Source organism: Triticum aestivum, chromosome 3A, assembly GCF_018294505.1.
Source record: "Triticum aestivum cultivar Chinese Spring chromosome 3A, IWGSC CS RefSeq v2.1, whole genome shotgun sequence".
NCBI lineage: Eukaryota > Viridiplantae > Streptophyta > Magnoliopsida > Poales > Poaceae > Triticum > Triticum aestivum.
Genome location: NC_057800.1, coordinates 478,257,435 through 478,329,048, shown reverse-complemented (window position 1 = coordinate 478,329,048; position 71,614 = coordinate 478,257,435). Strand labels below are relative to the sequence as shown.

Below are 71,614 nucleotides of genomic sequence, written 5' to 3'. Positions count from 1 at the left end.
TAGCTTGAGGCTTTTGGGTCATCCTTTTCCGGTTCTTCATCCTCTTCTACCGTCTGAAAGTTTGGTGATGACCAGTCGATGCCATATAAAGCTTGAAATTCAGCCTCGTCATCTATAAGATCAAACGGCTCAACTTCAGGGGCAAAAGTATGCTTACGAATTGGGGGGATTAAGTCCATCACTCGATAAGCCGGAGTCGTCATCTTCTGGTTCTCCTTGTTATAAGCCGGATGGTACTTGGAAAGATCCGAGTCATTGGCAATCATAGTCGCCATTGGACGTATCTCTCTCACGCAAGTAGAGAAGTCCTTCTGATCAAACGGCATACCATCCTCTTTCAAGCTTGGGTAACCAGTGGCTACCTCAGATGGGTCAAGCTCTGGTACCCATGCCTTGGCCCGGCTCAAAGCCGTCACAGCACCGGCTCTCATATAGGATCGCTTCATTTCATCCATTCTAGCAGGAAGAACAGAAAGTTTTTTCAAGACATCTATTAAAAGAGTAGGTGCCTGATTCGTTGGAGAAATTGCAGCCAGTGCAAGTTGACTTCCGGTGTACAGCTATTCGACAAGTGTGTAGACAGCTTTGAGCTTCACAAGCATGTTGTAACACCCTCGATGCGACTATATCTCCCACGTGTCGAGGCACGACTTAGAGGCATAATCACATTGAAGGCATATGTCGCAAGTTAGGCAATCTTCACAACATCCCATGTAATATAAATAATAAAAGGGGAGATAACATAGTTGGCTTACACTCGCCATGTCAATCAAGTACATAAATAACATTACATCAACCAAACACTCATGGCCCGACTACGGCGCCAAAATAAAAGATAACCCAACATGCGACACGGTCCCAATCACCCCCAACTGGGCACCACTACTGATCATCAGGAAAGGAAACATAGTAACGTTGAGAGTCTTCGTCGAACTCCCACTTGAGCTCATACGCGTCTGCTGGAGCGGAATCATCAGGCCCTGCATCTGGTGTAATAGTAATCTGTGAGCCACGGGGACTCGGCAATCTCGCACCCTTGCGATCAAGACTATTTAAGCTTATAGGTAAGGCACAGTAAAAATATGTGGAGCTGCAGCAAGCGACTAGCAAATATGGTGGCTAACTTATTCGCAAAAGAGAGCGAGAAGAGGAGGCAAAGCGCGAGCGAGAAACTAGAGAGCAACCTGCGCAAACATTACTCCAACACCGTGTCCACTTCCCAGACTCTGCCGAGAAGAGGCCATCACGGTAACACACTCAGTTGATTCATTTTAATTAAGTTAAGGTTCAAGTTATCTACAACCGGACATTAACAAATTCCCATCTACCCATAACCGCGGGCACGGCTTTCAAAAGTTCAAATCCCTGCAGGGGAGTCCCAACTTAGCCCATGACAAGCTCTCACAGTCAACGAAGGAATAGACCTCCTCCCAAGACGTTCCGATCAGACTCGGTATCTCGGTAATTCAAGACACTTCGACAGGTTAAAACAAGACCAGCAACACCGCCCGAATGTGCCGACAAATCCCGATAGGAGCTGCACATATCTCGTTCTCAGGGCACACTCAGATGATACTAGCTACGAGTAAAACCAACCCTCAAGTTTCCCCGAGGTGGCCCCGCAGGCAGCTCAGTTCGGACCAACACTCAGAGGAGCACTGGCCCGGGGGGTTAAATAAGATGACCCTCGGGCTCCGGAAACCCAAGGGAAAAGAGGCTAGGTGGCAAATGGTAAAACCAAGGTTGGGCATTGCTGGACAAGCTTTAATCAAGGCGAACTATCAAGGGGTTCCCATTATAACCCAACCGCGTAAGGAACGCAAAATCAGGGAACATAACACCGATATGACGGAAACTAGGGCGGCAAGAGTGGAACAAAACACTAGGCGAGAGGCCGAGCCTTCCACCCTTTACCAAGTATATAGATGCATTAAGATAACATGGCAATATAATGATATCCCAACAAGTAAATAAATGTTCCAACAAGGAACGGCCTCAAATCTTCACCTGCAACTAGCAACGCTATAAGAGGGGCTGAGCAAAGTGGTAACATAGCCAATCAACGGTTTGCTAGGACATGGTGGGTTAGAGGTTTGACATGGCAATTTTGGGAGGCTTGAAAGCAATTGGTAGGCATCATAACATTGGCATAGCAAAAGAGCGAGCAAACTAGCATAGCAAAGATAGTAGTGATTTCGAGGGTATGATCATCTTGCCTGCACAGTTGTCAGAGTTGACTGGATCCTCGAAAGCAAACTCAACGGGCTCCTCGTTAGCGAACTCTTCTCCCAGCTCTACCCAAACAAGACAAACAAGCAACAAGTACAAAATCAACCACGTGCAAGGATCAAACAAGATGATGCAAGGATGATATGCTATGCGGGATGCGATGCGGGATGCATATGCAAGATGCGACAGGAAATGCAAGAACCTGGCCTCAACTTGGAAATCCAAGTGTTCCACTGGAAAGATGAGATGGAATCACTTGAAAACGATATAAAGAACGCCGGAATCGGAGTTACGGTTTGGAAATGGCAAGCGATACAAAATTGGCACCGGTCTGCGATTTACAGCAAGTAGCCATCTAAATGCAATGGAATGAACATGCTACAGCACCCAAACAAGACAACAAAATACATGGCAGGGAAGCATTCAAGATGCTTAACAAAAGTCTAGCACTGAGCTACGGCCAATTCATCCATTAACAGGTTCAAACAATCATGGCAAAAATGCATATGGCAAACAGATCTCGGACTTAGTGAAATTAACACTTGTCTGGAATTTCAGATCAGGTAGCACTCTTCGGAGCAACGAAACTACATGCTACAGGAGCTGAACATGGCAAAGTAAAGCATGGCATGGAGCTACTCAAAGAGCTTAACAAAAGTCCCTTAGTGACCTTGAGCCAAAAGGGATCGGAAAATACAATTGCAAGCATGTGAACATAGCAAAAACATAACCAGATCATAGACTTGGTGAAAACTGGCACATGTTGAAAACAGATCTCAAGTAGGCATGTTTACGAGCTCGAAGCACTCACCACGGAGCAAGTCATGACAAGACAAGCATACACCCATAAAGAAGGCACAAAATGCAAGCTAGACATGGCAAGGTCAATAACATAGCATGCACGGATCAACTACAACATCATCGGCAAAATTGCAAACAAGTTGACAATCTGCCCAGATTCACAAAGTAGCAAAAGTAGAGCTCGATTGACTCAAGCTAGGATGCTCCATAATTGCAAACAAAGACATGGATGGATATATCACTACAATATTAACAAAACATCCTTACTGATCATCCTCAAAAGAGGCACGGATCACTAGGAAACAACATGAACATATGGCCATATGAGATAAACAGCTCAAGGACTTAGTGGAAATGCTAAGTCCCTGAAATCAGAATTACCGAGTGCACCACTTTGCAAGCTTGTGCTAGTCACCACACTCATCACAAAAATACATGGGTTGCACCTCTGGAAAGATGACAAAACCCTTAACAAAACATATGTAGAGCATCAGGGCATATCATGCACACAATAATCATGGCAAAAATGACAAAAACCTAAATGGAGCAGCAGATCTGACAATTATCTCAAGTAGCCCTCTTCTAATAGCATTTTGGGCATCAAGATGAACTCAAATGAAAATGATGCAATGGAATGAAATGATGTACTCTCTGAGATGAACATTTCGATATGCTATATGCATGAATCGGAGCTACGGATGCAAAGTTACGGGGCTATGAACAGGAGCACTTGGATCTGGAATTTTTAGGGACTTAGACAAAAAAATCACCCCGAGATCTAGGGTTTGACCCGGCGTGGAAATCGAGGCGGGATCCGGCGAGGGCGGCGGCTGCTCCGGCGAGGGAAGTCGAGGACGAGGGCGGCCGGCGCCGGAGCTCGGACGGCGGCGAGCGGGGTCGGCGGAGGCGGCGGCGGCGATCCGCGGGGGTGGCGACGGCGGAGATCCGTGGGGCGCGGCGCGAGGCGCTGGCCGGCGTCGATGGCGGCGGCGGCGGCGGTGGTCTCGGGTGGCGGCGCAGCTGAGGAGGCGGCGGGGCGCGGCTGAGGAGGCGGCGGGCGGTAGCGGGCCGCGGGGGCCGGCCTCAGGCCCCGGCGGGCCTGGCGGCGCGCGGGACGGTGATGTGGGGCGCGGGACAGGTGGCGCTCGGCGATTGGTCGGTGGTGGGCGGATCGGACGTGTTCGGCCGGCGCGGAGAGGGAAAATTAGGGTTTCGAGGGGAGGAAGAAGAAGAAAAACGGAGGGGTCTTTAAATAGACATAGGAGGAGCTAGGAGAGTCCAAATGAGGTGCAGTTTTCGGCCACACGATCGTGATCGAACGCTCTAGATGATGGAGAGGTTTTAGGAGGGTTTTGGGCCAAATTGGAGGGGTGTTGGGCTGCAACACACACAAGGCCTTTTCGGTCCCTCGGTTAACCGTTGGAGTATCAAACGAAGTCCAAATGGTACGAAACTTGATAGGCGGTCTACCGGTAGTAAACCAAGGCCGCTTGGCAAGTCTCAGTCCAATCCGGAAATGTTTAATCCCCACTCACGAAAGAAAGCTAGAAATGACCACCGGAGGAGAACGAAGCGCCGGAATGCAAAACGGACAACAGGGAAAATGCTCGAATGCATGAGATGAACACGTATGCAAATGCAATGCACATGATGACATGATATGAGATGCATGACAACGACAACAACACACAGAGACAAAGACCCGAACCCGAGAAAATAAAATAACTTAATGCCGGAAAAGGCAAGAGTTGAAGTACAAATTGGGAAAGTTACATCAGGGGTGTTACATTGTCCTGGTTAAGGTTTCTGCTCCTGGGACCTGAAAATCATAGATTGGTTAATAGCGGTTTATATTATCATAACAAGGATTCACTTTTTGATGATTAGCAAAGCGACTCACCAAAGATAGCAGAAACCATCTGAGAGACACGGTGCTTTAAGCCGGAGAGTTCAGTGGTTACTTCTTGAAGAGCTGCCTCGGCCTTTTCAGCTCGCTGCGTTAAAGCAGTCTTTTCTTCGGCCCAAGTGTTTTTCTCCGTCTTAAAACTGGTCTTTAGCTTTTCCGATTCAGCTATGCTAAACTGGAATTTGGCTTCAGCTTTCCGGGTTTCAGACTCCCGATTCGTCAGCCGGGTCTTCACATCATTTAACTGTGACTCAAGTTCAGCAGTAGCAGCATGTATGAAGCACAGACTTGTCAACACATTCATAACAGGATTACAAGAATATAAGTACCAAGTCCTTTGCAAGCAACAACACTTGGCACTTGGGGGCTAATGTCTGCCAAAGAATTTCTTTAAGTAAAATGGCTCTTATAAATAAAGTCCCAAGCACTTTGCAAGCAAGACTACTTGGCACTTGGGGGCTAATGCATATCGCTTGCATCTTCTTAATGATGAACCGGGTGTTTTGTAAACAATCACAGCCGATTCATGAGGGCTACACAGATAAGCTCTCCTTTCTTAACTAATGATAAACAGGACCGGCTCATTCATGTTGATTAAACTGGCCCTTGGGGACTACAAATGCAATGCTAAAGTTGCTTAAACACCTGGTTTAATTTTAAACCGGCCTTGGAGGGATTCTATGATAAGAAGCTTATGGATTATCTTAACTCTATAGCCTATTCAATTTTATCATAACCAGTAGACTTGGGGGCTGGCAGGATGTACATAATTATTCAAAGGCGGAAGTCATACCTCATACTTTTGGTGCATTTGCTTCACCATATCAACTTCAAGATCACGGCTAGAGTGTACTTGGCTAAGGTAGCCAGAGAGTATCTCACTGCTGCTCAATTGTGCATAATGAGAGACATCAAACCTCATCTTCCGCCTTTCAATAACCTCTTGCATAGCAGTATAATTGGCCAAAGCTATTGGATTTCCTGGTTCTGTAAAGCCGGTGCCAGTGATCAGAACATCATTAGTGTGAGTCTCTGACGGCTTAAGTGGGCTTAATGGTCCAGGGTTTGAAGAGTTAATATTGGTGTTGTCAGCGCGGAGATCTGGAATCTCAGGTGAAACATCAGGGGCAAGGTCATCTGGTTGTTTTTCAGAAGCATCGGATGTAGAGACTTGCTGTTCCGGTTCAATAATTTTAGGATCCTCAGCTGGCTTGGAAACCCTTGTTTTCTTGCTAGGCTTTGCTTGTCCACTTCATAGGTGGTGATAAGTCAGAATAAGTATAAAGGTATAAAGAGATACAAAATAAAAGATAATTATTGTTACCCAGAGGCGGTTTTGAAAGCCCGCAATTCGGTTTGCGATGAGTCGCCAGAGGAAGAACGGGTAATCTCCTGGTCAATTGAACCAACATAGCTAAGTGGTAAGTAAATAAGAACTTCCGGCATGTGAAAAGAGTTTAAAGTTAAAAAGAACCTCGTTTCGACGTTTTCGAGGAGTGGGAGTGTTTGGTAAGCCGGAGGACAACTCTTCACCTCCACTGATCCGGGTCTGACGTTGATTCTTGTGTTGTTGTTGCTTCAAAAGAAAGTGAGGATCTAAATAAGCCAAGGGGTGTGAAAACCTTACTTTCCGGGTTACTTGTCGAAGTTTTTGTCTTGGCAAAGTTTCTGAGCCGAAGGAAATAATATTTACCTCTTCTTCAGCTGCTTGGCTGGCTCCCATGTCATCCTAATAATAGTCAGTATCAATAAGATGGTAGAAAAACAACCCAAGAGAGTCAAGGGCTACCTCCGACTCAGAGGTGTCATCCAGATTAAGCATATCAGAGGTGCTTGGTTTCTTCTTTCTCTTGGTTGTTTTCTTGGCGGTTTTCTTGGCAGCCCTGGCCTTCTTGGAAGCTTCATGATCATACTTCTTTTTCCAAAAGTCAGAATTAGCCTGAAAAGGTCATCAGAGGTTGAGTTAATAAAGTATTTTGCGATAAAGGTAAGTAAATTCAGAGACTTACATTCGGTGGCGGGTTAAGCTTGTAGAAAGGGTTCAGACCCACTTTAATGATATCTTCTGGATCTTCATTCAGAAGGGAATTAACCATTTCGTTAACCACCTCGTCAGTTAATGGCGCAGAACTGTGGCGCAGTGGATCTTTTACACAACCAGTGTAAGTGCACATTAAGCCGGTGCGATGACTCAAGGGTATGATCCACCAAGAAACCCAGCACTAGACCAAATCAATGCCAGTTAACCTGTTTCCTAGCAGAGCTTTAACCTTTGCAATGGTAGGAGCAATTTTTTCCCATTCAGTAGTGGTAAGTTTTTCAGGAAGATTGTGCTTTGGGTCCAAGCGCTCGACACGGTAACCCAGTAGTGGATTCTCATCAGCCGGAGAGATATCTTTGCAGTAAAACCACGTCTGATTCCAATCCTTGGGGTGACTCGGCAGACATGCATAAGGGAAGATGGCATCTCTTCTGCGTTGAATCAAGATTCCGCCAAGTTCCAAGCTAGGCCCGTTCGTGAACTCATTTTGGCGGTTTAAGTAAAAATATTCTCTAAAGAGTTCGACGTTGGGCTCCTCTTGAAGGTATACTTCACAAAAGACTTGAAAATTGCAGATATTTGACATGCAGTTGGGTCCTATGTCTTGAGGATGAAGTTGGAAAAAGTGCAAAACATCCTGGAAAAACTTAGAGCCGGGTGGTGAGAAGCCCCGGTTCATGTGATCAGTGAATATAATGAATTCGCCATCTTTCGGTTGAGGTCTTTCTTCGCCAGGTTCAGGGGCACGATAATGCATAACACTCTTTGCGGGCAAGTACCTGATTTTGACAAAATCCTTGAGTGAGCCCTCGGTGACGACGGAGGGGACCCAATTGCATGTATAGTCTGTCTTTGGTGACATTGTGGAGAAAGAAAGCCTAAAGGAAGGGAAATTTTTGCTGGTTTAAATTAGTTGGGGAAATCACAAGTTAACAATTACTGTATATACTCAGAATGGCGGCTTAAATGAGGACTAATGATATATGAGTAATTTTAAGCCGGACATGTAAAGCCGCCATGACACATACCGGTATTCAAGATCTGACAAAAGCAAAGTTTTACTAAGTGTTGGGACAAACAGGTTTCATAGATTGAAGCTATAAGTTTGGATCTACAACTATTCAAGAAAATGGAATAAAATTTGAACCTAAGGTGGCGGCAGCAGAAGAGTGGGGGTGCTCAGATGAGATCTATTGCAAGGAAGATATAGTATGATATCAAAAAATAAGTGCTAAAACTGCTACTGCGCGAGTTCTATGCTATTTTTAGATCAAAACTATGCGATCTAGGACGGAGAAAGGAAAGAATGGTGATGAACACCGACGATTAGAGAAATCCTAAAACAGATCTATGAAGAGGAAAGGCAGAGACTTACTGACGATGGTCGACAGCAGAGGAGCGGCGCAGCGTTCAGGGTGATGCAACGGCCGGAGTCGATGAAGGAGACGAAGGTCGACGGCGGCGGAGCTCGGGCACACTGGAGCGTCGCGAGGAGGAAGAAGAAGGAGAGAAGGCAAGGGGGAGAATGGAAAGTGAACCCGTGGCCCTATTTATAAGGCTGGAAGGATAAGTGGCATGCGCGGGAATAGAGGAGAAAGGGAAATGGATATGTGGCGGCGCGAGCGCCTCGATTTTCAGAGGTTAGTAAAGAAAAAGATTTATTAAGATTTGGGTCGTGTGTAGTATTAATTACAGGTGACATCACGGCGGGTTACCACAATTTCTGTAGATGACGTCATGGCGGATTACAATATTTCACAGGAAGATGAAGAAGGATTTTCCTAAGTGATGAAGATTGACATGAACAAGTTCAAATCAACCTGGGGCCTAGTGTTGGGGATATAACTATTGGGTATGACCCGCCCAGGAGGGGCCGGGTTATCCCAATGGCGGTTCATCTAGAGAAATCACATGAGCATGTGAAGGTGACGGTTCATGAAGTAAGCCTGTTAAGGGGCCCAAACCAAGAGCCGGCTTAGGACCCGTGAGTATAAACCGCCATGTATATGTAACTTGTATTATAAGGCATGTAAGATAAGTCACCGAGCCGGACACATTTGTATGAACCGGCTGGGACTCTGTAGGCCGCAGGGCGTCAACCCATGTATATAAGGGGACGACCCGGCAGCGGTTTAGGGCAAGAAACAACAGATCGAAAGCCAGGCAAAGCGTATTTGGTCCCTGGTAATCGAAACCCTAGCAATACCAACTCAAACAAGAGTAGGCTTTTACCTTCACCGCAAGGGGCTGAACCAGTATAAACTCTCCATGTCCTTTGTCCCATTTAACCCCTTTAAGCTAACCTCGTCGCAATGGCTCCACAACTAAGCCCTTCTATAAGGACATCTGCCATGACAATTCCACGACACGCTTGGTTCTCGAGAAGCTCAGGGAACATCAGTTATATGCCAAGTTTAGCAAATGTGAGTTTTGGTTGAAGGAAGTTGGATTTCTCGGACATGTTATACCAGGAGAAGGTATAGCAGTAGACCCTTCCAAGGTTAAATGGGTCACCAAGTGGTTGGCAGTCACCTCAGTTGGAGAGATACGCAGTTTCCTTGGACTCGTAGGATATTATCGGAGATTCATTGAGAATTTTTCCAAGATCGCAAAGCCCATGACAGAGTTATTGAAGAAGGACACCAAGTTTAAATGGACTGAGGAATGTGAAGCCAATTTTCAGGAGTTGAAGAAATGTTTAGTTACAGCCCCAGTGCTAATTCTTCTGGATATACGCAAGGATTTCCAAGTATATTGCAACGCTTCTCGCTAGGGACTTGCAGGCGTACTTATGCAAGACGGAAGAGTTGTTTCATATGCCTCACATCAGCTTCGACCTCATGAGTTGAATTATGCCACGCATGATTTGGAGTTAGCGGCCATAGTGCATGCGCTCAAGACCTGGAGACATTTTCTCATTGGAAACCGTTGTGATGTATACACGGATCATAAGAGTTTGCAGTACATCTTCACCTAGAAGGAGTTGAATCTCAGGCAGAGGAGATGGCTGGAGCTCATAAAGGATTATGACATGAAACTGCATTATCATCTAGGCAAGGCCAATGTAGTAGCATACGCTTTGAGCCGCAAGAGTTATGTCAATACTCTCGTAACCTGAGGATTACCTCAGGAGTTAGCCGACGATCTTAGAGAACTTCGCTTGGAAATAGTTCCGAGAGGTTTTGTTGCAGCGTTGGAAGTTCAGTCCACACTGTTGGGAAAGATTTGAGAAGCCCAGAAGACTAATAAGGAGATTGTGGAGATAAAGGCGAAGATGAATAAAGGAAAGGCCAAAGGTTTTCATGAGGATGAACACGAAACTTTATGGTTTAAGGATCATATTTATGTGCCCAATGATCCAGAGATCAGGAAGTTAATTCTTCAGAAAGCTCATGACTCACCATACTCAATTCACCCAGGCAACACCAAGATGTATTTGGATTTGAAGGAACGTTTCTGGTGGACAGGTATGAAGAAGGATATTGCCGAGTATGTAGCAGTATGCGACGTCTGTCAGAGAGTCAAGGTAGAGCACCAAAAACCAGCTGAATTACTTCAGCCTTTGCCGATACTCGAATGGAAGTGGGATAAGCTTGGCATGGATTGCATCACTGGATTACCCAGGACACGTTCAGGATATGATTCCATTTGGGTTATAGTTGATCGCTTTGACCAAAGTGGCCCACTTTATCCCCATGAAAACCACTTATACGAGTGCGAAGTTGGCCAAGATCTATATGACCAGGATCGTATGTCTGCATGGAGTTCCAAGGACCATCGTATCAGATAGAGGAACACAGTTTACATCGAAGTTTTGGAATCAGTTACACCATACTTTGGGAACCAGGCTAGAGTTCAGTACAGCCTTTCATCTTCAGACAGACGGACAGACTGAGAGAGTCAACCAGATTCTGGAGGACATGTTGAGAGCTTGAGCGCTAGACTATGGGTCTAGATGGGATGCTAATTTGCCTTACGCAGAGTTCTCATATAACAACAGCTACCAGGCTAGTTTGAAGATGGCCCCTTTTGAAGCTTTGTATGGAAGGAGGTGCAGGACACCATTGATGTGGGATGAAGTTGGAGATCGGAAATTGTTCGGACCAGATTTAAACAGAGAGTCTGAAGAGAAGGTCAAGTTGATTCGTGATAGAGTCAAGGTAGCTCAGTCTAGGCAGAAGAGTTATGTGTTGGGAACGTAGTAATTTCAAAAAAATTCCTACGCACACGCAAGATCATGGTGATGTATAGCAAGGAGAGGGGAGAGTGTCGTCCACGTACCCTCATAGACTGTTAAGCGGAAGCGTTATGACAACGCGGTTGATGTAGTCGTACGTCTTCACGATCGACCGATCCTCGGTACCGAACATATGACACCTCCGCATTCAGCACACGTTCAGCTCGGTGATGTCCCGCGAACTCACGATCCAGTAGAGCCCGGGGAAGAGTTTCGTCAGCACGGCGGCGTGGTGACAATGTTGATGAAGCTACCGTTGCAGGGCTTCACCTAAGCACCGCTATAGTATGACCGAGGTGGATTATGGTGGAGGGGGGCACCGCACATGGCTGGGAGAGATCAATGATCAACATGTGTGTCTAGAGGTGCCCCCCTGCCCCGTATATAAAGGAGCAAGGGGGGAGGCCGGCCGGCCCTAGAGGGCGCGCCGGGAGGAAGAAGAGTAGGATTCCCCTCTTTCCTACTCCTACTAGGAGGGGGAAAGGAAGGGGGAGAAGGAGAAGGAAAGGGGGGCACTGCCCCCCCCCCCTCTCCTAGTCCAATTCGGACCAGAGGGGGAGGGGCGCGGCCTGCCCTGGCCGGCCCCTCTCTCTCTCCACTAGGGCCCAACAAGGCCCATTAACCCCCGGGGGGTTCCGGTACCCCCTCCGGCACTCCGGTAAAATCCCGATTTCACCCAGAACTCTTTCGATGTCCAAATGTAGGCTTCCAATATATCAATCTTTATGTCTCGACCATTTCAAGACTCCTCGTCATGTCTGTGATCATATCCGGGACTCCGAACTACCTTCGGTACATCAAAACATATAAACTCGTAATACCGATCGTCACAGAACTTTAAGCGTGCGGACCCTACGGGTTCGAGAACTATGTAGACATGACCGAGACATGTCTCCGGTCAATAACCAATCGCGGAACCTGGATGCTCATACTGGTTCCTACATATTCTACGAAGATCTTTATCGGTCAAACCGCATAACTATATACGTTGTTCCCTTTGTCATCGGTATGTTACTTGCCCGAGATTCGATCGTCGGTATCCCAATACCTAGCTCAATCTCGTTACCGGCAAGTCTCTTTACTCGTTCTGTAATGCAAAATCACACAACTAACTCATTAATCACATTGCTTGCAAGGCTTATAGTGATGTGCATTACCGAGAGGGCCCAGAGATACCTCTCCGACAATCGGAGTGACAAATCCTAATTCGAGAGAAGGTACAATTACCTCATCAAGTTCTACTTTCCTCCCACTCACTTCTTTCGAGAGTAACTCTTTCTCTAGAAAGGGTCCACTCTTAGCAATAAAGATCTTGCCTTCAGATCTGTGATAGAAGGTGTACCCAGCAGTTTCTTTTGGGTATCCTATGAAGACACACTTCTCCGATTTGGATCTGTGATAGAAGGCTGAAACTTTTTAACATAAGCATCACGACCCCAAACTTTAAGAAACGACAGCTTAGGTTTCTTGCTAAACCACAGTTCATATGGTGTCGTCTCAACAGATTTTTAGATGGTGCCCTACTTAACGTGAATGTAGCTGTCTCTAATGCATAACCCCAAAACGATAGTGGTAAATCGTTAATAGACATCATAGATCGCACCATATCTAATAAAGTACGGTTACGACGTATGGACACACCATTACACTGTGGTGTTCTAGGTGGCGTGAGTTGCGAAACTATTCCACATTGTTTCAAATGAAGGCCAAACTCGTAACTCAAATATTTGCCTCCGTGATCAGATCGTAGAAAATTTATTTTCTTGTTACGATGATTCTCAACTTCACTCTGAAATTCTTTGAACTTTTCAAATGTTTCAGACTTGTGTTTCATTAAGTAGATATACCCATATCTGCTCAAATCATCTGTGAAGGTCAGAAAATAACGATACCCGCTGCGAGCCTCAACACTCATCGGACCGCATACATTGGTAAGTATTATTTCCAATAAGTCAGTGGCTCGCTCCATTGTTCCGGAGAATGGAGACTTAGTCATCTTGCCCATGAGGCATGGTTTGCAAGCATCAAGTGATTCATAATCAAGTGATTCCAAAAGCCCACCGGCATGGAGTTTCTTCATGCGCTTTACACCAATATGACCTAAATGGCAGTGCCACAAATAAGTTGCACTATCATTATTAACCTTGCATATTTTGGCTTTAATATTATGAATATGTGTATCACTACAATCGAGATTCAATAAACCATTCACCTTGGGTGTATGACCACATAAGGTTTTATTCATGTAAATAGAATAACAATTATTCTTTGACTTAAATGTATAACCGTATTACAATAAACATGATCCAGTTATATTACGCTCAACACAAACACCAAATAACATTTATTTTAGGTTTAACACTAATCCCGAAGGTAAAGGGAGTGTGCGATGGTGATCTTATATCAACCTTGGAATCACTTCCAACACACATCATCACCTTGCCCTCAACTAGTCTCTGTTCATTTTATAACTCCTGTTTCAAGTTACTAATCATAGCAACTGAACCAGTAACAAATACCCAGGGGTTACTATGAATACTAGTAAAGTACACATCAATAACATGTATATCATATATACTTTTGTTCACTTTGACATCGTTCTTATCCGCCATGTATTTGAGGCAGTTTCGCTTCCAGTGACCATTTCCTTTGCAGTAGAAGCACTCAGTTTCAGGTTTGGGTCTAGCTTTGGGCTTCCTCATGGGAGTGGCAACTTGCCTGTCATTCTTCTTGAAGTTCCCTTTCTTTCCCTTGTCCTTTTACTTGAAACTAGTGGTATTGTCAACCATCAACACTTGATGCTTTTCTTGATTTCTACCTTCGCCGATTTCAGCATCGCGAAGAGCTCAGGGAATCGTTTTCGTCATCCCTTGCATATTATAGTTCATCATGAAGTTCCAGTAACTTGGTGATAGTGACTGGAGAACTCTGTCAATCACTATCTTATCTGGAATATTAACCCCCACTTGATTCAAGCAATTGTAGTACTCAGACATTTTGAGCACATGCTCACTGGTTGAACTATTCTCCTCCATCTTATAGGCAAAAATACTTGTCAAAGGTCTCATACCTCTCGACTCTGGCATGAGTCTGAAATACCAATTTCAACTCTTGGAACATCTTATATGCTCTGTGGCGTTCAAAATGTTTTTGAAGTCCCGGTTCAAAGCCGTAAAGCATGGCGCACTAAACTACCAAGTAGTCATCATACCGAGCTTGCCAAATGTTCATAATGTCTACATCTGCTCCTGCAATAGGTTCTTCACCTAGCGGTGCATCAAGGACATAATTCTTCTGTGCAGCAATGAGGATAATCCTTAGATCACAGACCCAGTCCGCATCATTTCTACTATCATCTTTCAACTTATTTTTCTCTAGGAACATATCAAAAATAAAACAGGGGAGCTATACGCGAGCTATTGATCTACAACATAGATATGCAAAAACTATCAGGACTAAGTTCATGATAAATTAAAGTTCAATTAATCATATTACTTAAGAACTCCCACTTAGATAGACAGCCCTCTAGTCATCTAAATGATCACGTGATCCATATCAACTAAACCATGTCTGATCATCACGTGAGATGGAGTAGTTTTCAATGGTGAACATCACTGTGTTGATCATATCTACTATATGATTCATGTTCGACCTTTCGGTCTCAGTGTTCCGAGGCCATGTCTGCATATGCTAGGCTCGTCAAGTTTAACCTGAGTATTCCGCGTGTGCAAAACTGGCTTGCACCCGTTGTATGTGAACGTAGAGCTTATCACACCCGATCATCACGTGGTGTCTCGGCACGACAAACTGTAGCAATGATGCATACTTAGGGAGAACACTTGTACCTTGAAATTAGTGAGAGATCATCTTATAATGCTACCGCCGTACTAAGCAAAATAAGATGCATAAAAGATAAACATCACATGCAATCAAAATAAGTGATATAATATGGCCATCATCATCTTGTGCCTTTGATCTCCATCTCCAAAGCACCGTCATGATCACCATCGTCACCGGCTTGACACCTTGATCTCCATCGTAGCATCGTTGTCATCTCTCCAACTATTGCTTCTACGACTATCGCTACCACTTAGTGATAAAGTAAAGCAATTACATGGCGATTGCATTTCATACAATAAAGCAACAACCATATGGCTCCTGCCAGTTGTTGATAACTGTTACAAAACATGATCATCTCATACAACAATTTATATCATCACGTCTTGACCATATCACATCACAACATGCCCTACAAAAACAAGTTAGACATCCTCTACTTTGTTGTTGCAAGTTTTACATGGCTGCTACGGACTTCTAGCAAGAACCGTTCTTACCTATGTATCAAAACCACAACAATTTTTCATCAAGTGTGATGTTTTAACCTTCAACAAGGACTGGGCGTAGTCAAACTCGATTCAACTAAAGTTGGAGAAATAGATACCCGCCAGCCACCTGTGTGCAAAGCACGTCAGTAGAACCTATCTCATGAACACGGTCGTGTAATGTCGGTCCGGGCCGCTTCATCCAACAATACCGCCGAATCAAAGTAAGACGTTGCTGGTAAGCAGTATGACTATTATCGCCCACAACTCTTTATGTTCTACTCATGCATATATCATCTACGCGTAGACCTGGCTCTGATACCACTAGTGGGGAACGCAGTATTTCAAAAAATTTACCTACGATCATGCAAGATCTATCTAGGAGATGCATAGCAACGAGCAAGGAGAGTGTGTCCACGTACCCCCATAGACTGAAAGCGGAAGCGTTTAGTAACGAGGTTGATGTATTCGAACGTCTTCGCGATCCAACCGATCCAAGTACCGAACGTACGGCACCTTCGCGATCTGCACACGTTCAGCTCGGTGACGTCCCTTGAACTCTTGATCCAGTTGAGGCCAAGGGAGAGTTTCGTTAGCACCACGGCGTGGCGACGGTGATGATGAAGTTTACTGGCGAAGGGCTTCGCCTAAGCACTACGACGATATGACCGAGGTGTGTAACTGTGGAGGGGGGCACCGCACACGGCTAAGAGAAACTTTGTTGTGTCTTTGGGGTGCCCCCCTCCCACGTATATAAAGGAGGGGGGAGGAGGAGGCCGACCAAGGTGTGGTGCACCAAGGGGGGAGTCCTACTTGGACTCCCGGTCCAAGTAGGATTCGCCCCCCTTCGTATTCCAAGAAGGATAAGGGGGGAAGAGAGGGAAGAGGAGAAGGAAAGGGGGGCCACCCCCCCCCCCCAACCCTAGTCCAATTTGGATTGGGTTTGGGGGTGCGCACCTCCACCTGGCCGCCACCTCCTCTCTTCCACTAGGGCACATGAAGGCCCATTAACCCCCCCCCCCGGGGGGGGGGGGGGGGTTCCGTTCCGTTAACCCCCCCCCCCCCCGGTACTCCGGAAAATGCCCAAACCTATCCGAAACCATTCCGGTGTCCAAACATAACCATCCAATATATCAATATTTATGTCTCGACCATTTCGAGACTCATCGTCATGTCTGTGATCTCATCCGGGACTACGAATAAACTTCGGTTCATCAAAACACATAACTTATAATATAAATCATCATCGTACGTTAAGCGTGCGGACCCTACGGGTTCGAGAACTGTGTAGACATGACCGAGACACATCTCCAATCAATAACCAATAGCAGAACCTGGATGCTCATATTGTCTCATATTCTACGAAGATCTTTATCGGTCAAACCGCATAACAACATACGTTGTTCCCTTTGTCATCGGTATGTTACTTGCCCGAGATTCGATCATCGGTATCATCATACCTAGTTCAATCTCGTCACCGGCAAGTCTCTTTACTCGTTCCGTAATGCATCATCCCGTGACTAACTCATTAGTCACATTGCTTGCAAGGCTCACACCTGTAGAGCATCTTTATAATCACCCAGTTACGTTGTGACATTTGATAGTACACAAGGTGTTCCTCCGGTATTCTGGAGTTGCATAATCTCATAGTCTGAGGAACATGTATAAGTCATGAAGAAAGCAATAGCAGAAAAACAAAATGATCATTATGCTAAGCTAATGGATGGGTCTTGTCCATCACATCATTCTCTAACGATGTGACCCCGTTCATCAAATGACAACACATGTCTATGGCTAGGAAACTTAACCATCTTTGATTAACGAGCTAGTCAAGTAGAGGCATACTAGGGACACTCTGTTTGTCTATGTATCCACACATGTACTAAGTTTCCGGTTAATACAATTCTAGCATGAATAATAAACATTTATCATGATATAAGGAAATATAAATAACAACTTTATTATTGCCTCTAGGGCATATTTGCTTCAGTCTCCCACTTGCACTAGAGTCAATAATATAGATTACATAGTAATGATTCTAACACCCATGGAGTCTTGGCGCTGATCATGTTTTGCTCGTGAGAGAGGCTTAGTCAACGGGTCTGCAGAATTCAGATCCGTATGTATCTTGCAAATCTCTATGTCTCCCTCCTTGACTTGATCGCAGATGGAATTGAAGCGTGTTTTGATGTGCTTGGTTCTTTTGTGAAATCTGGATTCCTTTGCCAAGGAAATTGCACTAGTATTGTCACAAAAGATTTTTATTGGACCCGATGCACTAGGTATTACACCTAGGTCGGATATGAACTCCTTCATCCAGACTCCTTCATTTGCTGCTTCCGAAGCAGCTATGTACTCTGCTTCACACGTAGATCCTGCCACGACGCTCTGCTTGGAACTGCACCAACTGACAGCTCCACCATTCAATATAAATATGTATCTGGTTTGCGACTTAGAGTCATCCGGATCAGTGTCAAAGCTTGCATCAACGTAACCATTTACGACGAGCTCTCTGTCACCTCCATAAACGAGAAACATATCCTTAGTATTTTTCAGGTATTTTAGGATGTTCTTGACCGCTGTCCAGTGATCCACTCCTGGATTACTTTGGTACCTCCCTGCTAAACTAATAGCAAGGCACACATCAGGTCTGGTACACAGCATTGCATACATGATAGAACCTATGGCCAAGGCATAGGGAATGACTTTCATTTTCTCTCTATCTTCTGCAGTGGTCGGGCATTGAGTCTGACTCAACTTCACACCTTGTAACACAGGCAAGAACCCCTTCTTTGACTAATCCATTTTGAACTTCTTCAAAACTTTATCAGGGTATGTACTTTGTGAAAGTTCAATTAAGCGTCTTGATCTATCTCTATAGATCTTGATGCCCAATATATAAGCAGCTTCACCGAGGTCTTTCATTGAAAAAATCTTATTCAACTATCCTTTTATGCCATTCAGAAATTCAGTATCATTTCCGATCAACAATATGCCATCCACATATAATATCAGAAATGCTATAGAGCTCCCACTCACTCTCTTGTAAATACAGGCTTCTCCAAAAAACTATCGGGCTATAATTTTGAAATAGTTTCAGAAAATGAACATAATTGTGGATTTTATAAATGATATAGATTGAGGCTTGAGAAATCTTCAATATAATATAATCTAGATCAATAAAGGTTATTGATAGACTATGGTGTAGCTCCAAATGAAATTGACTATATGAAGATATAGTAAATGGACTATATAGGAGATATAGTGGACTATATGGAGATCTAGTGTTTCCAATAATGTAATATAAAATTACACGGAAAACCCAGATTTTACTGACACAAGTAACATTAGGATTTGAAGCGTATCAGATCCAATGACAAAGGATCTACCACTAGCAAAGCATGAAAAACACCAGCTAGCCATGGGTGTTAAATAAAACATGCAGCTAGATTGCTAACTCTAGTGCAAGTGGGAGACTGTTGGAAATATGCCCTGGAGGTAAGAATATTTGTATTATTATATTTCCATATTCATAATTATTGAGTTTATATTCTATGCTATAATTGCTATGATCCTAGAATGTGTGATTCAGTGGAAAACTCATATGCACGTGTGGAATGATAAATGGTTAAATAAAAGGTTCCTAGTCTTGCCTCTAGGACTAGCTCAAGTGTTGTTGGTGATCATGTTTTCCGGACCTTAGGATATCATTAAGTGTTAAACAATAGTCCTAAAACAACATTGAGATTATGACGTTGGAAGAACGATCATATTGAATCGACCCAAACTTGTCTGTTATGAATTGAGTTAATATCGTTTGTAATCAATTGTAATAACATGAAGTGTTAACGTGTGATTTTGACCCTTAGACCATGAGAGTATCGTAGTCACTTATTACCATACGGTGGACTATGGGGTTGCTCAAACGTCACATGTAACACGATGATCATAACAACAACTTAAAAGCTCAGCGAAAAGTTTGACAAGGGACTAGATAGCTCGAGAGTGGGATTTTCTCCTTCGACGATGGAGAGATATTCTTAGGGCCCTCTCGATGTGACGGCATCCATCATCGTCTAGCCAGACATAGGTGACTACGTCACAGGGATGCCGGAACACAACAATGAGAAAGAAGAATAAAACCGGTAACGAGGATAACGGTATAGTGAACATGTGATGACTCAGGAGGATACCGATGCATCCCGAGTTTTGTGAAGTATCGCGAAGCAAAGGGAACATCACATGATAACCAAAGGTTCAATCGAATATCATTCATGTGCTCATGGGGATCGATATGGACGCCACGTTCCCCCTGTCGGTCATTGAACGAAGGGGTTTCGTACATGTCTATGATTTACCGAACCTAAGGGGTCACAAGCTTAAGGCAATCACGATATGCAGAGTGTTAGTGGGACAGGAGTGATGAGAATATATTTGTGGATTTTTTTAGAAATATTCAAAATAGTTTCAAGAGGAACCACGTTTCGGGGTCACCGGAATGGTTTCGGAGTTTATGGGCAATACCCGGTATTCCCGATAATTAATATATTAGTGTAAAATGTTTCCAGTGATGTTAAAATATATATATAAGGGTCTAATAATAATTAGAAGGCTTTTATATTTAAATTAATACCAACAGGCCTAAAAAGGCCAAGTGGTGGAAGGCAACTTGGCCACCAAGGCCCAAGTGGAGGAGGCGCCCCTCCTTATGGAAGGGGGAGGCCGAATTGGACTAGGGGAGGAGGAATATTGCTCCCCCTTGGCCGGTGCCCCAAGGAGGGACTTTCCCTCCTTGGTGGCTACCCTCTCCCTCCCCTCCAACCTATATATACTAGGTTTTTTTACTCTACTGGACACACAAATTTTGGAGCCTCCTCTAGTTCATCTAACCCTAGTTCTAGTTGGTCCTAGTTGACTAATTAGAGTTTGGTCTAGTTCCTCTAATCCTCATAATTAGAAGCACCATGTGGTTCTAATCTCCTCCCTCTAATTCTCCGGCAACGATTAGCTCTGGACGGCGAAGCGCTATCGGACTGTGAAGGTTGCACACTTGCAACCAAGTAGAAGGGTCGTGCTTTCAGTCTTTGGTTCGTGGGACTCTTCATGGGTGGTTCGCGGGATCGTTCATCGACGGTTCGAGGGACTCCAAGTACGATCTACACCGACACGCTCTTCTTCCACTGCAACTCAGTGACGGTAACGATCGTGGTCCCAATCCGTTATGCATCTTCATATTGATCTTGGTTGTGCGTAGGCACGAATAATTTTTTTTGTTTTCTACTATGTTTCCCAACATTATGTAGCATTTTCATGTTTATTGTTCTCAAGGCCATGTGTCTGTATGTTCATCTATTATTCATCTGGTACTACTTTGTTATCCAACTTAGTTTGTCATAGGTGAATATCTCTCAGTAGTATGCATGCCTCTGTTTCATGTTGTTTCGTGCTAGGAGTATTGTTTATCGTGTAGTGTCTCATCCATGTTGATATTTTTGTTTCTATCCATTGTTACCATCTTTATCCTTAGATTATGTGTTATTACACCCATAATATTATCACCACTTTCATTAAATGTTTTGCCTAATCGTTTTGGCTCACTGCTTAGTTTGTTTTCCGTTGTGTCGTATAGATTTTAAGTTTCGCAAGAAATTTTAATCTCCCATTCACCCCCTCCTCTGGTCGATATACTCTCAATCCTACAAAGTTTAGACCGTCTCTCGACTCTACTCCTTGGTCAAAGTTTGTGCCCCAGGCTCGTTTGTGAGGGTTTGAAGCTCTTCGAAAGAGCTACCGATAGTGAGAGCAAACTTGAGAATTTGTTGTTCAAGGTTCTTGAGTACTAAGGTGAGGCATTTGTTATCATGGGAGCATTCCTTGTTCCTCACCTCTTCAACAGATATTAGCACTTTGCAAGAGTGTGAACTTCATATTACTTCTTCATCTTCATCACTTTCGGTTGTCTCTTAACTCTAACTTTACATGTTGTTATGAATTTTTGTTTGTTTCCTTGTGTAGCTTGCTACCTTGTTGTAACACATCATATATATAGTGTGTATCACCTATTGCCAACTTAATTCTGAAATTGATTTTTTCGAAATGATTTGTCTAAAAAATGGTTCATCCAAGTAGCCATTTGTCTTCACTATTGAGTTTATCTCGACGAAGGCTTCGAAGATCACATGTTGACTTGTTTTGACAAAACAAAATTGTCGTCACTACTTGGCATATTGTGTCATCATAATTGTCATTTTAGTAGTGAATGGTTGTCATGATGATTGTGTATAGTTACGTGACAATAATTTTTCATAATATTAGTCATTGCAATGTTATGTATAGTTGAAGAATTAGCATTCAAGTGTTAACAACAATTAAGTATATGTATCAACTCATACAAGTATGAATCAAGTCTTTTAGTTGTGTATACCGATGTTCATCAAGTGGACAACTAAGTTAATTTAATCTGATAACTAAATGGCTAATAATATGGCAAATAAGTGATACTAATCTAGCAAATTGGTAAGGGACACGAATTTTGGGGACATGGTTCTACGCGAGTATCATATCCAGTCCGTGTGTTTGTGCCTTGAGATGTGTATTTAATATAGCGTTCTTTTTAATATGTAATAGATATGAGAACGGCATTTTGGATCTTGGCCTCCATGGAGGCCGAATTTTTGAAAAACTCAAAATTCAAAAAAAAAAGGTTTCAAAAAAATCTGATTTTTTTGTACAAACAAGGATGTAAGGCATATGTGTGTAAAATTTCAGGATGAAATACGCTGAAATGCGACCTTTACAAAAAAGAAAAAATCATGGTTTAGGAGGATGAATAGTATCATGTGTTAAAAAACCTCAGATTTATCTTTTTGCACAGCCCTCATTTCAGCGTATTTCATCCTGAAAATTTACACACTTGTGGATTATGCCTTCATCTATCTCTATATTTGTTTTCAGAAGTTTTGAAATGTAAAAATATGAATTTTCACAAATTTTGAATTTTACATTTGGAGGCATCTATAGAGCTCGGCCTTCAAAAGCAATTTCTAAACAAATATGGGCTATACCGTAATGAATGCAAGTCTCGGGTTCATCACAGGTAATAAATGCGTGCAGTGTGGGTACAGTGTGTTCATTGCATTGCAGACATGTATCAATGCATGCACACCACTCAGTTTTATGGCACTTGTGATTAATTAGGTGGCCAAGCCTCCAATAATGTACCGGATGGTAAATCGAATGCTGACACGAAAAGCTTTATTCATAAGGACTATGCCATGACACTGGATGGTATGCAGTAATACTCATATGCTAATTTGCCCTGGTTATTAGTACATAGCTAATAACTGGAACATGATTAGACACCTTTCATATGATGATTAGCCCTAATTTATCAACTAATACAATACTAATGCATTGAACATCGACTGAGCACACGAACTTAGCTGCAACCATGAAAAATTTGTTCCCATGTATTTTGGTAATTAAATGTAGCTTGCATGTATTTTTATATCGTAAGAAATTTGTGAGTTTATTTTGATGTCTCTAATTAGTTTAGAAATGGGAATTGTAATTTTTGATTAACATCAAAAGTATGATCGTGAAGCTGACATCAAAACCAAATCCGTGAGAAAAAAAACTCACTCACTCATATTCATGAGGTCTAAATATTCTATATAAGATGTGTACAAATAGCAATGCATGCACACTACTCATTAATCGGCGTACAATTTCTTATTATTATTAGTGGAGCGTTTTAAAATTCAAATTGTATTTTCCATGATTCGAGTTAATTATGAAAGAATGAAGTCAACCGATTTTTTGGGGGGTAAGAGATTGGTAAATGTAAGGATTTCAGTTGTAAATAAGTTGTCCAAAACATGTAACAAAACTAAAATACCTCACTTTTCAAATTGATGAGTGCTGGGTGGAAAGGGCTGGTGTGATTATGGCCAGTGTGTGGGCTTTTCAATGTATTGACTTGCTCCAAATAAACTGTACCCACATTTTTAACCTGGCCTGGACAAAAAGATGGCCATGGGTCCCGCGTTTCGTTTACTGTCCACAACCCTCGCGAGACTTTTCTATGCTGATTGGGATCCTAGTATTACATAACACGAGCTTGCAATTTCCACCACCTCATTCTGAACAGGTTTGATTAGTTAAGCATATGCATCCAGACCGACTGTTTGGTTGGCAGCTTGGTGCTGATAAGCTCCTTCCATGGAGTTGCGTCCCCACTGGAGCTCTATGGTATTTGGCTTAGAGACTAACATGAACGAGAGACAAAGGGGTGAATAAGAAGTGATTAATATGGTGGACAGAACGGAAAAAATGAAGTCTGTCGTTAGTGCAAATTGCCATGGGCCAGCTGCTCCACATAAATGGAGTTACTCCATCTACTCCCTCCGTCCAGAAATACTTGTCATCAAAATTGATAAAAGTGGATGTAACTAGACATATTTTAGTAGTAGATACATCTATTTTCATCCATTTTGATGACATGTATTTTCAGACGGACGGAGTATTTAACACTGCAAGTCCGGTGCAGTTAATGGTTGTTAATACTATCATTATACAATGTTGAAGCATTTTATACACAATTATTGGTATGCATACTGCACACATCTTAGACTAGCCACAGTAGGAGTAACTTTAGCAATAATATCGAGTCCAACTCAGCAAATTTGCTTATGTGGCAATGAATTAATGAGAGAGGTAGTTTGAGTAACTTAGCTAGTTACTGTAACATCAGATGTCACAATGCAATATGAGTCTATGACCTAATAAATGATCTTTGCATGACACCACATTTATGTTAATACCCACTATAAAGATAGTAATATAGTCTAGGGATATGTGTATGTTACTAGTGTATGTTACTTTCCATTGTGGCTAGTCTTAGAGGAATGTGCAGTTAAGATTCCAACCTCGCGTGGTACCATGTCCACTCGTGCATTTTCGATTGGTAAGTTGTTGATGAGGTGGCGTTGTTTGCATGGATAGATTAATACAAAAATAAAATGATGTGGCATTGTTTGCACGATAGATTAATGCAAAATATGAAACTTGACTTGCTGATGTCATACAATTTTGATTGTATGGCCATAGGTAATTAAGGTGATGTGAAAGCACACATGTGTAGAAAAATCTTGTAGTAAGGGCTAACTATTTATTTATTTTTAGGCTGGGGCTAACTATTTACATATAGAATACTCAAACACAACGGTATTAGCAGGTGCATCTTTCTCTGTGGCGATAAATGATCCTCTTCTACTCGTCTAGATTAACACACCATAATAAATCTCAAGTGTAAGTCTAGCACACAGGGAACTAGCTGAATAAATAATAAAGAATTAGAATTGAAGGCACGAACAAGCCAACCACAATGCCATTATTCTATACCAGCAGAACAATGATGTTCATTTTCTGTAACAATTTACAACACACGTACAACTTGACTAATTACAGCAAAACTTTGTATTACTAAGCTTATACAGGGACTTTTGCCCTTGTCCCCTTGCTATACAAGCCCAACATAACTGAAAATAAAACATGGCATGAAAAACTGGACACAAATTTACAATCAACGAACCAATCAATCGAAATCAGATACCTAAGCTCTCCTAGGAACTACTCCTCAACGGCTTGCTATCTGGTATAAAAAGAATCACGCATACTGTACAACCTACAAACAGGAACTCCTGATTTATGCACAGCTGCCGAAGGCTCCACGGTGAGAAAAATAACTATTCCCCTCTTTGCAATAAAAACGCAAAGCCAGGGTTTTCACGGACAAACGGTAGCAAGTCATCATCAGCCATCTCAATGGTTGGCATTGTCTTTGTAATATCATCGAGTGAAAAAGGTATACTGCATTTGAGGAATGAAATGGTGAAACCATGAGCCATAAACATTAGAAGGTTTTAAGCTGAAAGATGCTATTTTTTGTCAAATGTAACAAACCTAGAATCATCATCTAGCAGTATAGAGAAAGTTGTGACAGTATTTGCTTCCTCACGCGCTGCAGCTTTCAAGCTTGATGCGAACTATAAATAGAGAAACAGAAATCACGTATCATTTAACAGTTCATTTGTAAATGAGAAACAAATCAATATTGTAGTAAAGACCAAATTGTGTTTTCTTTTAAGTGGAAGTGGATGAGGGTTGCCACATAAGGACATCCTAGGAGGTCATGATATTACTCTCGCCCCAAGTGCACTCAAGTTCAGAGTCACATGATTAACTTCAGAGTTCTGAATAGATTTGGGGCTTTAGTGATGGTATGATCGCATCCGACCAAATAGTATATGAGGGTACATCATCTCACCTCTGCTGAAATAGTGTTTGAACCATTGACGTCATCCAAGTACATACCAACTATGCGCTCTAGCTGCTGTATGCTGAGGGCCTGAAAGAATTCATATACAAATATTAGAAGTACAACTTATAGGGGTAAGGACTGGCAGTGGAAGAATCTTCCTTTCTTATTAAGAAAAGAATGTCAATCAAATCAAATACTTACTTGGCACACATCAGCACGTATCTCTCTTAGTGTTCTCATTGGCTTAAGAGAAATCACCTGGCAAAAGTGAAAAATAGGAATAAAATGTATTTGTGAATAAAACACTATTGGGAATTAATATTCGGTAAGTTAAAAAGAACGCGCACCAAGAAATCAACAGCCTGTCTGATATGCTTCAATGCCTCCCAGGCCGAACCTGCAAACTGCATCAAATACAACAGATAAGCCAATAGCTTTGGAAAATCCATTTGTAAACAGGGAAGTGAATACCTCTCGAGTAGCATTATCAGACCAGTGTTTTAGCTCAGCTAGTCCAGCTTTGACATATTCCCCGTTGCTAAATGAACAGCACTCACGCCGCAAAAGGAGCCTGTTTCCAAGGGGAAGATCTTAAGAGAAGCTTATACATATGTGAATACATGAGGCTAGGAAAAAGTGTTCAACCTGTTAAATAGCTGAACATCAATCAGTGAAAATATCTGTACGAACAATTTATGCACCAAAATTGATGGGACCTGCAAATTCAACCAGATAAGACAAAATGCATTCAGACAATTTTATGAACGGATACCATGGGTCCATGATCATTTTACACCTACATGGTTCGCCTTTAATACATCCAAATAGTTGGCGAGGACTTTCACGATGCTTAACCAATGTGCTAATTGGTTCTGTTGTCCCAAGCCATTTGTATTGCTTTTTGCCAGATTTGAGTGAGAAGTTCGTGGATCCTGAAGAGATTCAACATTTAACCATCTTTAAATAGAAAACGATGAAGCTTCTTTAATTTTCTTCCAAAAAATGAGAGCATGTAACAGCACCTGGATGCACAATTCAAGTAAAGGGTTTAGTTCCTTCTTCACGCTGTCACTTATCATACCGTAAACCTTCTCAATTAGATCCACAAGCTGCTGTTTAAAGAGCAAAGCTGGATATTTTGCTTCAACTTGGGGTAATCCGGTAGCTCCAACAACTGATTGCCCGCCGAGATAAGCAAGCCCAGCATTTGAAGTTTGACTTGTATGAAATGTCCTCTCAGACGAAAATCTTCGCCTTTGCGGGGTTGAGAGTGCGGTCCTAGTAGTTTTGAATGATCGTTGAAGGAGAACTGTTAATGCAGATAAATTGGACAACCAATATGCCAATGTTCTCACATCATGTTCAGCCTTCAAGAGAGGGAAAGCCGACATCAGGACAAGTAGCCAAACTCTACACCAATTGCATGAAGTGTAGTTTTGCAAGCAATTTGAAAAGTTGTTACTGTAGTTAATTTCCATATTTTCATGTTTTATCAATTATTCAAGGCACTCTGAGAGAACATGGATCCTAATCTTGCCAATTATTATTTTATGTACATGTTAGATGTTGCACAACAGAAAATTGGACAAATGAGATTAATTCCAATTCTGCTGCAATAGGGCATTCAATAAATGACACTCTCCTAGTTTGTTGCAACAAGCAGAAGTTGTACTCCATGTCATCAATGATGCATTTAAATGAAGAAAGATGCTATTTGAATCCAAAGAAGTGTGAGGAACCTCTATTGCAGAGTTTATAGCATGCAGAATTCTGTCAAATACACCAGTCTTCATGGCTTCAAATGATCTCCAGTGAAGAAGACACTGGTATATAAGAAGAGTGGCAACAGGCTTGCTCCCAGAAAATCCGAGATATTGTGGAATGCAAGTAAGTAACCACTGCTGGTCATCTTGGGGCTGCTGGGGCTGCGGAGACTTCCAAAAAGCAACAAATTATCATCTCAAAAGTAGGTTGGCAGTTCAACTGAACACGAAGAATCAGCATCAAATTTGTAGAATACCTGATGTTTCTGATTAAGCACTCTTTGCAGTTTTTCTCCGTGTTCAAAGTCTTTTTGATTACTCGAGTTGGGAGCATTGCCCTATATTATTGTTTAGACATTCAATTAAATGCAATTTTGTAGAAATTATATGCAGATACATAGTTACTATAACTCACTACTGGGGGTGTTGCTTCTGACATGCCAGCTGATGGTCTCATCTCAGCCTGCCTTAGTTCACCGTTCAAAACATGCCCATTCTCTGGGCTTCTCTGCAAAATATACTAAAAATATCAGTTATGAGGATCGAATAATCATCATATATGTGTCAGGCCCACTAACGGTACATTACATGAATCCTTGTGATCTTTGAACGTGAGGGTGGAGATTTGGCAGTAGAAGGTGGAGTAGCAGTTGCTTGCTGACGGAGAACATGATTCTCAGCCTCTAAGTTGGCTGCTTTTCCTTCAATTCTGTTTATGGAAAGATAGCAAAGAATTGTTTGATTGAGGTACAAAATAGGAAGCAGAACCTGACCACTATTCTTGAAAAAATGAAACAGAAAAAAATGCATATGCACCTTTGTAGGGACTCCTGAAGGTGAGTTATAACTTTGCCTGACTCCTCAATTTTTTTAATCAAATCATCATTCCTGTTAAGGAGGTCTTCATTTCTCTTCAATAAATCTTCATTTCTTTCCTGAGCTTCAGTAAGAGCTCTCTTGGCAACATCACTGTCTTGTTTTTCCATCACAAACGAAGACAATCTTGATATTGCATCTACTTGAATCCTGGTTTCAGGAAAAGAAGTAGACTTGTAAAGGATAAATTAATGATTTTTTATGAACATACAATACTGGTAATCATGTAATGATGTTATTCTAGTTAGAAACTCAGTGGCAGCCCACTGCATACAGAATAAATATACTAACTTTTGCACTGTGTCTTGAAGTAAGTGGATCCGGTACTCATTATCACTAATTTTTCTGAGTAATTCCTCATTTCTTTCTTGAGCTTCAGTAAGAGATTTCCTGATTGAGTCATTTTCTTGCCGTGCAGCTTCTAATGAAACATCTTTTGCTGCTATATCTTCTTCAAGCCTGTTTTATTGGTAAACATAAAACTATGTCATAAATCTGAGAACTGGAAATATGTAACAGTATACCAAATCAAATTTCGGACATCGTAAGACTGAGGTGGCTGAAAGAGTGTATAGATATGTGGGTGGCTGAGTGTAGAATAATAAATCATACGGGAAGCATTAGTGAAGACACGTACTTAATTATGGTATTCTGAAGATGTTCAATTTTTTCATTAGTATCTTCAATTTTCATTAGTAACTCTCCATTTCTCTCTCCAGCTTCAGCAAGTTCTTTCTTCATTGCATCCTTCTCTTGTCTCTCGGATAGTAACAAAGCATCCTTTGTTGTCGAACTTTCTCCAAGCCTAATTATGTTGAAGAAATGAATATCAAACATTAACATCTCATAACAAAAACAGAAAAATAAGTATGTACTCCCTCTGTAAAGAAATATAAGAGCATTTAGATCACTAAAATAGTGTGTACTCCCTCTGTACTCCCTCTGTAAAATAGTGATCTAAACGCTCTTATATTTCTTTACGGAGGGAGTACTAAACATACAGCTATATTAAAGCGGGGCGAAAGCCTTTTTCGGTAACATACAGCTATACATCGAAGGCTAAGAAGATGAAGTACCTTTCTATGCTATCTTGAAGAAGATCAATTTTCCTGTCAACATCCACAAATTTCTTTAGTAACTCTTCACTTCTTTCCTGGCTCTCAATTTGCGCCTTCGTTGTTGCATCATTTTGCTCTCTTTCTCTCAACAACAAATTCTCCTTTGTAGCTTTGTTTTCTTCAAGCCTGTGTTTGTACATGAAAAAAAAAGGTTGATATACCTAGTATTTTTAGAGGGAGGACATGGACTTTATGATAAAAAGTAGTGGTCTAAGGAACTATCATGTACCTCTGTATAGTAAATTGAAGCTGAAGAATATTTTTATCATCATCATGAATTTTCTTGAGCAATTCTTCATTTCTTTCCTGAGCTTCAACTAGAGTTTTCCGAGTTGCCTCATGTGCTTGCTTTTCTGTTAGCAGCAAGACATCTTTGGCAGTTCCATCTTCTTCAAGCCTATCAATGTGAAGAGGGAAAACATTTCTGTAATATTACATAACATGTAAATTTGACAAACAGAAGTTGGTGCATGATTACAACTCTAATCGAAAAAAGATAGGATGGTACAACCAGCATGTCGTGACCCACCCCACCCCCGCCACCAAAACACGCGTGAACACAGACCGCAACATTGAAAGAAGTACAGAATCTGACCTTTCTATTGTAGTCTGAAGGCTGTCAGATTTTCTATGTGCCTCTTCAATATTCTTTATTAATTCAGCAATTTTCAACTGTTCTTCTGCAAGCAGTTTTGAGGTTGAAGCATTTTGTTCTCTTTCAGTTAGCAACAAAGTCTCCTTTGTGCTGACATTTTCTTCAAGTCTATGTGTGTAATGATGGAACACATCGTTGTGTTATGCAATCAAAGATAAATATAACGTTAGTGCTCTGGGGTCAGAAGAGAAGCCTGATTTAATCTTATATACAAGAAATGGCAGACCTCTTTATCATATCATCACGCTCTGCTAGACTTGCATGGTTATCTTGCGCTTCATTTAGTAATTCATCGATCCTTAGGCGAGCATCAGATAGTTCGCTCCTTAATTTGCTGTTTTCATGTCTTTCTATTGCCAATTGAGAATCCATGACCGATGTACTTTCTTCAAGTCTACGTCCAAAGAAGAGAAAAATTACGCTAAGAACTACCAAATATAACGCGAGAGATGGTCATGTACAGTGATAGGAGACAATTCTAGAAGTGGTTAAGTAGAATTGATAAACCAACAAATGTTGGTTTCAATCTTACATATACTTAAAAGCAAAGAGATTAAACCTTTTCACCGAAACTTCAAGCAGACCGATTTTGTTATCCGAGTCCTCTATTTTGCTCGTTAACTGTTGATTTCTCTCCTGAGCTTCAAATAGCTCAGTTATGGTGTCATCGTAACTTTGCTTTGTTTTAAGAAGCAAAGACTCTCTGGTCATTGCATCTTTTTCAAGTCTATATTTATTGAAATGAAGGAAATAAGTGTTAGTTCACAATACTGAAACCATAGGAGTCGAATTCTATTGTACCAGTTAGTGCAGATCATCAAACTTAGCTGCTACTTATGCTAACCTACCAATAAAGTTGGCAAAAAAAAACAGACCTTTCCACATTCTCTAGAAGATGACCAATGTTTTTATCAGCTTCTTCAACTTTCCTAAGCAACTCCTGATTTACTTCTTGAGCTTCTGAGAACACTTTCTTGGTTTGATCATGTGCGTGCTTTTCTTCTAAATAAAGAGCATCCGTTGTTGTTGCACCCTCTTCTAACCTATGTTCAGGTTTAAATTATAACAGGTGCGATCCATAAAATCGGTGAGGGAGAATCTATCTTATCAAAGCAGATGCCAAATTACTTAGAATCTAGTACATTGTGCCTCAAGCTGCAAATAACCCCCACATATTGCCTTTAAGAAACACATCCTACAGGACATGCAGCACAACTTAAATGAAAGATCATGATGCTTAACAATATTGTGACCTTGGCTTTCTTTTTTCCTAAGTTCAGTTTATCTCTCACCCAGCTCCCAGAACAAGTGAACCATGGCATGTACTTCATGTTTACTCTAATGTTGGAAAGAACTATCACTATTTTCTTCCATTCCTAGAGCTGTGGGCAGTAATGGGATGGTAGCCAGCAAAAAGCATCTATAAAATTTAGGTACAATCTCTCAGAAGACTAATTATCACACTCACAGGAAGGAAGTTTATAAGAAGAGATAAGCACTAGTGAAATTGTAAGTGGATGGTTGTGAAATACTCGAGTGAAATGGAATACTGCCAGAGTACCGCTTTAAAAGCCTATGCAGCATGACGTTTGCATATGGAGGTAAATGCATGGATGATATGCAAGTGATTTTCCAGTAGTAAAGTTTACACAAAGAAGTTCGCTTCATGAAAAAACAAACCTTTTCATAGTTTTTTGAAGTAGATCAATATTTATATTAGCAGAAGAAATTTCCTCCAGCAAACCATCAATCCTCACTTCTGCCTCTGCTAGTGCTTTAGATTTTGCATCTTTTTCCTGATGCTCTGTTAGTAAAACTGCCTCTCTTGCAGACGCACTTTGTTCAAGTCTACGTTCATGGATATAAAACAGTAAGAAACAGGTTCACTCAGAGGTTTCATGGATGCTTTCTTTGGAGTAAACAGACCTTTGTATACTATCTTGAAGCTGATGCATACTGTTATTAGCACACTCAAGTTCTTTAACTAATTCCTCGATTCGATCCAGAGCTTCAGTTAGTGTCTTTTTGGTCACCTCTTTTTCTTGCTTTTCAGCTACCAATAAAGCATCTCTTGCGGTAGATTCTTCATCAAGTCTAGGTATATGAAAAAAAAAACACTCAACTCTCCTATATTGAAAGGCTAATAGAGCTCAGAGTAATACGAGAATTGGTAATGCAAGCCAGAATCAGACGAGCTTAAAATAACTCTTGACAGAAAAGAACTAACCTGCACAACTTATCGTCAGGCACTCATAAATTCTTATTTTCCTTGGTCAATCATCATTTTAGTGCTAGCCAGCTAGTTCATTTAACAGCTTCTTGGTTTTTCTACCTTCCAGTTACAAAAAAATCTTTGATACTGGATGCTACTATTAAGTCCTATGCGCCAACCAGTAGAAACAAAAGTCTGAACTGATGGAGAAGATTGGGCAATCCACATATACTTCAACACCCCCTCGCACGTGTGGCTCGAGAAGGCCATACATGAACAGAAAGAGGGCAAGCATTTTTTTTAATTTTTTAATTGTGAAAGCCAAGATTCGAATCCAGGGTCTCTTTTTCATGCACCAACCAGTAGAACCAAAAGTCCAAACTGATGGAGAAGGTTGGGCAATCCACATATACTTCAACAGCTACGAGGTGCTCTTCCATGGCACCGTCGATTATGATTCCTGGAAGCAAAACTGGAAGATGCAGGCACCTGGCAAGGTCATGTTCTCCATCATAGCCGCTGTCCAAGCCATCTTACTTTTTGGACCATGCTGCTGGCAACACCTCATAGCCGACCAAGAGGGCATGGTTATATGGAGTTGGTCCCTAAGTACTTGGTGAAATCTGTGTAAGGGCTTTATTCGTCAGCCACGCCATTTTCCCATGCCACAAAATCCTGTGAAGGCTCATGCACCCCTGAGGTGTCGCCTCTTCCTCTGGCTCGCTTTGCAACACCGGTGCTGGAAACTGACAGGCTTGAGCGCCATGGCCTCCCTAGCCGCAAAACAGCTCCTTGTGTTCCCAGGAACCAGAGTCGGCGCAGCACCTCTTCATTCAATGTCCATGGCCCAGCCATCTATGGAATCTTATCCTCTGTTGGGCAGGACATGTCATTGCCATCCCCTCTGTGACAAACTCCCTGGAAGAATGGCGGCTGACCATGCAGAAGAGCACCCCCTAAGCACAAAAGGAAGGATTTTGACGCAATGGTCCCCTAAATGTTTGATCCATTTGGTGTGACCATAACAAGGTATTTCAAGGGGAGAGCAAGGACATTATGATAGTAAAGAACGACGTCAGGGACGAAGCAGAGTGGTAGCAGCAGGCTTTTAATTAATGGTTGTGCAAACTAGAGTGGGTGTTGGTTGTGTTGTGTGTTCTGCTTGATCCTTGGTCGTGTTTTGATATTTGATCCCTGCACTAGCTGCCCAACTCCCATAACTATTTTCTTCTCCTAGTAATGAAAAAATGTGCACAAGATTGTCCGCGTGTTATTTAAAAAACAGAGTAATGCACACATTTTCCGCAGAGAGACTTTGGCAGGGCCAATGCTAAATTCTCAATCAAGGCAGGGGCTAAGACGCCACAGCTGCTTCTGCCCATCGACCTTGCTTTTATTTTTATGGTACGTCAATTGGCTGTAGCCTGTTCTCAGATTTGTACACAACCTTTTTGTTCTATGGTGCAAACGAGGTGCAATGTTTATTGCAAAATTTCTCGACGGAAAAAAAAAAACCTGGCTACTTGCATGATGCCCTTGTGGGTCAGGATTTAGGTCATGCTTTGAGTGAATGCTAGTTAGTGAGGATGACCCCTTCATGCCTTCATTCATGAGGATGCACTTTTTGATAACCGGCGGTTAAAGAGAGCAGTTCGTTGGTATTTATCCTGTCAATATCATATCTGATGAAGAAAGCGCTTCTCTGATTGTACAAACCATCTTTTTCCAATAGGAATGGCCCACTTTCACCACATTTCCTTTTTTTTAATGATATATCTAAGACCACAGCTTATACTTGATCAAGTGTACAGGAAGATTGAGAAAGCAAGAACTGGACTCCTGCTTGAAACATTGGTGCTGTTGCTCAAATATATGTTAGCAGTTAAGCATGACAAATGGCAAGTTCTTACCGATATGCTAGGTCCATCACACTTGGTACTTTGTATAATCGTCTAGTCGCATGTAACATGTACAGTATCTTAGACATGTCAGGAGCTTCCAACTTTTTTAGATATTCTTCATTCATTTGTTTCTCCTTTCTTTTACACCATGTTTACATAAATTCTTTATGTATTGCATGTTTTTCCTGACACTAGTCAGCAAAATACTGTTATTTTTATTCTAGAAAAAATGTTGTCAAACTCGGAAGAAGGATTCACTCTAGTTAAAACAAAAGACTCACTCTTACTGATAGGAGGAAATAGTGCACATCGGTTATCCCTGCCGACGCATGCTAACTAGATGTGTTGTCTCACAGAAGAATGGGAACAATCTTGACAAATATAATTATTAATTGTTTTTAGATGATACCAAACTGAGTAATAAATTTAAGGTAAGAAAGGAACCTCTGTAAAGAATCCTGAAGCAGACTGTTTCTCTTATCAGCACCTTCAAGGTTCCTCTGTAGCTCTACAATTTCTACCTGGGCATCTGCTAGTTGTTTCATGACCACATCATTTTGCTGCCTTTCAGCTTTCAAGGAAATCTCCACTGCCGCTACACTTTCCTCAAGTCTAAATCAACATGGAACAAATAATTAGCTGTGACAATGGTGCGATAATAGACACAGTTCCCCAACAGCAAGATCACAAGAGTGTAAAGTTAGTAGCTCAGATTTGGATGCTAGAAAACGAATCAGAAATGAAATGCCCTCAGGTTTAGAAATAAGGCGGTAAATATCAAGCAACACACCTTTGGGTAGTGTCTTGATAATGAACAATATTTTTCCCAGAATCTTCAAGTTTCTTGAGTAATTCCTCATTTTTACTCTGAACTTCATTGAGTAATTTCTTAGTTGCTTCACTTTCTTGTCTTTCTGTAGTTGATAGAGTATCATTCTCGGTTAATCTTTCTTCAAGCCTATACACATGGAAAGAAGAAATGACTATTATTTGAATATGTTGATAAACTCATAATATTATGATTAATAAGAAGGATTCCTATGTAGAGTAGGTTGTAAAGGGGAACCAAAAAACCTTTGTACAGTAGTCTGAAGCAGAGTAGACTTTTCATCAGCGTCCCCAACTTCTCTCAGAAGTTCCTCAATTTTAACTTGTGCTTCAGCTAGTTCTACCACACTTGCCTCATGTTGTTGCTTCTCAATTGTCAGTGAAGATTGCAGATCTGCCATGCTATATTCGAATCTGCATTCCACAACAGGGTGCAAGCTATCAGATCACACCGTATAGAAGGATGAAAACATGTGCAGTAACTGCCTGTGCACCCACCAAAAGAATGGTTTAAGAATAACTATGAACTCATAGGAGGTACAAACTAAAGAGTATCAATGTGATGATGGCTGATTACTCGATAGAATCACTGCTCAAAGGTACATTCGGGACAAACCTTTCAACATTTTCCTGGAGCAGAGTGATTTGTTTCTCAGCCTCTTCAATCTTGATCGCAAAAGCTTGATCTCGTAGGTGAGATTCAGCTAGTGCGGCACTAGCTTCTTCATTTTGCTGCTTCTCTGTTAGCAAAAGGGCCTCTCCTTCTCTTACAGTCTCTTCTAGTCTGTGTTCATACAGAAAACAAATGCGGCATTTTCAGAGTAATACCTTGAAAACTAGGGGACTAGATTCTAATACAAGCAGCATCTAGCAAAGTTAGGGTCCATTCTTAGTCCAAAAAAAGTCAGGCGCCCTTTCCAATAACTACTGGAAGGGTGGGGGCAAGAGAAATAATGTATTTTTCAGTTTACATAAATATACATCAAACTGCAAAAAGGCAACCGAGTTCTCAAAATGTATTTTACAGAATGCCCCTGCAGACTGCAACGCAGATACTTTCTGGATATGTTACCGTTGAGACAAAACCCAGAAACTATGCTGCTCCAGGAACTGGAGCACCATGTGCCGTGAATTTATATAAACACTTAGATGTGGCACCATGTGAATCAAGGATCATAGATCAGAGACTTTGATGTTCTTTAACAAAAAAAAAAACAGGTTTACCCTATACAGCATAAGAAACACAGAATGTGTACCATCTTATGTGTGCACAATCATGTCTCTGTTGCTCAAGCATTAGTGTGTACAGTTATGCATGAGGCTCTTCTAAGCAGTTTTTCGAGTACAGCTTCCCTTAAACAACAATTAGTAGAGGCCATGTCTTGGAAGAATAATGACGAGGGACGCATGCCTCTAATAAAATTTAGTCAATGCTGGTATCAATACACATTTTCTGGTAGCAATACCAATTTTGGAGTTGGTATCTCCCTGGAAGTGACGGGTGGATGTACATAGTATGAAACCTTACAGAATAGCCACTATGTTTAGAAATTTAGATGCAAGTTCAAGAAACTCCAGAAGATCTTTAGGTATGACTCACTAGACTATGACCTTTTTTACAGACCATGTTTTAATAATTTTATTTGTTAGGAGCCCATAAAATATAATTTGCAAGTCACCACAGTCACCACAGTCACCACTTATGAAAAAAGAATAATGGAGATATTTCAACCAGCTCTGTGCAGAAGAAAACCTTCTGTGCAATCAACAAGATATAGTATTGAGAAACTCAGGCAATTAAAAACAACAGCAAACCTCTTCACGATATCATTAAGCTGCTTGATCATTTCATCTGCATCCTGGACTTTCCTATTCAGTTCTTCATTTCTTTCCTGGGCATTCGAGTGTGCTTTCTTTGTTACATCATTTTCCTCTCGCTCTGCTACTAGTAGCACCTGAAACAGTAGCATGTGTCTATTATCACAATATTTCGCACTACGTGCAAGAATGTCAATTATTTGGATCTTTTTAACTAGAGCAGATACTGTAATATATATTGATAAATGCAAGTCACTATATGAAGCTATAACACCACCCCCTTGCTCCAGTCCTTTGTACTGCAGTTCAACTGTACTTCCATTGTTAAGGTTGAAGAGCATACCTTCAGGCCCTCAATCTCAGAAGTCAATGAACTGATCTTTTCTCTTTCTTGAGCTAGAGCTTCTTCAACAGCTTTTTTAGCTGATTCGTTTTCCTTCATTGCTGCAGCTTCTTCCACTCGCTGCTCCATGTCATGAAGAGCAGACTGCAGTTTAGAAATTTCTGTTGCTTTGGACTTCTCCAAATCAGTCTGCAAATTGTATACACACGTACAACAATTAGTTAGTATTTCAATACATCAATAAAACTGCAGATTTACCATATACTCAGTAATTTCAGTATGACCAATATTCAGCAATTATTCAAGACCAAGTATTAACCCTTAGTTTCTTTTCCAAGCTCAAGCGGCTCATTAGCTCTTCCACGCGTTCCTCCAGTTTCTCCTTTGCCACCTTTAGAGCTTGAGTATCTCTTGCAGCCTAGAAAGTTTGTTCCCGAATAAGCTTTACAAAAAAGCAACAACCAAAAAACACACACCACAAGAGGTGATATCAAGTACCATTTTGAGCTGCCGCAGTTCCCTTCTGGCAACCCTTCCTCTCCAAGCACATTGGTAGGTCAATGCTGCTCTCTTTAACTTTATATAACTTAAGTTATCTCTGTGGCGACGCCAACGGGACTGCAATGTTGTAGTGATGGTCCAAATACAAGTGAACAAGAAACCCATAAAAATGGCAAGAGCCAAAATTCGTCGACAGCAGAATAAGGAAAGGAGCACTGCACCTACCTGGATATGGATAGAAGCTTTGTTCTGATTTCTAGAATTGAATTCATTGCGAGCTGCCATGGTCCTTAACCCTGTCTGCAATGTAATGGCTGACAAGCATAGCTGAGAATAAGTTCTCCGTGCAAAATAACGGCGTATATTTTTCTGTATTTTCAGCGCTGCTGCTTGTTGTCTCAAGAATCCATGCAGTTTACAAGCCAATCTTGCTGCAATAAGCAAAGGAAGTCTTAACATATGCACATGGCTCCATCAATACTATGAGCATAATGTCCAATTCAGATGTCATATGGAAATGAATTTACCTCTGACAAAGGATTGCAAACAAACAGATGCATTGCGCAGTATTAGGAACTGCTCACGAGCAACATGAGTACGTAACTGACTCTGAACACCTCTTGCTGCAGTATTTCGCACCTCTGTTCTTCTAGCATCCAATTCAGCCATTTGGCCAGCTCTAAGGAATACCTTGGTTCTTCCTATCTGTTGATCAGAAAATATGCTGCAAATGTTAAAGGACTGAGTGAACAAACTCTTCTTTTTTTGCGGGGGAGTGAACAAACTCTTACATATAAATATTTCCCAGATACTAAACAAAATCAGTCCAAAAGAATAAGTACATTATTAACCAGTTGCAAGCAAGGATTAGTTCAGAATCTCCATTGTATGCTGCAGAATACTTGTGAAAATATCTAAAAGGTAAAAGGAATCTAAAACAAATGCAACATAGAACTCATACATGCCTGGTAATGAGCCAATTTCTAAAACCTTAACTCATACTAGCCTAATAATTTACACAAATAAATAGCGGCCCCCGACCAAAATATATTTAGCTCAGTTATAACCCAACCTATAATTCAGCTCACCCATGTCAGATCTAGCCCTGACTAAGTGATTAGCCCACACAATTTCAAGTGAACTCAGCGCACCTTACTTTGTATGCATTTCTGATAGTTTTTTTCCTGAGCGGAAAATAGAAATTAAATTAATATATAAGAGTTGTATATATGTATACAGATGTGAGAGAGGGGGGGGGGACCAAACCAGCAGATAAGGGGGGCTTTCATTCTGTAAGGAAATGGTCTCTCTTGAAGAGAAAGGACCAAGCGCCAAGACTAGGGTTTAAATTGTCAGAGATTTTAGCATTTCTTTGCTTCCAAATGGCCCAAGCAGCGACGGTACTGAAGGCCTCCATGAAGAAAGGCTTGCCAAAGTCCACCCTGGTCATTGTGATCTTGTTCTCCATTCTAAGATCGTGAGAGGGGGGGGGGGGGGAGGCTTAGCCCCAGGCCATCAAACCAAACCAGCAGATAAGGGGGACTTTCATTCTGTAAGAAAGAAGGAAATGGTCTCTCTTGAAGAGAAAGGACCAAGTGCCAAGACTAGGGTTCAAATTGTCAAAGATTTTAGCATTTCTTTGCTTCCAAATGGCCCAAGCAGCGACGGTACTGAAGGCCTCCATGAAGAAAGGCTTGCCAAAGTCCGCCCTGGTCATTGTGATCTTGTTCTCCATTCTAAGATCGTATCATGGTGCAGGTTGATTGATGTCCAACACTCCTTGCTGAAGCAGCAGTTCCAGAAAAGGTGATCTCTGGTCTCGAGCTGGCCATCATTACAGAGAATGCAGTTGACTCCATCATTGACCTGGAAATTTCGATTTGCAGCATGTCTTTAGTGTTGAAGCGGTCATTTAGCAGAAGCAAAACAAACGCCTTAAGCAGAGGAGCATTTAGAGTTCCAGATCCAGAATAGGGACCAGAATATGATTGAAGGATGGCTAATAAATTTTTGAGGCAGAGAAGGAAGCTCCCCCTCCCCCCTACACACACACACACACACACCTGTAGCTCCAAAAGTTAACACAAGTGTTATTTATGTGGAACTGAAGGATCATCTGCCTGGATTCATGAAGTTCATCAAAAGCTTGCGGGGACAGAGGCAGATGGAGGAGATAGAGAGGATCCCGCACACATGCTCAAAGCATCACCAACCGAGGCTAGGTTATTAATAGCAAAGTGCAATCTGGGAGATTTATTTCTCATACGATCAATTGGGTTTTTGACGGGAGCATAGTCTCTGATTTTTGGCCTAGAGAGGACAAGGGGGAGCCCGAGATAGGTGAAACAGAAGGAAGCGGCCTTGCAGCCAAATAAACTGGCTAAGTGACTTGTTTTGTTCTCAGGAACATTGATGGAGAGGAGGCAGGATTTGTGATAGTTAACATGGAGCCCTGTAGATTGGGCAAAGGTTTTGAGGAGGCGCTCAAGGCAAAGCAATTGACGAGGGAAGGCTTGAATGATCATGGTAGACCAAACTTGACATGGGAAGAGTCCGTGAAGAGAGATCTGAAGGATTGGAATATCACCCAAGAACTAGCTATGGACAGGGGTGCGTGGAAGTTAGCTATCCACGTGCCAAAACCATGACTTGGTTTCAAGATCTTATGGGTTTCAAATCTAGCCTACCCCAATTTGTTTGGGACTGAAAGGCTTTGTTGTTGTTGTTCGGTAGGCCTGAATGATCATGAGGGTATCGTTGGCATATTGAACAATTGGGAAGGCCCCATCATTAGTTGGGGTAGGAAGCTAGAGGAGATTGCGCTGATGGACTCTTGATGGATTGAAGAAGATCAGCAGCCAGGCCGAAGAGGAGCGGCGACATGAGATCCCCTTGTCTAAGCCCTCTGCGGCAGTAGAATTTTTTCCCAGGAACTCTGTTAAGGAGCACAGCCGACGACGTACTGGAGCAAAGAATAGAGTTGATCCAGGCAATCCAACAAGCATCGAAACCATTGTGCCTGAGCATTGACAGAATAGTGCAATGTTCTGATAGTTTATGCTGTACTTATACGGGAAACCAATTTGTTGAACTACTAATCAGAAAAAAAAATGTTGAACCTAATGAACGAAGTTGTTCCTTGGTTTAGAACATAAAAAACCTGCTCACCTGATAGCCCTCCAGTCCGATTTTGTCCAAAACCTTTTGGCAAGTCGTCTTATCATCATTTCTACCAGAAAAGAAAACATGTAATTGTTAAGAAGACAGGCTAGAGATAGAAAAAAAGGCAAAAAAGAAAACGTAATCCATGATTGAACAGACTCACTTCTCTTTTAGAATTTCAGGAGCAAGAATGCGAAAACGATGTAAGAAATCATGAAACAGTTTTCTTGTAGGATATCCAGCGCAGCTGATTCTAATTGCTTCTAGAACACCCTAACATGGTGAAAAAACATTATCAGGGGACACACTGGCACTGAATTTCTCAAATTTTGAAAAAAAAAAGGAAGAAGCATGAAATATCTTATTACCGAGCATCTAAGTTGCTGTAGAACGTTGGTGTTCTCAAAAATAGCAGGCTTAAGAACACTATTTGGTTTTACACATCTAATGTAATGAGGTTCTGTAGAGCTTAAAGTCTCCATGAGTTCATGAAGTTGCATCTGAAAATTACATTGAAAAATTAGATACACAATGTCATCACAAGCAAACTTCGACAAAGCAAATGAGAAGTAAATGTCACCACAGGTCCGTATTATTTACTACACATTTCAACTGAATGCCTATTCTTATAATTTGTAAAGTGGGGCCCTTAAGTTCACTTGTGGGTTCAGCTAGGCCCTCCCTGTTAAAAATCCTTCTGTTATGAATTTGCAGGCATAGAAGGCCCGTGTTAGCAATGTACTGTTGGTGTGGTACACCAACCCCAGTCTAGTACCATGTGGCAGCAAGGTTCTCCCTTACTGTTTTTCCTAAAAATACCTAGCAACAAGATCAAGGAAGCACCAAGTCAATAATTAAATGACAAATGATCATGCATACCCCTATTAAGTGAGATACTATGACCATTAATCTCTTTGAAAGCATTTTCTTAGGTGTAGAAAGTGGAATAATTGAAATAAATTCACAATAGGCAATTATTATTATTTTGCATGGAGACCCCTGAACCCGTATTGCACAACAAATGATGATAGATGATATTACATAAGCCTTTAACTATAGCAGAATGTGACCTTGAAGCGAGTAGCAATTGAGGATGACTTTGATGATTTTGTGTTCTCTTCTGGTGCTGGTGGGAATAAAACTGATACAAAAGAGCACCTGGAAGCATTAAGTAATTCCTGGTGTTCTGCTACCACATAATCTTTGTTTTTGTCCAGGAAATGATCAGATTGATATATCACCTGGAGATGTATTAAAAATTAGGATGTACTTGAATAAATGAGTGAATAAAGGAAGTGTTATGATGTAAAAAATACTTACATCTCCAGCATAATGTTGGATTGTAAATGCAGTACGAGAAAGTTTTGGTTTAGCAAATCTTTTGTGATTCTTGAACTTTTCATACAGCTTCTGAGATAATGTCTCGTGTGTCGACTTTGGAAACATGCTGGAGGATATATAGGACACGGAAAAGAAAGAATCTTGTCAGAAACATGTGAACAAAATCATTTGGTGCAAAAATGCATGTCCTTGGCTATGACAAGAAAAATGAATTAGCAAGTGTTTCTTGGATGTTGACATGACGCGTTCAGTCTGGCAAACTATGGAGAATAATCTGGGCATGCATATCCGCAGCCAGAACAAGAAAAATGAATGAACAACCATTGCTTGGATGTTAAGATCAGGCAATCAATCCGGCAGACTATGAAGAATAATTTGAGCATGCATGTCATCAATTTGCTACCAAAACATTTAAATAAGAACTTTTGGTTCTCTCCAACAAGCAGGCATAAGGCAGCAACACACACTGACGTATAAAAGGACAAACCCAGTGCATAGAAGCTCCCACACAAGGTTGGGTCTGGGGAGGGATTATAGGAACCTAGTCTTACACCTGCGAAGTGCAATGCAGAGAGGCTGGTTCGAACCCAGGACCCCTTGGCATAAGTGGGGAGGACTTCACCACTGCGCCAGGCCTGCCCTCTTAGCAACACGCACTAACGTATATGTTTATTTATTTATTTGAACACGCACATCCTAGTAAAACTGCAACATGTAGTGCCAACAAATGAGGCATTGAAACTTACCAAGCTTCATCAAGAAGTGCAATAATGCCACCTGGTTTCTGGACACAAAAAGGTAGTAATTAAATGTGCGAACATAAAAAAAGTAAGCAGATATTGCTAAGAATGTACAACAAATACACAAATATATTGATAATTTCCATCATCTATATAGGACATTGTAGCTGATATATGTACTGCATCAAAGACTGAACGGGGCTGGGCGCAAGATCACATAGACTAATGTGTTGTTATCCTTGAGCTTAATTTGTTGTGTTTCAGCTCTAGTGATCAAAGGAAGCTAAGACCAGCATGACACTCCTTTACAAACCACAGAAACTTGAGGTTTGCCTTATAAATATAGAAATTTGCACAATATTTATAACTATGAACTAAATACAAATAGTTTTAGGTACAAGAGGGGGAGAAATAAAAGGAAATTACAAAAGCAAGTCAATGCATGTAACAGCGACCAACTCGTACCTTCTCAATTAAATCAAGAACATCTTGGTTGTCAACAAACTCTATGTAACTCCAGTTAATCTGCTCCCTTGTGTACTCCTCCTGCTCCATTTTGAATACATTCTGCCGAAACAAACACCACTGGTTGCTTGGCACAGGAAAGAGGAGAAGAAAATTCTAAAAAGATGAGTTTTGCATATACCTGGTTAAAATGTTGCTGGAGTTTTTCGTTCGTGAAGTTGATGCATAATTGTTCAAAACTGAAGAGTAGTTGCAGACCAAAGGAATATTTAGCAACCCCATATAAGTTACTCCCTCCGTTCTAAATTACTCGTCGCAGAAATGGATGTATCTAGAACTAAAATACATCTAGATACATCTATTTCTGCGACGAGTAATTCGGAACGGAGGGAGTATAAGGTATTCCTTACTATGCATTAGCTTCAAACTTTTTTTTCTGGAACAACTTACAGCTTACTCACCTATTAGTCTTAAAACTTTCAAAGCCATATATATCAAGTACCCCAATCAATTTGTCTGAGCTTGGATCTTGCCCGATTGATGCATTTATTCTATTTACAAGCCTGCAGTAGTACAATTTTATATAGTTAGAAAAAATAGGCACATAACTATAGTACATAATATGTGGTCAAGTTTTTTTACCAGTCAAATAGTCGAGAGTATATTTGTTTTGCAAAGCCATCCCTGCTAACAGTAGCAGAATTGGGACCAACTGTAGTAGTAATAACTCCTTCTGGCGTATTTATTTCCCTCTTTATCAAGGCATTCTCCAATTTTTCACAGTCACACCTGCAAGGAGCGTTCCAATGTATCATAGATTACAAATATTAATTATGAAAGATAGTAATAAAATTATAAAGAGAATTGGTGAACTAAAACCAACAGCCTACATCAAGAGCTCTCCTGCTGTATTAAGATGGAATCTTGATTTGGCATCCTTTATTACAGATGAATCTGCCTCTGTCCCTTTCGCAAAACTAATATTACCAAGATGAAGCACAGCAGCAACAACCCGGAATATAGCTTCCTGTAAAGAAACATCCCGTTGAAAAACAAATGTGATATCCACAGCTGACGAGCAAATCCTTGCTGAAAAGGGCTGAGTTTAAACCTGTTCTTCCTCAGTGATGCCAACCATATCCATAGCATTTCTTGTCGCAAGATACTCTTCAGCATCATTGATTCCATCAACTCTGATGCAAGATGACTGGTTGAGGTAGTGAAATGAAGATGGATCCCCCAGCTTATATTTTTTAATATCCTGCACCAAATTAGACATAAAAAGGTATAATAGCTTGAAAAGTATAAGTAGCAAACTGACACCAGTAACATTTTTTTTTACCTCTGACGGTGCTGAACAAAGGAAATAAAAGCAATGGTAGTTTCTCTCTGGACTACTAGTTTGGCAAACCCGAGATCTCTCAAGCAAGTAAGTTCTAATAGCAGCACCAGATATCTTCCCGCTCTTGTCGAATTGGAGCTCCACAAACTTACCAAATCGACTTCACCATGTTGAGAAAAAGTTAAGAGGTATGTAAGTCACATAGAGCAACAATCAGAACATAAACCGATAAATAGTGCACTCCCGCCGTTCACTATTATAAAATGTTCTAACTTTTTTCTGAATCGGATGTATATAGACGTGTTTTAGTGTGTTTGTTCACTCATTTCAATCCGTATGTAGTCCATATTGAAATATCCAAAACATCTTCTAATAGTGAACAAAGGGAGTATATGATACTGTGTACTGCCCATCTAGATGAGATGAATGTTGAGAATGAAACAAAAAAAGAACTATTTGGCTTTGACCTCCCATACAGAGTCTGAATGTTTATTTTATATTCAATACTCAAATAATTAATAATCTGGAGGGACCCATAACCAGTTATATCACACAAATTAGGAGGAATTTTATATTTCACCAGAGTTGTGGTAAGGTATACTGTGCCACGAATCGAAAAGAGAGGTCTTGCTCATTTTCTCTGTTTTCTATACCAATAAAAGACGACTAAAAGCCACATGCTCTTTTGTCAGTTATGACAATAACTGTGATGGTTACCTCGAAATAAAAAGAAGAGTGATGGGCTTTCTGAGTGAAACCAAGCAGAAACCACAGATCTTTCAAACTTCCATATCTTGGTCTCAGAATCAATATCACATTGTTTTGATTATGGTAAGAGATGAATTGTAGGGAGAGCCCTAATGAAAATATCACATTGCCATACTTTTTGGTTGAAACACAACTATCCTTCAATATTCACAATGCAATCTTGAATGGGTGGATCTGGAAAAGTAGAGGCATGCTATGCTGCTTACAAAAAATTATCAGTGAATGAAGTTCAGCGGGTCTTATGCAATGCTAATGTGGTGGTGGAGTGAATGTATGCATCTTTTCTTTCTGACCCAGTTTAGTCTGATCTAATGGGTACTTAATTTGGATAAGTTCGGATGCATCTATTAGAATATTTTATATGGTTAACTTACCAAAATCAAAGCTGGAGATAAAAATAGTTTATTTCAAAGGTGTACACTCCAAATCCCCCCACCCCCTCTTAAGACAAAAAACACATTTAGAATGACACATGTACAGTTGCCCAACAACTAGCTGAAGTTTTGACTGGGTGGATTAGCGTATCGAGGAAAAAAGGATGGTTCATCTTATAATTTGTAATTTGTCCTACAATAAAAAAAATTGCAGCTTTTAACCATGTGTAACAATAACAGGCTTGGTTTTGGTTGCCTTCAATACTATGTTGGATTGGGCTGTTTAGCACTTTGAGCTGTGCCTTGGGTCCTCTGGAAACTTGTAAATTTCTACTTATCAATATATTTCAGTAGGGTCTTCCCTGCTGTTGTAAACAAAAGGTTTCATTTCCTTCAACTAAAAAGCTTCCATATGTTTGTCCGTACTTTTGGTTACCCAGTAAACTCTGCTAATGTATGATGCTTTTGGTTATGACTTGTATAACACATAAGATACTACTAGTACATACGATACTACTACTGGCTTGGTGTTACTTTGACGACACCAATGAAACACAATAAATATTTTCTGATTTCCGTAGTATGATATCCATACCTTGAATTATTGTTCCGAACAGTTTTCGCATTCCCAAAAGCTTCAAGGACTGGGTTAGACTGTATGCAAAGCATAAGTAAGTGATGATAGAATTAATACAGCTGAAATCATTGCATTGAATATCTTTTGAACAAACACAGAGCTTGCTGTCAGCGAGAAGCATTACAACTTATGAAATCCAACTTACTTCCAAAACCTGTTGTTCAACCGTCCTTCCTCCTGTTCCAGACCGACCACCCAAAAATGCGAGATATCTCATCAGCAATTTTGTAGTCTCAGTCTTTCCAGCACCACTTTCACCACTGACCAAAATGGAATTACTCTTTCCTTCATTCATCATTTGCCTGTTTCCTTATTCAAATGAATGCAAAATGGTTCCATCAATATAGACCTACAGGGGCACATCTCACTGTAGGAGAGTCATAGCATAATAGTAGTATAAGCATTCACCTGTAAGAGACATCAGCTATTGCAAATACATGAGGATCTAAATCTCCAAGATTTGCACCTTTGTATTTTTCCATAGTCTGGACGTCAACGAGATTAGGCAACCTTTGGAATGGATTTATGGCAATCAGAATGTTCCCCGTATAGGTCTGAAACTCAGAATAATAGCATTAGACAGAAAAAAAAATAAGGCATGCACTTGACATCACAAGATATGACCACTCACATATATTATATTTTTTGCATATCTGACAGCCAAATTATCCAGAACACCGGGCTCATGCAAGTATGATAACCTTGTCATGTCATCGACTCCATCAGGTGGTGCTTCTGTGTCTTTAGGATGTATATCTGATACATTTGCAGTAACCTGGTTGCACAAACAACAGTGTAACCATGTAGTTTTCATGACAGAAAACTAACTTTCGTACTAGAAGAATATCACATGCAGTTCTCCTTCATGGTTTGGAAAAAAACCTGGGGAAAGAACCCCAAAGTACAACAAATTACTTTGAATACGAGGTCTATATTGATGGAACCATTTTGCAGTCTTGCTTAATGAAACATTCAAAGATACCTGGGGGAAAAAACCTGGGGAAAGAACCCCAAAAACCTGGGGAAAGAACCCCAAAGTACAACAAATTACCAGCACACTCTTGCTTAATGAAACATTCAAAGATTGACAGTCAATGACACATGGAGTAAATTGAAGTTCAAAATGCACTCTTTGTCCGAGGTCCAACTAAGTCCAAAAGTAACAGGGATGCAACAGAAATCATGGACACATACCGTCTTTCCCTTGGTTGTGCGAACATGAGCATTTTGACCATCAATTTTGAAGACCTCCCCATCAATCCAAGCTAAATCTTTGTCTGCCACCCATACATGAGAGCCTATAACAATGTTTAACACGGGAGCCTGCACACGTGACAAGTGACAAGTTTAACATGTCAAATAGATCAAAATTGCATGATAATGGATCATACATCTGCACTGAAATCCGGCATTCCAGTAGATGCCAAACCGATAATGTGTATATATTGATAATGTCCCAGGAAAAATGAACAAAAGAATAATAACACCTATATATCAGATACGGATGACTGATGAAATCAAGATGCGAGATGCGTAAAGCAAACCTAAGAATAAGATGTATGATGAAGAAATATCTATGAGTTTCGATGACTTCTCATGGTGATATTGCATTGTAATAAACCATTTATCAAACTGAAAATTGTTTATAGAAGAAACCTCGAGAATTTAGGTCTGGTTGGTTCCACAGAAATGAGTGCAGTTGACATCTAACTAAACATGTAGAGCAGAGTAATGCACCATCATATGGAAGAGGGTATTGGCATTTAGTTTGATTATATGATTGAGTAAATTTGGGCTTTGTCTACCATGGCACAAGCATATAAAACTATCCAAAGTCGCACAGAAGAGAAGTATAAACAGCAATACAAGCATGACAGCCTTTTAATATACAATAAACTAGCATGTTCACCTGGTTTAACATTATAAATGTGAAGCTAGTTGATGCAATCCGTGTCTCTGTCCTGAAACTAGACCCCTTGGTGGACAGCCTTCCACAATTCAGCTAAACCTCCAAAAGGCACTGAACTCCATTTCATTCTCATCATTTAGCAAACAGGTCCGACCGAGTTGTAGGCAAGCAAAGGATGCTAAATGCTTGGCTAGAGCAGATTCATGCTAAGTGCCTCGCTCGTGACATCCGCAGAACAAGTACGTCCCGCTACTGTCGGCAGGTGTAGGGATTCAGCTCACTCAGCAGGTGTAAGGATAAATCCACTCGATGAATGGAATTCCTCCAAAATTCGGCGGAATGCCGGCTAAAATCCACTTGGTTTCCCAGACACGAGCTCGAAAACCACACAAAATTCTCCCCCAAACCCAGACAAAAAAATACGCCGCGGCGGAAGTAGACAAAAGCGCAGCCCGACGCATTCAATTGAATCTCAGAAGAGAACAAAAGAAAAACGGCAAGCGTGACAAGTCAGACGCACCATGTATCATCTGGGGCAGTCGCGGCAGGCGTAGGAAGAGAATCGGGACGCGGCAGGAGGTGTTGCGGGCAGGCACGATCGGACGGGAGGAGACGCGGCTCGGCGGCGGTGGCGGCGCCGACGGGCGATCTCCTCCCCTCGGCCCGGTCGCCGATCGCCTCGCGGCGGCGCGATCCGGCTGGAGGCGCGCTGCGGCGGCGGCGCGCTTGGGCGGGGGAGCGCGGTGGCGGGGGGCGACGCGAGGGGGGGAGCACAGGCGGGCACAGCGCGACGAGGGGGGAGAGGGGGGAGCACAGGCAGGCAGGCAGGCAGGGCAGGGCCAACCAGGCGGGCGCGACTCTCATTAACAGGAAAAAGAAATTGCGAATAATCTGGGTGCGCGGCGCGAGCTCGCCAGCACCAACGTGCCGGATCGGGTCGTCGTCAGCACCACCAGCGCACCACCGCGGCTGCGTGCGGCATTCCTTCCCAAAAGGGAGGCGGGCAGGCTAAAGGTGGGGGAAGCTGGCGGCGGGTGGTAGGAACGGGGTGAGGGATTAAAGCCGAGCCAGACAGCGACGGATTCTCCTTCGAAGAAAGGTGGCGGTGGTGGTGGATTTGGAGCCAGGAATGGAGGAATCGGGGTGGATTAGTGCGGGTAAACCCGCGATTCCGATGGTGAAAGCGTCGTCACGGGGACGATTTGGCCGCGGGGAGGGGTGACATGTGCGGGGAGGGCCGGGGCAGGGCGGTGGATTGGCGGGACGGGCGGCCGCGGTGGCCCACCTGGCCGACAGTTAGGCAGCGTGTCGTCATTAGGTGGACGGACGGATCCATGGACGGATGGAGAAAAGGAAAAAAGGAGGAAGAAAACTGGATTGCTTTCGGCACCGGAAACTGGAAATTTGTACGCGCTCGCTCGCTGCTCGTGCACGTACGGATCGCTCCCTCCGGTACACTACGCTGTACGCCTTCCGTTGTAGAGTCAGGGTACTTGTACCGTTGTACGTTGTAGTGTACGTACTCGTCCAAGGCAAGGCAATCTCCAAGGAGTTGCTTGTAAACAGTGGGTGACCTGAGCGACGTACGCTAGCTTGTGCTTTTGCCATCCTACTCTTGTACAGCTCCTTTTAAAAAAAATGAATTGTACAACTCATTTTAATAGTGCCAGCTTGACAGATCAGTCTCACTAGTTTATGTTCATAACACGGCAGGGGAGGCGCGCAACGTACGATTCAATTCCGCGATGGCAACCCCTCCTGACCTTGCCTAGCTTGCGTACTGCTGAACCCTTTGAAAATTGCAGCGTGAAAAAAAAAAGTTGACAGTTGGGAGCAGTGGATTGGACGTTTCAGTTTCAAGTTTTTAGAAATGCCTGATCCGCCGCGGGCTTCTTCATCGTGCGCCTGTTACCGAAAGAGAAATCTGTTTGTAGTTTTATTCTAAGCATTCTACCAAGTTTGCTGGCTTACTCAAGGGGCGTCTGTAGTCCAAACATTCCATTGCACTGAAAAAAAACAAATAAACAAAAGAAATCTGTCAAGGTATCGTGACCACGACTGGTTGCAATAGAAACAAAATTAAATGAGGGAACTGTCTAGCACACGCAGGCCGGCTTGACCCATCTTCCAAGCATTGATAGATGGAACAGGCGCCCTCTTGTCATGGACCCCGGACGCGAAGAAAACTTTGGCTCCATCCCTCCTCTCCCTCCCATGCATCAAGCTACTAGACAAGATTGAAGGCATAACAAGGTACAGTTAGGTGGTTGGGCTTGGGCGTGCATAATTGACCAACAAATCATGGATCGGATACTTAATCCTTTTTTTGTAGGACAGCGATAATATTGCTCACTGTTCGGCACTCGGCGACCATTTATGATTTCCCATTGTTTCTCTCTGTAGGTCGAGAATGCGCGCACGGGTGGGTGCTTGCGTTGCATCTATCGGTGTCGCTGTGTCGGAGTCGTGCGGTTACGTACGCTCTGCCAGCTAGAGAAATCCGGAAACGGCGAGCAGCGTGATCACCACTTCTTTTTTATTTTGGTCCAGCAGAATCTCAGGCCTCGTCGGTCGCAGCCGCGACATGCCTCGCACGCACACACACGATCGCCTAGCTCTGTCCGCCGGCCGGAGTATACAAATAGCCGCCGGGATTGGTTGCAGTGAAGTTTGACAGAGCTGGTGATAGGAATCGGGGCATCTGCACGCAGAGGGAGAAGTTTCAATGATGTCCATTCAAGGTTAACCCCTCTTTTTTTCTTCAAAAGATTACATCTACCAGGACGAATGATGGCGACGATGCGCAGCTGCCGCGTTATTGTGGCGTGCCGTCCATTTCAACCGACGTTGATTTGATTTTAGCAAACAGAGAAATACTCCTCCGTCTCAGAATAAGATACTTATTTTGGGACGTAATGGTTTCATCTGCAGCTGTAAGAACAGAATTACACAAACAGAGAAATAAATAACGTTTGACAATTTCAAGATTTCAGGAAGTCGCAGCAATGATTTCCTCAACCGCTCAAGAAATACTCCCTCCGTCCCAAAATAAAACACCCATTTTACGGTGTTGTTCTTACGGGAGGTGTCTTATTTTGGGACGGAGGGACTATATAGTTCTTACGGGAGGTATTGTTGTCGTTCAATTCACGGTTTCAGATAACTAGAACAGGTAAAAACATCACGATAGCTGACGCCATACTTTGCTTTGCTTTGCTTCGCAGTGCAAAGAATTAGGCTTAGTTTGGTTGGTGTCCATAACTTCATGCCTGGGACAAATAGGTGCCCGGAGTGAGCCTGAAAAGATGGTCTTTTATGCCTGGCCAGGCTAGCATTTGCTATGTGTGTTTGGTTCGTGACCTGACCGATGACTACTGAATTGACTCTGTTTTTTATTATTTTAACAAGAACCGGCCCTGTAACATGTGCTAGTAGCTGATTAGTGACCTCCAGGCAGGTGTCATAGCCACCAGGCGTCCAACTTCCACCGCCTGGACCAGGCTAAGCACATGCCTGGACTAACAGGCCAGGCTAAACACGTGCCTGGACTAACAGAACCGGGATTAAAGGAAATTTTACGTTTGTTTTTTGAATTTTTCTCATATTTTTAAATTTCTGAATTATTTTACAATTTAATCTCTAATCATCCCTCATCACTGCTCAATTTAATCTTTAATTTCTAATCATCCCTCATCATTCTAAATCATCTAACTTCTCGGCCGGTCACCCATCCTGTCACTACTCCAGCCTGAGCACACTTAATTTTCGGGTTCTATTCTCCCTCGTTTTCAAGTCTGCACTTGTTGTGTTTCTAACAATAGTAAGGTGTCAATCCTATTAACCCTCAGGAGTTTAGCTTGAGCATGAAGTCATGCGTTTCACTGTTTGAGTTTGAAACTATTATTCTAAAAAACAATAATTATTTAGTAACACTAATATTTCTTGAATAAGTAGTTTGACCAGATTTGACCAAAATTCAAAAAATTGAAATAATTATTTAGTAACACTAATATTATTGAATAATTATGTAGTAACACTAATACTTCTTGAATAAGTAGTTTGACCATAGTTTGACCAGATTTAACCAAAATTCAAAAAAACTGGAATTTAAGCATATCTTTTTTTCTTTTTAGAATTTGAGGATTCTAAAAATTTGCAAATATGCCTACGGCGGTCAAAATCGGATGCGGATTTTCGTGCTGAACATTTTGATATATTATACTTTTTTTCGACATCGTATGCAAAAGTTATAGCCGTTTTACTTTTTCATGACACTTTTTGCAAAACATGTCCAAATTTAAGCTTTTAAATTTTCCTAACTAGTAGATGTAGTAATATAACTACATCTCGAAGGATTTTATTTTTTGAGTTTTTATCATTTTCTTTTGCTTTTTTCATGACACTTTTTGCAAAACATGTCCAAATTTAAGCTTTTAAATTTTCCTAACTAGGATTTTATCGTTTTACTTTTTCATGACACTTTTTGCAAAACATGTCCAAATTTAAGCTTTTAAATTTTCCTAACTAGTAGATGTAGTAATATAACTACATCTCGAAGGATTTTATTTTTTAAGTTTTTATCATTTTCTTTTGCTTTTTTCAAAACTGAAATGGCGATACACGGTGTGTGGGGGGGTGGAAGGCAGAGTTTGAGAAATTGGTCTTTTAGTCTCGGTTTGAAACACGAACCGAGACAAAAGGGCATCACACACTTTAGTCTAATCTTGACTAAAGGATGCGATGCCCTTTTGTCCTGATTCGTGTCTCAAACCGGAACTAAAGGGGCCATTTGAACCTAACTTGACAGGCAGGCGAGGGTGGATGATGAATTGCACCTGGCTTCCATATTTCTGTATTATGTCATACAACAATCATGCTATGCCCACATCTGGAGAAGGCCGGGGTTGGTTCATTGAAGTCACGTAGAGCTAACAAACTTCTTTTGGAAATAATTAAAGGTAAAATGCATTGGACTTTGCCCTTTAGTGAGAATTGCCCCTGGTCCTAAACCTCGGCCTCCTTTGTCTACTGAGTATGTTGCTCTATCAGTTGATGGTTCTTTCTCAGTGGAATCCGGCGCAGCGGTGGCAAAAATGATTCTTCAACGGCATGATGGTTCACTTATTTTTGCAGCATGTCGGTTTATTTTCAATTGTAACTATTCACTGGAAGCTAAGATTCATGCAATCATGCAAGGGATGGCGCTAGCTATACAACATTCTACTCTTCCGGTCATCGTTCAATCTGACTCAAGTGAGGGGTTGTTCTGTCTATCAAGGACCGGGCTTGTTCGTTCTGCTTATGGCCATCTCGTGGCTGAAATTAAGGAGTTGATGAGACATAGGGAGTTTATTCCTCAAAAGTTGAATAAGGATCAAAACAGAGTTGACGACCGTTTGACAAATTATAGTCATATAGAGTGTACCACGGATGTGCGGATGCACGTAGGACTACCATGTATTGAGAATCTTTTGCCTTTCGTCTGTAATTCTCTCAATATGGAATAAAATCCTTTTCCCGCGCGAAGAAAAAAAGCTTCCTTTGGAGCTGATAGCCAATGATCAAGCAAGCGTCCACGGGACGAGATCTGTGATAGGTGATGGATGAGTTGTCTCATCAGAAAACTGGCAACAACTCCCAGCTTCCCTGCTCACATCATTTGGTGTGTGCTGGTCCGGTCCGGTAGTTCCGTAAACAAGGCGATCATGTCATGCCCACCGCGAAATCACAGCTAGCTAACCACAGCTTTTGAGGTCGTGGGAGCCCCCACTGGATCATAACATCCACGCTACAGCTGCACCTACAGGCTGTAAGCCTGAGCAGGGTGTTCAACCGCAGCTCAAAACGCCGCGAGCTGCCATATGTAAAAAAGGGAGCTGGTTTTACTGAAACCAAATTCAGAGCGATTTATGCGCTGCTAAATGACCGGCCTATTTCCTTCCTTTTAGGCCTTGTTGGTATCCCTCTTCTCCGCTCTGACTCCGCGGAGTTGTGGAGCCCAGTTTTAGTCACTCCGTGAAAATGAGCTAGAGCCTGGTCCGCTCCGGGGCAGAGTGGAGCCTAATTCTAGTCACTCCGTGAAAATGAGCTAGAGTCTGGTCCGCTCCGGGGCGGAGTAGAGGGAGTAGAGAGGAGCCGAACGTGGCCTATTACAAATAGCAAAACCTGGGAACACCAGTCCAAAACTTCTGGGAGGGAAATAGCAACATCACTGTCAATGCTCCATGAACATGACAATGCGTCGAGATTATAGCGACGCACATGATTGTACACATGACGATCACTGCCATGATTGATGACAGACAGAACAAAAAAAAAAGGGATGAAAAAACAAATTTTTGAACAGCTTCAGTCACACTACACCACAAGACATAAAATTGTACCTTCGTGGGCAGAAAAACGCTTTTGACATTTGTACCCTAGCTCTCAGTACAATTAAGCGCAGGGGAGCTCCTTGAAGATGGAACGGGTGCAGCTGCAGCAATTCTTCGAAACAACCGAGGAGAGGCTCTTGCGGGAGCATCCTGGTTGCTTCATCATCTCCTTGATGCAACAACGGCGGAAGCAGTAGCTATTCAGCGAGGACTAGAGTTGGTTGAAGGACTCGGCTGTCACCAGGTCATTGTTGAATCTGACTCATTGGAAGTTATTCAAGCATGCAATGGCGTGATTGAGATTTGGAGCCCCTATACTGCTATTTTGGCTGATTGTTTTCAAAAAGCATACCGTATTGGTGCGGTATCCTTCACTCATTGCCCTAGGGAGGCTAATAGATTGGCGCACAATCTTGCTAGACATAGTTGCAATTTAAATTCTACTTTTGTTTGGGATGGTGATCCTCCCAGCTTTTTACTTTCGGACATTGTGGATGATGTAACTTTGATATGAGTTTAATAAAGTGCACCAAGTAGTTTTCAAAAAAAAAAGCGCAGGGGAGCTCTAAAAAGAAAAAGGAAAAAGGCGCAGGGGGAGGGGGGATATGTAAGTAGGAGTTATTGAGGCTCTCGCGCCCGCGGCTGCGTCGGGTGAGCGCGCCGGTGGCGCTGCCTTGATCTCCTCCCCGCAGCCTCCCCTGCGGCCGTCGGCACCGGATCTGGAATCTCCTCAGCGCTCTCTCTCTTCTCCCCCGCGAAGCTCCGCTGGACGCCATGGCTCCTCTCTCCCAGCCCGTGGGAGCAGCCATGTCTGCATTGGAACGCTCTGGCGACAACGGCCCTCCGCCCCACCAGCCCCCTGCGGCGGCCGCCGCTCCGGCCCCGTCGGCCTCCCTCACGGATCCGCGCGTCCCCCGTAGCTCGCGGCAGCCTGCACCCGCGAGCAGGTTCAGAGCGGAGAATGGGGGGCGTGCGCGGGTTCCCCGCGAGTCTCCTCCCCTGCTCGGGTCGGTGGCCACCCGGCAGCCCTCCGTCTCTGGCGGCGCTTCCGGTCAGTTGCTGGAGTCCCAGGCTTTGATCCCCGAGGCTCTCCTTGTTCTATCGGATCTGGCGGCGGCCCCAACGCTACCTTCGCCACCTCAGGCGGGCCGAGTCCCTGCACCCGGCGTTGGCTTGGTGGTGGTGCTCGACTCCAGGCCTGCTTCCTGGTGCGCTGTCAATGATGATGAGGTCCAGACTGAGGAGTTGGTTCCACAGCCGTTGCCCGACGGGTCTGCCGGCGATGCACATCTCCAGCTTGGTTGCTCTGTTGTGAAGGATGTGGAAGATATTGAGGGCCTCACTGAAGGATGTGATGACGAGAAGACACCACAGAAGCTGCTTGGTCCATCTTCAGAGTCGGCTTGCATCGGCATCTCTGCTGCCACTGCTGCTCTTGAAGCGGAGGCTGGCTGGGAGCATGTGGAACGGGGACACCGTTCCGGCCGGGGTGCTCCCCCTGTGCCGTCGAGAGAAGGTCTTGAGCGTAGCCTCGCCTTCAAGCGTTGGGCTCGAGGAAGGTGCTTTCGTTGCCTCGAGCGTGGCCATCAAGTCCGTGCATGTCATGATCCATTCAGATGCATACGCTGTCGTCGCCCTGGTCATCGTGAGAGGTTTTGTCGTGCTCACTCTCCGGTTGCTCGGGATCGCTCTTCGGTCGCCCGCGTGAGCTCTCCGGTCTCTCAAGCTCATCACCAGCGGAGCCGCTCCCCATTTGTCCAGCCTTGTTCTTCGCTAACCAGGTGTTGGGCAGAGGTCGTGAGCAACTCGTCGCTGCATGTGTCGGTGCCGCCAAGGTCCCAATCTAGGTGTCGCCAGGATTCCAATGTTAGTGCCTTTTTGGTCTCTGCTTTGGAGTCCCAGTTTGCTTTGCTACGTACGGAGCTCCTTTAGGAGGTTGAGCTCCTCCGCACTGAGCTTCGCGACGCTCTTGCCAAGCTTCAGGTTGCTTCGGTTGTGCCTTTGGTGCCTGAGCTCCAGTCTGGTTCCACTGATGAGGTGGATGAATGCTTCTTTGGAGAATTTTCTCCTTGTGCTGTGGATGGGACGTCGTCTGTCCATGGCGGTGTGGTCATCACCGAGGTCGTGGCTCCTGTTCTGCAGATTATGCCTGAGCTGCAGGAGCTTTGTGGGGAATCAGCTATGGTGCAGCCGATGAAGCCGGGCTCATTGGAGTCCTTGGCCTCACCATCACCGTCAGAGTCCTGCCAGTCGCTCGCCTTTGTGGATAGTGGATGTTTGGATGGTTCTGTCACTCTCTCATCTATGCCCATTGGGCATGAGGTGTCCTTGAGTGACGAGGTTGATGAGACAGGTGTGTTGGCGCCTAACTCTGATGCTCTATCATGTGAGCAACTGGAGATGTCTGAGTCCATCGTGTCGGTTGCTTCTGTGGTTGATGATGTTTAGACGATTAATATGTTGGCTTCTGATCCTTTGGAGCCTAGCCAGCCGCTCGCCTTTGTGGAGGATGAAGGTTCTGATGTTGCGGTAACCCACTCGCACGTGACTGTCAGGCAGGTCTCTGCGCGTGAGAAGGTCGATGACATTCTCTTTCAGATAGAGCTTCATAGCTTGCTTAAACGTTTGGAGGCGGCTAGCCCTGGATCTGGCAAGGCGATTGTGGTGGAGGCTCTTAGGAGCAAAGGAAAGAAGAGTGACGCCACAAAAAAGGCGTCCGCGGCTGCTTAATGGATGATCTTCAGTCTCTTGCGTTGTCCTTATGGCCTGCATTGTCTTTGTGGATTTGGTGGTGTCCGTGGTCGCTAGCCAAGTTAGCCTCGTTTGGGTGTCTTTGTGGATTTGGTGGTGTCCGTGGTCGCTAGCCAAGTTAGCCTCGTTTGGGGTGTCTTTGCGATGTAGCAGTGTGGGGTTGATGGTCTTTACGTGTTGGATATGGTTGTCGAGTGAGTAGTCCACATGTGGTTGATTTGTATCGGTTTTTGCCCGGTTTTCCGTTAATTAGCTGGGCAATTCTCTTCTGCTTAATTAATCGATGAGGCAAATCTTTTGCCTCCGTTTAAAAAAAAAGGCGCAGGGGAGCTCTACAGAACACAAGCCCGCTCGAAGCACATAAGAAAAGGGGCTGGTACGAGACGATTCCATATGCATCGCGAGAAAAGAACTGGATTTACATGATTTGGCACTTTAGTACTCCCTCCGATCCAAATTAATTGACGCACAAGCGTGCGTCTATTAATATGGATGGGAGTAGGAACATTAATTTCAGGCTAGGTTCGGTTACACAGGCGAACCACCCCAAAGGCCCAAACCCACCACCCCAAAGGCACACAAGAACTACCAGTACCTACCTAGAATCGGTAAAGCTCTCACCGGAATCTCTTATCCTTCTGGAGGAGGATATTAGGGTTCCGCTTAGATCCTGTTAACTCGCCCCATCTTGTCCCTGCTCCATGAACACGTGAAGAAATGCTCCACAGGGTGTCTCCTTGCTGAACAGCTGCGTCTTTCGTGGCCTTTGCAGTGGCTTTCGATTTCATCAGAGGATGCTTGCTGCCCTTGCCCATGCCAGCTCCTAGCAGCCATCTCGAACCAGATTGCTGCTGTGTTTGATTACCCCACGGTTTTGTCTTCTCGGGCTCACTCTTAAAACCGGCCACATGCACTTCTGTGACTTTAAATTGGGGAACAGAGTCTTCCTCTATCTTTTCTTCATCGACCGATACTTTATCAAGAACCTGCTCAGGATTGGGCTCCTCATAATCTTGCTCACTGTTACCTTTCTCTGAAACGGTGCTGTATATCTTGGGCTTTGGGGGAATAAAAACCCTCTCAACTTGAATCAAAGAAAGCATCGGTGTGCCAACTGGCTCGTAGTTACGTAGCGGGTCACGCAATTGAACCATGAGAGCAACTGTGAAGTTGTTCCCCAACAAACCCCATCTTCTACCAGATCTCCTGCTCTTTTTGTCTGCAGTCTGGCCTTCACCAAGTAGGTCCGTTGGTTTGGCATGGTGGGCAGCAAGTATTTTCGATGTACGGTCACTGAACTGCTCCTCTTCATCCACTACTCCGGAATCAAGCCTCATCCACTCATCTAGAGTGATCGATAAGCCCATTAATCCATCAACATCACCACCAGCTTGTTTAACATCCAGAAGCTGCAATCCTGCAGTTCCTTCCAAACCAAGTGACAAAGTATTCTCTGCGGACTTTCCTTGTAGAGATGAAATTTCTCCAATAGGGTGGGCACTGATATTGGATGGTGCCTCTTCTTCGGACATGCCAGACTGTATCCTCAGACCCTCAATAGAAAGGGCTTCAATCTTTTCCATAGCTAATGGAGCAAGATCCTCAAGTGAAACATATTCTGAAGCACTTGTCGCACCCAATGATGATGACAGATCAGCACCTCTTTCTTTCTTCTTCTTCTTTCCCAAAGCAGCATTGCTGGCCCCTGCTGCCAACGCATCAAAACTATGATTCTCCAGTAGGTCATATCTGCATTGGTTAGAGTAATATATTTTAGCCAGGGCAAATGATGAAGTATTAAGACGTCATGAACAAGCAGGAAAAGAAAGATTTCTAACCTTCCTGAAGACTCTAGAGCAGGAGAAGCCTCCCATGCAAGCTGCTGCATCATTTTGCCATTGACATCTTCTAAGGGCATAAGTTTGTTTGCTTGCATTGATAGCTTTTCGATTCCAACTGAAGCTAGACCATGCAATATCTCCATAATTCCAGAGCCCATTTCTGCTGGCAGTACGATTGGAGAAGAAGCCTGCATGACCAAGCTACAATTGTTCTTTGCATTCTTGAAAAGAACTGGATTCATCGACCGCAGAAATCCACCATCCTCTGTCTGAATAAATGGGCCCAAACCATCAGCCAAAGGTGGCAATTCAAGGGGCTGCTCAGGTGGGAGGGCAATGGGGCTACCAAACCCACTTCTACTCCCAGGTGGAGAAGACTGGAAGGACTTCTCATTTAGCCCAAATTGACGCATCAAAGCTTCAGTTTCCTCGTCTTCCAGTGACTTGGCTCTAAATGTGGTGTCTATGGGCGGAACTACATTCTGCAGCTCAAGTTCAGCCTCGCGTATGATTGTGGAGAGATCGAAATCCTCTGCAACATCTTCACAACTAGGTTCTTCCACCTCATCTTCGAAATCCAAACCAAGAATACAGTCCCCAGATTCTAGAGCTTCCTTTTCAAACTGCTTCCAAAGCCGCTCTCTTGGTGACTCGGGATCACTATCTGAGGTTACCCCAAATGGGCTATGTGCTATCCCAAGCATATCCAAAAACTCATTAGCAACAAAATCGGATGAAGCATCCATGCTGCGTGATCTGCTCATCTTACTGGCGGAATTGCAACTATCTCCCGCACCAATGCAGCTCAATCGCCTAGAATGCTTATCTTCCACAATTGGTGAGTCAAATTCCTCTGGCTCAACAATTGAGAATTTGTTGAATATACCCTCCAGAACCTCCAGTTCTGCATCTGCTGCCAGCTCACCATCTTTTTCAAATGCGGCAGTAGGAAGCAAGGCCGCTTCGACCGATGCATCCTGCTTGTCTCCTACATCGTCCATTTCAAGAGCAACATCATTGAGCTCCTCTTCCAACTTCACTTCAACAGTTCCCTCTTTAGCAAGATCTTCAATTAATAATGCAGGCTTGGCCGTTCCCTCTTCATTAGCTTCACCACTAAAGCCCTCATCTTGATCATTCACATTGGCAGTCTCGACATGTTTGAACTGGTCTGGATCCTCGAGGGTGACCTCAACTCCCTGCTCAACCACATTGAACTCTGAACCATGACAATCACCCTCTGGGTGCACCAAGTCCCCCTCTCCCTTCCTCATCTCTACTGAGGTGCAATGCTTTGACTGCGGTGAACCATCCTCCTCGCATTCTACTGTTGCCGTCTCACCCTTGGTAGCATCAAGACCGGCATCACCAACAAAGGGCAAGGCCTTTACAGGCCTCGTGTTTGGCAAAACCTCGTGGAGCACCCTCACGTCCCGGCTCCGTGCCGGCACTGGTGACGGGGACTGCACTGACACCTGCCGCGCCATGGAGCCCCGTCTCAGCCCCGCCACTTCCCCTCCCTTGTGCTGCTCCCCACCTCCGCCCACGAGCACGCAGGAGAAGGTGACATTGAGCCGCGCGCCGCGGGCAACGCCAGAGAGCCGGAAGCTGGTGCTCCACTTCCCAAATCCGGAGTCGCCGCCCTCCTCGAGGTCGTCGATGGAGAGCGGCAGCAAACGGGTGAGGTCGACCTCGTGCTTGCCGAGCTCGAGCGCCGAGGCGGCGACGGTGACGACGAAGGCCCGCGGCTCGTACTTGACCGCGTTCTTGGCCCCGCGGGAGAAGTAGACGGGCGAGCGCTGCGTGAGCGGCTCCTCGAAGGCGACGGCGCCGAGGGCCGGCGCGACGGGGCGGGTGGAGGCGCAGGCGGACATCCGGCGGAAGTGGACGGAGATCGGGGAGCCGTCGAGCGCGGTGGGGAGGCCGTCGACGGAGTGCACCTGCAGGGTGAAGGCGCAGTCAAGGCGGCGCCTGCCCAGGTGCGAGATGGCCGTCAACGACTTCTTCCAGAAGGACGAGGATGAGGAGGAGGAGGAGGTGGAGACCGAGGAGGAGTAGGAGGCGGAGGGCAGGAGCTTGCGGGTGGAGGAGGAGGGCTTGAGCTTGGGCTTGTGGCGGGCCTGGTCGGCGGCGGCAGATGGGGCGGCGGGGAGCGGGAGGGAGCGGCGGCGGCGCGAGGGGTCGAGGGAGAGGGCCTTGTGGAGCGTGACGATGTCGCGCGCGAGGGCCGCGTCCCCCGCCTCGGCCGCGCGGTCCGCCGGCGGGCGGCGCGACGACATGGGGGGAGGGGTTGGGGATTTTTGGATGGGGTGGGGGAGGGAGGGAGGGAGACGGCGCGGCCGGCGTGAGGGACAGGGGAGCGGGTGCCTTGCTTGGTTTGTTGTTTACTGTTTGGTGGGCTGCTTTTGTTTGGCCTCGCTGGCGCTGGAATGGGAATCGAGATCTGGAGGATTCGAATTCTTGTCTTGCCTTGTGACGCCCGGGCGGGGATGCGGAGGGAAATGATGTGATTAACAGGATCACATCATTAGGAGAATGATGTGATTGACATGACTCATTCCATTAGCTTAGCACCCGATCATTTAGTATGTTGCTATTGCTTTCTTCATGACTTATACATGTTCCTATGACTATGAGATTATGCAACTCCCGTTTGCCGGAGGAACACTTTGTGTGCTACCAAACGTCACAACGTAACTGGGTGATTATAAAGGAGCTCTACAGGTGTCTCCAAAGGTACATGTTGGGTTGGCGTATTTCGAGATTAGGATTTGTCACTCCGATTGTCGGAGAGGTATCTCTGGGCCCTCTCGGTAATGCACATCACATAAGCCTTGCAAGCATTGCAACTAATGAGTTAGTTGCGAGATGATGTATTACGAAACGAGTAAAGAGACTTGCCGATAACGAGATTGAACTAGGTATTAAGATACCGATAATCGAATCTCGGGCAAGTAACATACCGATGACAAAGGGAACAACGTATGTTGTTATGCGGTCTGACCGATAAAGATCTTCGTAGAATATGTGGGAGCCAATATGAGCATCCAGGTTCCGCTATTGGTTATTGACCGGAGACATGTCTCGGTCATGTCTACATTGTTCTCGAACCCGCAGGATCCGCACGCTTAAGGTTTCGATGATAGTTATATTATGAGTTTATGAGTTTCGATGTACCGAAGGAGTTCGGAGTCCCGGATGAGATCGAGGACATGACGAGGAGTCTCGAAATGGTCGAGACGTAAAGATCGATATATTAGACGACTATATTCGGACATCGGAAAGGTTCCGAGTGATTCGGGTATTTTTCGGAGTACCGGAGAGTTACGGGAATACGTATTGGGCCTTATTAGGCCATACGGGAAAGAAGAAAAAGGGCCTCAAGGGTGGCCGCACCCCTCCCCTTGGTCTAGTCCGAATTGGACTAGGGAAGGGGGGCGCCCCCTTCCTTCCTTCTCCTTTTCCCTTCCTCTTTTCCTATTCCATATGGGAGGTGGAATCCTACTAGGACTAGGGAGTCCTAGTAGGACTCCACACTTGGCGCGCCCCCTCCTAGGGCCGGCCTCCTCCTCCCTTGCTCCTTTATATACGGGGCAGGGGGGCACCTCTAGACACAAGTTGATCCACGTGATCATATTCTTAGCCGTGTGCGGTGCCCCCTTCCACCATAATCCTCGATAATATTGTAGCGGTGCTTAGGCGAAGCTCTGCGACGGTAGTACATCAAGATCGTCATCAAGCCGTCGTGCTGACGGAACTCTTTCCCGACACTTTGCTGGATCGGAGTCCGGGGATCGTCATCGAGCTGAACGTGTGCTAGAACTCGGAGGTGCCGTAGTTTCGGTGCTTGATCGGTCGGGCCGTGAAGACGTACTACTACATCAACCGCGTTGTGCTAACGCTTCCGCTGTCGATCTACAAGGGTACGTAGATCACACTCTCCCCTCTCGTTGCTATGCATCACCATGATCTTGCGTGTGCATAGGAATTTTTTTGAAATTACTACGTTTCCCAACAGTGGCATCCGAGCCTAGGTTTTATGTGTTGATGTTATATGCACGAGTAGAACACAAGTGAGTTGTGGGCGATATAAGTCATACTGCTTACCAGCATGTCATACTTTGGTTCGGCGGTATTGTTGGACGAAGCGGCCCGGACCGACATTACGTGTACGCTTACGCGAGACCGGTTCTCCCGACGTGCTTTGCACAAAGGTGGCTAGCGGGTGACAGTTTCTCTAACTTTAGTTGAACCGAGTGTGGCTACGCCCGGTCCTTGTGAAGGTTAAAACAGCACCAACTTGACAAACTATCGTTGTGGTTTTGATGCGTAGGTAAGATTGGTTCTTGCTTAAGCCCGTAGCAGCCACGTAAAACTTGCAACAACAAAGTAGAGGACGTCTAACTTGTTTTTGCAGGGCATGTTGTGATGTGATATGGTCAAGACATGATGCTAAATTTTTTTGTATGAGATGATCATGTTTTGTAACCAAGTTATCGGCAACTGGCAGGAGCCATATGGTTGTCGCTTTATTGTATGCAATGCAATTGCGCTGTAATGCTTTACTTTATCACTAAGCGGTAGCGATAGTCGTGGAAGCATAAGATTGGCGAGACGACAACGATGCTACGATGGTGATCAAGGTGTCGCGCCGGTGACGATGGTGATCACGACGGTGCTTCAAAGATGGAGATCACAAGCACAAGATGATGATGGCCATATCATATCACTTATATTGATTGCATGTGATGTTTATCTTTTATGCATCTTATCTTGCTTTGATTGACGGTAGCATTTTAAGATGATCTCTCGATAATTATCAAGAAGTGTTCTCCCTGAGTATGCACCGTTGCAAAAGTTCTTCGTGCTGAGACACCACGTGATGATCGGGTGTGATAGGCTCTATGTTCAAATACAACGGGTGCAAAACAGTTGCACACGCAGAATACTCAGGTTATACTTGACGAGCCAAGCATATACAGATATGGCCTCGGAACACGGAGACCGAAAGGTCGAGCGTGAATCATATAGTAGATATGATCAACATAGTGATGTTCACCAATGAAACTACTCCATCTCACGTGATGATCGGACATAGTTTAGTTGATTTGGATCACGTGATCACTTAGAGGATTAGAGGGATGTCTATCTAAGTGGGAGTTCTTAAGTAATATGATTAAATTGAACTTAAATTTATCATGATCTTAGTTCTGGTAGTATTTTGCAAATCATGTTGTAGATCAATAGCTCGCATTGTTGCTTCCCTGTGTTTATTTTGATATGTTCCTAGAGAAAATTGTGTTGAAAGATGTTAGTAGCAATGATGCGGATTGGATCCGTGATCTGAGGTTTATCCTCATTGCTGCATAGAAGAATTATGTCCTTGATGCACCGCTAGGTGACAGACCTATTGCAGGAGCAGATGCAAACGTTATGAACGTTTGGCTAGCTCAATATGATGACTACTTGATAGTTTAGTGCACCATGCTTAATGGCTTAGAATCGGTACTTCAAAGACGTTTTGAACGTCATGGAGCATATGAGATGTTCCAGGAGTTGAAGTTAATATTTCAAGCAAATACCCGATTTGAGAGATATGAAGTCTCCAACAAGTTCTATAGCTAAAAGATGGAGGAGAATCGCTCAACTAGTGAGCATGTGCTCAGATTGTCTGAGTACTACAATCGCTTGAATCAAGTGGGAGTTAATCTTCCAGATAAGATAGTGATTGACAGAATTCTCTAGTCACCATCACCAAGTTAGTAGAACTTCGTGATGAACTATGATATGCAAGGGATAATGGAAACGATTCCCAAGCTCTTCATAATGCGGAAATTGACGAAGGTAGAAATCGAGAAAAACATCAAGTGTTGATGGTAGACAAGACCACTAGTTTCAAGAAAAGGGCAGAGGGAAGAAGGGGAACTTCAAAAAGAATAGCAAGCAAGTTGCTGCTCAAGTGAAGAAGCCCAAGTCTGGTCCTAAGCCTGAGACTAAGTGTTTCTACTGCAAAGGGACTGGTCACTGGAAGCGGAACTACCCCAAGTGATTGGCAGATAAGAAGGATGACAAAGTGAACATAAGTATATTTGATATACATGTTATTGATGTGTACTTTACTAGTGTTTATAGCAACCCCTCAGTATTTGATACTGTTCAGTTACTAAGATTAGTAACTCGAAACGGGAGTTGCAGAATAAATATAGACTAGTTAAGGGTGAAGTGACGATGTGTGTTGGAAGTGGTTCCAAGATTGATATGATCTTCATCGCACAGTCCCTATACTTTCGGGATTAGTGTTGAACCTGAATAAGTGTTATTTGGTGTTTGCGTTGAGCATGAATATGATTTGATCATGTTTATTGTAATACGGTTATTCATTTAAATAAGAGAATAAATTGTTGTTCTGTTTACATGAATAAAACCTTATATGGTTACACACCCAATGAAAATAGTTCGTTGGATCTCGATCGTAGTGATACACATAATCATAATATTGAAACCAAAAGATGCAAAGTTAATAATGATAGCGCAACTTATTTGTGGCACTGCCGTTTAGGTCATATTGGTGTAAAGCGCATGAAGAAACTCCATGCTAATGGGTTTTTGGAATCACTTGATTATGAATCAGTTGATGCTTGCGAACCATGCCTCATGGGCAAGATGACTAAAATGCCGTTCTCCAGAACTATGGAGCGAGCAACTGACTTATTGGAAATAATATATACTGATGTATGAGATCCAATGAGTGTTAAGGCTCGTGGCGGGTATCATTATTTTCTGACCTTCACAGATGATTTGAGCAGATATGGGTATATCTACTTAATGAAACACAAGTCTGAAATATTTGAAAAGTTCAAAGAATTTCAGAGTGAAGTGGAGAATCATCGTAACAAGAAAATAAAAGTTTCTACGATATGATCGCAGAGGTAAAATATTTGAGTTACGAGTCTGGCCTTAAGTTAAAACAATGTGAAATAGTTTCACTACTCACGCCACCTGGAACACCACAGCATAATGGTGTGTCCGAACATCATAACCGTAATTTATTAGATATGGTGCGATCTATGATGTCTCTTACCGATCTACCACTATCGTTTTGGGGTTATGCATTAAAGACAGCTGCATTCACGTTTAAAAGGGCACCATCTAAGTCCGTTGAGACGACACAATCTGAACTGTGGTTTGGTAAGAAACCAAAGTTGTCGTTTCTTAAAGTTTGGGATTGTGATGCTTATATGAAAAAGTTTCATCCTGATAAGCTCAAACCCAAATCGGAGAAATATGTCTTCATAGGATACCCAAAGGAGACTATTGGGTACACCTTCTATCACAGATCCGAAGGCAAGACATTCGTTGCTAAGAATGGATCCTTTCTAGAGAAGGAGTTTCTCTTGAAAGAAGTGAGTGGAAGGAAAGTAGAACTTGATAAGGTAATTGTACCTTCTCCCTTATTGAAAAGTAGTTCATCACAAGAAATCTGTTCCTGTGACTACTACACCAATTAGTGAGGAAGACTAATGATGATGATCATGTAACTTCAGATCAAGTTAATGCCGAATCTCGTAGGTAAACCAGAGTGAGATCCGCACCAAAGTGGTACGGTAATCCTGTTCTGGAAGTCATGTTACTAGACCATGACGAACTTGTGAACTACGAGGAAGCGATGATGAGCCTAGATTCCGCGAAATGGCTTGAGGCCATGAAATCTGAGATGAGATCCATGTATGAGAACAAAGTATGGACTTTGATTGACTTGCCCAATGATCGGCGAGCCATTGAGATTAAATGGATCTTCAAGAGGAAGACGGACGCTGATAGTAGTGTTACTATCTACAAAGCTAGAATTGTCGCAAAAAGGTTTTCGACAAGTTCAAGGTGTTGACTATGATGAGAGTTTCTCACTCGTATCTATGCTTAAGTCTGTCCGAATCATGTTAGCAATTGCCGCATTTTATGAAATCCAGCAAATGGATGTCAAAACTGCATTCCTGAATGGATTTCTGGAAGAAGAGTTGTATATGATGCAGCCGGAAGGTTTTGTCGATCCAAAAGGAGCTAACAAAGTGTGCAAGCTCCAGCGATCCATTTATGGACTGGTGCAAGCTGTTGGAAATATGCCCTAGAGGCAATAATAAAAGTGTTATTATTATGTTTCTTTGTTCATGATAATAGTCTTTTATTCATGCTATAACTGTATTATCCGGAAATCGTAATACACGTGTGAATACATAGACAACACCATGTCCCTGGCAAGCCTCTAGTTGACTAGCTCGTTGATCAACAGATGGTTACGGTTTCCTAACCATGGACATTGGATGTCGTTGATAACGGGATCACATCATTAGGAGAATCATGTGATGGACAAGACCCAATCCTAAGCCTAGCACAAAGATCGTGTAGTTCAATTGCTAGAGCTTTGCCAATGTCAAGTATCTCTTCCTTCGACCATGAGAGCGTGTAACTCCTGGATACCTGTGACGCCCCCGATTCAATCGTACACTAATCATGCACGCAAATGTGTACGATCAAGATCAGGGACTCACGGGAAGATATCACAACACAATTCTACAAATAAAATAAGTCATACAAGCATCATAATACAAGCCAGGGGCCTCGAGGGCTCGAATACAAGTGCTCGATCATAGACGAGTCAGCGGAAGCAACAATATCTGAGTACAGACATAAGTTAAACAAGTTTGCCTTAAGAAGGCTAGCACAAACTGGGATACAGATCGAAAGAGGCGCAGGCCTCCTGCCTGGGATCCTCCTAAACTACTCCTGGTCGTCGTCAGCGGGCTGCACGTAGTAGTAGGCACCTCCGGGGTAGTAGTCGTCGTCGACGGTGGCGTCTGGCTCCAGGGCTCCAGCATCTGGTTGCGACAACCAGGTAGAAGGGAAAGGGGGAAACGAGGGAGAAAAGCAACCGTGAGTACTCATCCAAAGTACTCGCAAGCAAGGAGCTACACTACATATGCATGGGTATATGTGTAAAGGGCCATATCGGTGGACTGAACTGCAGAATGCCAGAATAAGAGGGGGATAGCTATTCCTGTCGAAGACTACGCTTTTGGCAGCCTCCGTCTTGCAGCATGTAGAAAAGAGTAGATTGAAGTCCTCCAAGTAGCATCTCCAAGTAGCAACTCCAAGTAGCAACTCCAAGAAGCATCGCATAGCATAATCCTACCCGTCGATCCTCTCCTCGTCGCCCTGTAGAAAAGTGATCACCGGGTTGTCTGTGGAACTTGGAAGGGTGTGTTTTATTAAGTATCCGGTTCTAGTTGTCATAAGGTCAAGGTACAACTCCAAGTCGTCCTGTTACCGAAGATCACGGCTATTCGAATAGATTAACTTCCCTGCAGGGGTGCACCACATAACCCAACACGCTTGATCCCATTTGGCCGGACACACTTTCCTGGGTCATGCCCGGCCGCGGAAGATCAACACGTCGCAGCCCCACCTAGGCAAAACAGAGAGGCCAGCACGCCGGTCTAAACCTAAGCGCACAGGGGTCTGGGCCCATCGCCCATAGCACACCTGCATGTTGCGTGGGCGGCCGGAAGCAGAACTAGCCCCCTTAATACAAGAGCAGGCTTACGTTCCAATCCGGCACGCGCCGCTCCGTCGCTGACGTCTAAAGTGCTTCGGCTGATACCACGACGTCGGGATACCCATAACTACTCCCGCGTAGATGGTTAGTGCGTATAGGCCAGTAGCCAGACTCAGATCAAATACCAAGATCTCGTTAAGCGTGTTAAGTATCCGCGAATGCCGAACAAGGCCAGGCCCACCTGTCTCCTAGGTGGTCTCAACCTGCCCTGTCGCTCCGCCACAAAGTAACAGTCGGGGGCCGTCGGGAACTCAGGCCCACCTCTACCGGGATGGAGCCACCCGTCCTTTCAGCCCCCAACTCCGAACAGTATCACAGGTAATGTAACAGTGTAAAGTATATAGTATATGCCCGTGATCACCTCCCGAAGTGATCACAACCCAGTAGTATAGCATGGCAGACGGACAAGAGTGTAGGGTCACTGATGGAACACTAGCATCCTATACTAAGCATTTAGGATTGCGGGTAAGGTATCAATGACTGTAGCAGCAATGACAGGCTATGCATCATAATAGGATTAACGGAAAGCAGTAACATGCTACACTACTCTAATGCAAGCAGTATAGAGAAGAGTAGGCGATATCTGGTGATCAAAAGGGGGGGGGGCTTGCCTGGTTGCTCTGGCAAGAGAGAGGGGTCGTCAACTCCGTAGTCGAACTGGTCAGCAGCAGCGTCGGTCTCGTAGTCTACCTGAGAGAAGAGGAGGAAGAAATAATGAATACAGAGCAAACAAGGCACCACAAAATATATCAAGGCAATACGCGGTGTTCGGTGTGCCCTAATGCGGTAGTAGGTGATACCGGTGAAGGGGGGAAAACCCCCGGGAAAGTAGTCCCGGTGTTTCGTGTTTTCGGGCAGAGGAGCCGGAGGGAGAAACTTGCGAGTTCGATAGGTTAGGGGTGTGTGGCGGACGAACGAACTGCGTATCCGGATTCGTCTCGTCGTTTTGGGCAACTTTCATGTTGAAAATAATTTAATCCAAGTTACGGATTAAAAGTTATGATTTTCTAAAGATTTTATGAATTTCTTGAATTTAATTAATTATTTAAATTAATTCGAAAAATGGATTAATGACATCAGCATGAGGTCATGCTGACGTCAGCAGTCAACAGAGTTGACTGGTCAACCTGACATGTGGGTCCTGCATGCCATAGGCTAAGACTAACTAATCAAGTTTAGTTAGTCTAACTAAATGATTAGGTTAATCTAAACAAGATTAATTAAATTAATTAATTAAGTAAACAATTAATTAAATAATTCAATTATTATTAATTTTATTTTATATATTATTTTTCTTATGTTTTTTTTAAACATTCTAGGGCGTGGGGTGTGGGACCCCACATGTCATTGGCCTAAGTGCCTTAGCGGGCGCACGGTTACGGGCGCCGGGTGGGTCGGGCGACGAGCGCCAGCCCGACGAGGCGCCGCGGGGCAGCGGGCGTGCGGCCTGGCTCCGACGACCAGAGCAGGGCGGCGCGGTTGGCTGAGAGGATCGCCGCAGTGGACGGCTGACGTAGCGGGAGTGGGATGAGGCGTCGGACGACGACGGCGCCCCGGGCGGACGCGGCCAGGAGCCGCAGGGCAGAGACGGCGGTGGGAGTCGGTAGCAAGGGCGACGGGCGTCGTGGCTACGGCTGGATGGCGCGGGTCGCGCGCGCGGGGGCGCACGGGAGCGTGTGGGCGCGCGCTGGGTCGAGCGGGGGCGAACGGGGTGCGGGCACGGTGACGTGCAACAGAGAGGGGAGAAGAGGAGAGGGAGGCCGTGGCCTCACCGGCGTTGCAGAGAAGAGGGTCGGTGAGGCTCGGTGGAGCCTTTGGGGAGGAGGACGGGGATGACGGCGACGTAGAGGAGGAGGTCCGGCGAGGAGGAGTCGAAGAGGAGGACGGCAGGGCCGCTCCGCGAGGCAGCTCCGACGATGGCGGGGTCCAGCGGCGTCGAGGTCGTGCCGGGGCTCGAGGAAGACGGGCGCGATGCCGGAGGGTGAGGAAGAAGGCCGGGAGGGGGCGGCGAGTACGAGGCGTTCGGCGAGGACGAGGCGTTCGGGGCCGGGCGGCACCGGTGAGGTGGCGTCGCGGGGGAGGACGGAGGCGGGGCGCAAGATCATGGTGATGCATAGCAACAAGAGGGGAGAGTGTTGTCTACGTACCCTCGTAGACCGAAAGCAGAAGCGTTATAACAACGCGGTTGATGTAGTCATACGTCTTCACGGCCCGACCGATCAAGCACCGAAACTATGGTACCTCCGAGCTTTTGCACACGTTCAGCTCGATGATGATCCCCGGACTCCGATCCAGCAAAGTGTCGGGGATGAGTTATGTCAGCACGACGGCGTGGTGATGATCTTGATGTTCTACCGTCGCAGGGCTTCGCCTAAGCACCGCTACAATATTATCGAGGATTATGGTGGAGGGGGGCACCGCACACGGC

The 71,614-nt window shown here is 43.6% G+C and overlaps 3 protein-coding genes across 15 annotated transcripts; 1 reads left to right on the top strand and 2 right to left on the bottom strand.

Moving 5' to 3' along the window:
• Nucleotides 1-24,895: 24,895 nt before the first annotated feature.
• LOC123061729 (myosin-17) lies at nt 24,896-49,731 on the bottom strand. 13 transcript variants are annotated; one of them, XM_044484954.1, is made up of 53 exons: nt 49,131-49,731; nt 47,896-48,024; nt 47,333-47,476; nt 47,110-47,255; nt 46,847-47,003; nt 46,660-46,718; nt 44,923-45,082; nt 44,692-44,841; nt 44,471-44,607; nt 44,223-44,369; nt 44,042-44,143; nt 43,762-43,819; nt 43,581-43,682; nt 43,122-43,159; nt 42,355-42,481; nt 42,105-42,275; nt 41,403-41,534; nt 41,198-41,307; nt 41,041-41,101; nt 38,400-38,577; nt 38,098-38,303; nt 37,870-37,989; nt 37,691-37,789; nt 37,372-37,560; nt 37,026-37,165; nt 35,827-35,994; nt 35,457-35,624; nt 35,173-35,340; nt 34,827-34,994; nt 32,196-32,363; nt 31,950-32,117; nt 31,145-31,312; nt 30,829-30,996; nt 30,496-30,663; nt 30,210-30,377; nt 29,844-30,011; nt 29,573-29,740; nt 29,134-29,301; nt 28,788-28,955; nt 28,437-28,646; nt 28,209-28,329; nt 28,036-28,128; nt 27,878-27,958; nt 27,597-27,791; nt 26,880-27,224; nt 26,658-26,789; nt 26,503-26,573; nt 26,329-26,428; nt 26,205-26,261; nt 26,059-26,115; nt 25,864-25,944; nt 25,500-25,582; nt 24,896-25,406 (listed from the first exon to the last, which is right to left on the bottom strand). In XM_044484954.1, the coding sequence occupies exons 1-53, from the start codon at nt 49,131-49,133 to the stop codon at nt 25,283-25,285; spliced, it is 7,167 nt and encodes a 2,388-aa protein (XP_044340889.1). In that variant the 5' UTR covers nt 49,134-49,731; the 3' UTR covers nt 24,896-25,282. The 13 variants fall into 13 exon arrangements, with proteins under 13 accessions (XP_044340889.1, XP_044340887.1, XP_044340888.1 ...); XM_044484952.1 differs by lacking the exon at nt 49,131-49,731 and adding an exon at nt 48,611-49,025; XM_044484953.1 differs by lacking the exon at nt 49,131-49,731 and adding an exon at nt 48,611-49,025 and having other exon boundaries at nt 27,597-27,782.
• Nucleotides 49,732-55,604: 5,873 nt separating this feature from the next.
• Nucleotides 55,605-57,984, top strand: LOC123061728 (uncharacterized). The gene has a single exon (XM_044484951.1). It carries the CDS (start codon nt 55,759-55,761, stop codon nt 56,914-56,916), a length of 1,158 nt encoding a protein of 385 aa, XP_044340886.1. The 5' UTR covers nt 55,605-55,758; the 3' UTR covers nt 56,917-57,984.
• A 145-nt stretch (nt 57,985-58,129) lies between these two features.
• On the bottom strand, nt 58,130-61,895 carry LOC123061727 (protein PLASTID MOVEMENT IMPAIRED 1-RELATED 1). The gene is made up of 2 exons (XM_044484950.1): nt 59,574-61,895; nt 58,130-59,484 (listed from the first exon to the last, which is right to left on the bottom strand). The coding sequence occupies exons 1-2, from the start codon at nt 61,853-61,855 to the stop codon at nt 58,353-58,355; spliced, it is 3,414 nt and encodes a 1,137-aa protein (XP_044340885.1). The 5' UTR covers nt 61,856-61,895; the 3' UTR covers nt 58,130-58,352.
• Between the last annotated feature and the right edge of the window lie 9,719 nt (nt 61,896-71,614).

Bases quoted from the DNA above. Each gene is read 5' to 3' on its own strand.
- LOC123061729 (XM_044484952.1), bottom strand. The intron at 43,683-43,761 runs GTATATGCAAAA...TTGTTTCGGCAG, and splicing joins TCCAGCAACATTTTAACCAG to AATGTATTCAAAATGGAGCA. The intron at 26,429-26,502 runs GTTGAACACTTT...CCTTGGAAACAG, and splicing joins GATGTTCAGCTATTTAACAG to GCTCCTTTTGCGGCGTGAGT.
- LOC123061728 (XM_044484951.1), top strand. From the start codon at position 55,759: ATGGCTCCTCTCTCCCAGCCCGTGGGAGCAGCCATGTCTGCATTGGAA.
- LOC123061727 (XM_044484950.1), bottom strand. From the start codon at position 61,855: ATGTCGTCGCGCCGCCCGCCGGCGGACCGCGCGGCCGAGGCGGGGGAC. The intron at 59,485-59,573 runs GTTAGAAATCTT...TAACCAATGCAG, and splicing joins GCTCTAGAGTCTTCAGGAAG to ATATGACCTACTGGAGAATC.